Here is a 72089-nt window from a genome sequence, read left to right on the forward strand (position 1 = left end):
TTTGCAAAATTAGCACAATAAAATACTATGGCAAACGAGGACTAGTAGAAGTTCACTTTCGGACTCATGATTACACAATAGCCACGTCGAGCAACTCAACAATCGACCTATTGTAGCCACGTGATCCTTTTTGAAGTGTGTAATTGTTGGTGGTGACATGCGCTCCATGGCATTAAGTGACACTAGCCCGCACATGGGGTGGATCAAAGACGGAGTGGGGCCAACCCGAATCTCGAGGTAAACATGGCCCCCCAAAAATGAAGGGCGCCCTTGCGGAACCCATGACCTCATGCCCCAAGGATGGCATGTGTGCTAACCACCAAGCCCACACGCACGCGTTTGGAAAAGTGGTGCTCACACGTTATCTTATAGGTAGTAAACTTGGACTGGCCTCTTGTCCATATTTTTGATGGTCATGGGATAAGGGCATGGTCACGCGAGGCTTAGTTTTCCGTAAGCCTCGACCAGTGCTGACCATGGCAGGTACGGATCCGCAGACGTTGACGGGCAGCAGTGGGTAGAGAGAGAGGTTGACGGGCAGTAGCAGGAGAGAGAACTGCAGCAGTGACCGGCAGCTAACCGGCATAGTTTTGAAACTATGCCTAAAAAGGCATAGTTACAAAATTGAGCCGGTGAAAACCTGCAAAAGGCTGCTTTGTCAGACGCCTGGTCGAGCTGTGTTCCTCGAAATTAAGCCTCGCGTGACCATAGCCTAAGTAGTATTAAGTAAACTTCCGAATATGCGGTGCTTTCTTTTGCTCGAGTAGACGATACGGCGGCAGTCCAAGTTGGCATGTGGCAGTCCAAAAAAAATTTGTATTTGAACTTGCGTTTCGTTTAGCGATTAGAGAAGAGCGCGAGGAATTTGTGCGTTGGTTGTGTATGTGAGGAGGGAGAGCGAACGCGCGTTCTCTCGTCTCTGGAAATGGCGATGAGGGCTTTCCACCTGCTTTGCTTTGGCTATCTTCTGGGCTCTCTTCACTGGCAGTTTGCTGTCGCCAGCGCTTCCGATCATAAGTATGTGAAGGGAGATCCGGTTCCTCTTTACGCTAACAAAGTTGGGCCCTTTCAAAATCCCAGGTTAGCTCTCCTACCTTCTGCAGAACTTTGCTTTCAACCCCTGATCTGCTTGAGCTGCTAATTTAGAAGATCATTGGGCTTAAGTGCTGGATTATGTACTCCCTTTTTTGACGGTTTTGCTTTCCTTGCAATTCTTTCATAGCTTTTTGGTCATTGTCTGCACAATTTCATCCCGCTAAGTTTTACTTCTTGATAACCATATTTCGGTTAATGGTCTTCTTTAACATGGAGTACCGTCACTTTCAAAACGCAACGGACCTCCTCTTGCACTTTCTTAGTCACTTTGTGGAGCGTTTCGAAATGGTAAGCTATAGGTGCCTTGCCTAGCGGCGTTTGCTGCAGTCTAGGAAAGCTAGGCGGCCCGTGGACATAGGTGCTGAGTTTGGCGGCAGCGTGTTAAAATGCTGTGGCTGCGGGACTAAGCTGGTGAAGCTTGACTATGGGACCATGTCCTAGTTTTTGCTCTTGCGTTCTGAAACGCCGTCCCAGCAAGGGATCTACAGTAAAGCGACTTGAGATGTACGTGGCAGGAGCTTCCTTGGCAGCATTATGAAATGCTCGCTTTCGGCTTGAATTGCATTGAAGGAGTTTTGAAACGCAAGCTTTAAGGGTCTCCATAATCCACGGTTTCGGCCAGCTTTTTTGATTGAAAGGCTGGGGTTTCAGCCTATTGCGGAGGACACACGCTGCTCTTATACAAGGTGTAGAGGGCCGTTTTGGAGCTACTATGCAGTGCCTATTAAAACGAAGTAAAGGCATAAGCAAGAGCTCATTTCCCTGCGGCTTCAGCATCAACAACGACCAACACCAACTAAAGGCTATGGAAAGTGGATCGGCTAATACTCAGTTAACCGTCCCGGCTCAGTTGGAGTCCTCAAGGGAGATAAAGATGCTTTGTGGGGTTTGGGAATGCGAAGCCAAAGGAAAATGCAAGAGCTCACAAGAGGACAAAGGAAAAGGCAAGCTTGACAAAGATAGCGAGGATAAAGATTGGACTCGGGAGGTCGGAATGGCACATGTAGCGGCAGCCACAATGGCCACGACGTTGGATTTCTAGCTAGATGACCAGATGTCGCAACATGCTTTAGCTAGAGAGAGGCTTGAGGGGCAGAGGGGGACAAAAAGAGCTCCCTACAAATGATTTGGACCCATGTGTTGGAGTTCAAGTTAGCGGTATTTGAACTTGTGGGTCGGAGTTCAAGGCACATACATCTTGCAAGGAACCAACGTGAGGTATACAAAATACTAGTTTGAACTTTGCACCAATTCATTGTTGTTGGCCGGATTATGGACAAGATGTGTTCCAAAAGTTCATTGTCTAGGAATGTTTGGATATGATGTGTTTACAGTTCACAAATGGGGATTTTTGCACGTAGTGTGGTCTACAATTCAATTTTTTGTGAGGCAATCGAATCTCAAGATGACATTCTTCTCAGGTAAAAAGTTGGTGGAGGCATAACCGAGGTGTATCCAATGGAGTGTACAGCTGTTGGGCTGTCAATGGTAGCTTCTACATCGACTTGGTCTTCTTACATATGTCCACTATGAGCTGCATAGAGGGTATTAAAGTTATAGTGAATAGCCCAATGTGATCTCAATATTTATTTTGGCTTTAGGTATTTATTTTACTTATTTGTGAAAGTCTTGGGTAGGGGAATTTACTCAGGGGTACTTAAGGGCCCCCAGGCTAGTATATAAGCAACATCTAGCCCCCCCCCCCCCCCCCCCCCCCCCCCCCCCCCCCCACCAAATTGTTTACAGTTCACAAATGGGGATTTTTGCACGTAGTGTGGTCTGCAGTTCAATTTTTTGTGAGGCAATCGAATCTCAAGATGACATTCTTCTCAGGTAAAAAGTTGGTGGAGGCATAACCGAGGTGTATCCAATGGAGTGTATAGCTGCTGGGTTGTCAATGGTAGCTTCTACATCGACTTGGTCTTCTTACATATGTCCACTATGAGCTGCATAGAGGGTATTAAAGTTATAGTGAATAACCCAATGTGATCTCAATATTTATTTTGGCTTTAGGTATTTATTTTACTTATTTGTCAAAGTCTTGGGTAGGGGAATTTACTCAGGGGGTACTTAAGGGCCCCCAGGCTAGTATATAAGCAACATCTAGCCCCCCCCCCCCCAATTGTATAATAACTAATTCATTGCCTAGACATGGGGCCAGTACAGTGGACTATGTCATGACTTCACCGAGCTTCATCTCTCATATTCAAGATCTCAGTGTGGGCCCTAGGCCTGTTGGAGTAGCAGTGGACCATGCTCTCCTGACTTTTTCAGTCTCTTTCCAGTATAGTGTCTCTCAGACACCACGGAGGATCGCACACACACGGTATACTTTTACACCAAAGACGGATTCAGTCTGTGGAAGAGATTTACAGACGGATGGGGGCAGCCGAGCCTGTATATACAGTGGAGGAGATCACCACTTTATTGACAGAGATCTTGCATGGGGCAGCAGCAGAGGCATACCCACACACTCAACCAGATCAGAGAAGACGTTCTGGGAACATGCCTCAGAATAGTTGGTATGATGAGGAGTGCAGAGAGATGAGAGTTCAGATTCAGAGCGAGCTTATACTTGGAGTCATTACATATAGACAGTCTCGGATTGCCCTTCAGCGTTTAGTGCGACGGAAGAAGCGGGCCTTTTTGGCCCAGATGGAACGTGATTTGTATCAGCTCTTTTTGAGCTGAGATTCAGGTGAGGCATGGCATCTCTTCCATGAGCACTCACCTCCTCCAGTGATTACCTCTCCCGAGATTTGGGGTCAATATGCAGCATCATTATATACAGTACCTGGGCAACCACCATTACCAGACCCTCTAGAGCCATGTCCAGCCACTAGTACCTTCTTTACCACTGAGATGGTGAAGAACGCCATTGACAGGATGAGGACTAGGAGAGCATATGATCATGATGGTTTGGTGGCAGAGCACTTGATACATGCTAGAGATTTACTGTCAGAGGTTCTTGCGCGGTTGTTTAACCGTGTCATGTGTGAGGGACTACCCGAGTCCTGGAGATTATCTACTATTGTACCTCTTTTCAAGGCAGGGGTCCCCACGGTACCAGGGAACTACCGTACTATTATGATAGGGCACACATTGGCACGGTTGTATGCATCCATTCTTAAACAGCAACTGAGTAAATGGGCAGAAAATGAGGGCATACGAGCAGCAGGACAGGCTGGATTCAGGATAGGTTTCTCCACTTTGGACCATATTCTTACACAAAGCCATTATTGAGGAGGGTCGAGCACATGGGGGACGGATGTATTGTTGCTTTGTGGACTTCCGCAAGGCATTTGACACAGTGCCGAGGGCCAGATTGATGCACAGGCTACTGAAGTTGGGAGTACCCACAGAGATCATATGGGGGATCATGGCTTTATACGGCTCAGTGACTGGCCAGGTACGCACTCTTGAGGGGATTTCTGACATTGTTCATTCCACTATTGGAGTGAAACAGGGGTGTCCTTTGTCCCCTACACTTTTTGGTATGTATGTAGATGAGGTCTCTGACTACATTGACAGAGAGGGTGACAGAGGCGCTCAGCTGGCAGGGACATGGATCCCTTTATTATTATATGCTGATGATATTGTGTTAATGTCAGAGTCGCCAGAGGGCATGCAAAGACATTTGGATGCATTGCACAACTTTGCAGAGGATAGTGGACTGTCTGTGAACCTTGGTAAAACCAAGGTTATGGTGTTTAACACCACACCACAGTGGGTCAAGAGATCGGCACCTACACTCGTATATGGCCAGGACACTGTGGAGTACACAGATGAATATACATATCTGGGGGTGGTATTCACGGGACCGAGGTTTACCCTGAGGAGAGCAGCAGAGACTAGACTATCCAGAGCCTATGCGGCATTAGGAGGGCTAGAGAGGATGTGTTCGTAGGTTCAGTTTCAAGAACCACGAACAAAACTATGGCTCTTTGATACTTTGGTTGCTTCAGCTATGCTTTATGGGGTCCAAGTTTGGGGACCATCTGTGAATCATGGCAGTTGGAGGAACATGGAGAGACCCTTGGTATTTTTGATATCCCGGATGATTAGAGCCAAGGCCTCGGTACCACATGCGATTATTCGAGCGGAGGTAGCCGCCCCCCCTATAGAGATTGAGGCTCTTACCAGATCAGTGTCCTTTATGCACAGTCTATGGATACACATAGAGGCAGATATACTAGACTGGCTCGAGTCCTCTAGACAGTTAGCGATGCAGGGAGATGCATCATGTTGGTATGCACAGATGACCTCATGGTTTCAGAGGCATGGTCTCAGCATGGATAGATTGCCTCCCTTTCAGTATTCCCTGGATGCACCCTCCCTGCCAGTCACACGGACGGAGATCACTAGACTCATTCGTCAGGATCTTATACAGTTGGACACCAGGAGGACATGGGTAGAGCCGATACAGGAGTTGGGCATGAAGATGGCTTTCTACAAAGAACACCTTCTCCAACTTTCAGGGGATGGGTTTGTGACTCGTCCGAACTACATGGACACTCATTTATCTCATGGTCTGCGATGTGCTATTGGTCAGATTCGCACATCCTCACACCAGCTGGAGATTGAGACGGGTAGATTCAGAGGGATACCACCAGAGGCTAGGATATGTCAACTATGCAGTAGAGAGCCAGAGACAGAGCTACACTACATATGCCACTGCACTGTGTATTATGAGATACGAGGGCACTTCCATTGCTTATTCAGGGAGGGTTTTGGACCCCTAGATAGAGTCATGAGGTATCAGGACCAGAGATGCCTTGGCTTATATCTACTTGAGCTACACCGACATAGAGACAGTTTGTTGGGGAGACATGGAGTACGACAGTCGCAGAGACAGATCACAGATTTCTTTGGATCGAGGGAGCCAAGAGACCAACCACCAGCACAGGGTTGTACCCGCATTCGTACCAGAGGCACCCTCATTGACAGGGCGATTGAGCTCGGGAGATCGATCGACCACGACCGAGACACAGGAGCACACTACGTCGACGGAGACTCCAGCAAAGGATCAGAGGCATTCTAGCACGACACCCAGATTGTCATTGAGGGCCTATTCTACATTTTCACATCTCACATTTCACACTTCATTTCAGTTTTCATTTTTACTTTCGGTACTTTTTGTACTTGTACTTCAGACATTGTATTAGATTCACCACTTTGTATCTGATGGTCTCATAGGTCATTTTGGCCTTTTGAAGACGTTAATATATCATTTCATTTCATTTCATTTCTCTCTCTCTCTCTCTCTCTCTCTCTCTCTCTCTCTCTCTCTCTCTCTCTCTCTCGTATTTTTCCCATTGCTCTATGCTTCTGCATTGTCGACTTTGACACACCCATCGTACCAGCTCGTGCAACACCTAGGTCCTGCAAGTGAACCTGCAGAGAAAGGGCTGTGTGCAGGAGAACATAAGTGCTGGAGAGATTGTGAGATTACAATGAAAACACTAGTCTAGAGAGAGATATTGTAGATGCATGTTTTCTAGAGAGAGGTAAGATGTTAGAGAGTGTCACCCAAAATGTTGGAAACAACCTTCTAAAGAGAATATGATCAATACAAGGGGGTTGGGGGTGCATATGTAGGGACTCCTAAAAAATGCCCTTCTTACAGCATAATAATCGATGTCGAAGATACCGTTTATTGCAGCAGTCACTGAGAGACCGCACGAACTACCACCGGATGGTGTCTTGGCAGGACATAACTTCATCCTTTGTGAAAAACACAAGCCATGTGGCTGCTGCTCACCCAAAAACGCAATTGCGAGGTGATGAAAGTGCTGCTGTCCAGCGATTTCCAGCGTGCTCATACGCTCGGAGCGGTGCAGATGGTGTAGGGAGGGCGGGGAATCAATGTAGCAACCCAAAGTGGGATGAAAACAGAGAAAACAGCAGTGGAGAATGGCTGAAATCTGTAGGAGATGAAGAGGATTCTTGCTGGCAATGCACCAACGGTAATGCATTAGATGCAAGGCCGGGTTGGAAGGCAAGATCTGTAGGGTCCAGAAGCTGAGCGCTGCCCCTCTATGCTGAAAACGCTGATGCTCCCAAAAAAACGATGATGGGCTGCAAAAACGCAAGTAGAGGGAGGGGTGTTCTGGCGACGAAACAGCCTGAGAAGGCTAGCGCTTGCAGCCAGAAGCAAAAAGTGCAAGCAGTTGATGCAAAAAACGCCGCTTGGCTCATGCAAAAACGCTGGCAGATCAGCAAAAAAAGCTGGCTGATTCTTCTTGGGAGGAGTACCTGATGCGGATGGTGCACCCAAACCATGAAGAGCCTGAAGCTGTTGATACCATGTGAGTGCGCGTGTGCGGAAGAGAGAGAGAGAGAGAGAGAGAGAGAGAGAGAGAGAGAGAGAGAGAGAGAGAGAGAGAGAGAGAGAGAGAGAGAGAGAGAGAGAGAGAGAGGAACACAAACACAAGGTATGGTGAAGAGGGGGCGATCAATCCCCCATGACTACCATGAGCAGAAGACCCAATACAACAACGAGATGATAATGAAATGTGTACCCCCTTGGCCCCAAGCTGTTGATACCATGTGAGTGCGCGTGTGCGGAAGAGAGAGAGAGAGAGAGAGAGAGAGAGAGAGAGAGAGAGAGAGAGAGAGAGAGAGAGAGAGAGAGAGAGAGAGAGAGAGAGAGAGAGAGAGAGAGAGAGAGGAACACAAACACAAGGTATGGTGAAGAGGGGGCGATCAGTCCCCCATGACTACCATGAGCAGAAGACCCAATACAACAACGAGATGATAATGAAATGTGTACCCCCTTGGCCCCATATATATGATTGCCCAAGGTGGGCGCCCAACTCAAGTGGGCAGCCGGCCCTAAACTCGGGCAGCTTGACAAGGTACAACCTATGCTATGGGTGGCTAGCCCGGAGACACTAGCCATATAAGGAAGTGTCCTAGACCTGTGTGAAGCAGCAGAGGTGTAAGTCTAACATCCCTCGTGTCTGAGGAGTAGTATGGGATGGGTCGGGAGATGAGCCTGAGGGCCCCACCACGGAGTGAGGAGGGGGTTGAAGGTGGGGGGCGGAGCGGAGGCGTATGAGGGTGGAGGCAATGGAGGTGGCGGAGCTGAGGTGGAGGGAGCCTCCTCAGGGGAGTCCTGCTGAAGGGGGTCAAAACGGTTCCCTGTCGGAATCCAATGTTGTTGAGCTGCAGGAGGTCTGCCACCAGGGGGAGCAGTGTGGCGAGCCCGTCCTTGTCGGCAATGGCCAGGCACCTCTTAAAAATCGTTAGCTGTCAAATCACTGGCCTCTGTTGAGGTACCAGCATGTGTCTTGGGTATTTGTCTGTTGGGCATGCTCAACCTTGCGAGGCTGTGTCTGCGCTGTGGGTCGAGATCTCCTGAGGACATGCCTTTGCTAAGTGGAGAGTCGAATACTTCACACTCTGTCTGATCCAACCTCCGCTCATATGAGGCAACAATATCACCTTCGGGAGAGAGTGTGTCTTGAATAAGAACCCGCACAATAGGTAAATTTGCGGCCCTGGCCACAACTGAAGCTGTAGTGCGCGTGACTTTAAAATTGTCTCGAACATGGAACCAATCCTGGGAAGAAGAGGAAGATACTCTCTCCTCAGGCTTGGGAAGTAGACTGAGATAGGCAAGTTAGCTTGCTCCTCAAGTACATCTGTAGTAGGGTCGAAACCATGATGCCATCGTCTAAAGTAAGCTCGAGCTTCTCTGTAAGGTGCAGTGGAATGAATGTTGTATTTTCTCAAGATTAGCGATCTTTATTGCTCAAGGTTCCTTTTAGTTCTTAGGGAAAGAGAGAGCTTTTTCCGTCTTATGGAGAGTGCTATGATCACGAACAAAGTGAGTGGATATTGTGCGTGCAAGTGAATGAGACTGAGAGAAGGAGAGAGAAGAGATACGACACCCGAGAGGTTGTAAAACCCTCCTCCGAAGGCCCCACTCTCGTCGGCGAGAGTGGTCTACTTTGATTGCACAAAGGTGTACAATGCGTATGCAATGGACTGATGCAATGTGACTATGACGACGACGACGACGGTGATGACGACGGCGACTTGATGGCTGAAATCTGTGAACTTTTATCTGTTGATTTTCATGGTCTTCTTGGTGGCTGGAAATGACTGCTTCTGGCTGTTTTCATGGCTGAAAATGACTGGTTTATTCGGGGCTGATGTACTGAGGAAAAACGCTGGTGTCACTGCTCTTAGGCTGCGTTTTTGGGTGGGTTATCTTGGCTGAAAAAACGCTGGACAGCACCTGCTAAAAATGCTGAATCTGGCGGTCTATTCCATGCTGAAAACGCTGCAATGGGCAGCAGTTGTTAGCGTTAGTAGTTTGCTGAATTGCTGAAGAAAACGCTGATCATGCAAATGCTTAAAGATCCCAAAACGCTAAGGTTGAGTGTGGTTATCGCGGGAAAACGCGAGGCCAATGGACTTGATGGCGATGCTGTTGCTGTGGGAGAAAAACGCCAAGGGATGGGGGAGTATGGCGATGGTCTCCTGCTGAGGGGGGGTACTGCTGAGAAGTTGCCTGCTGAGCGGGAAGCTCTTGTTGCCTCTTTTGCCAGAAAGTGCTAACTTGGGTTTGCTTATATATTAACTTAGCAAAATTGCCCTACCTACTTTTGTTGGAAAGTCACTTAAAATAATAAGTGAAAATAACCAAAAATAGGAAAATAGGCTAAATGCACTGGAAAATTTCCCTAACTGATGCTAATGGATTCTGATGGGAATTCCAATGATCATGCTGTGTGCAACCAGAGGATATGCATCTATGCTAAGTGATTGGGCATGCACGGTCTACGAATAGACTCACAAAAGTGCCAGATCACTGCTAATCTAAATTGACTGAACTGACTAAACCCTGCTGTGGTGTAGCTTGTCCATGGACACAGAGGGTTGGGATGTGTCACGTGACATCCCCTCCTTTTCAAAGTGAGGTATTGGTACCGAATTGTATGGCGTCGAGGGAGATCGCCAACAGCATCCGGAATCGTGGAAGGGACTTTTCGCCGGCCCACTCTGATGTGTGGGTCGTGCGGTACTTGAACTTCATAAAGGTCTGCAACGCTTGCTTCTTTGGCCCACTCTGATGTGTGGGTCGTGCGGTACTTGAACTTCATAAAGGTCTGCAACGCTTGCTTCTTTGGGCCGCGCCGAAAGCGACTTAAAGTCTTCTGTGGCTCCTTTGATGCTTCAACTGTCACAAAGTGATGACATGGATTTCTGCTAGAAACCCTAATTTCTGCTAGAAACCCTAATTTCCGAAAATCGCGAAGGCTCCTTTTTTTTTTTAATGATGAGCGACGCGAATTTTTCTTTAAAAAAAAAAAAAGAGAAAAGACTCTCTAAGAGAGAGAGAACTGATGCTTTTTATTTTAAAAGCTTTTGGGGCTCTGCTTTTGGGCATCCTTGTATCTTTAAATAAGTGGTGAGGGCTTCACTGCTCAGAGCATCTGGACGCAGAGTCTGAGAGTGAAACCCTAGCCACTCTCTTGTACTTTGATCTGATTAATATAAAAAGAAATACCGAAAGGGGCGCCAGTCTTTTGGGCCAACATCTTTAGGCACGGAACTCTGCCGGGCCAGTGTAAATCTATTGTGATCTGTGAATTGTTTTGAAGTGGTTACTTGGTGCTGTCGCGGTTGATTCTTGACTTGGAGTGTCCAAGTCTGTTACAGAGGTGTCAGAGCATGGCCGATTTCTCTTCTACGGGAAATCCGATCCCTGAATTTTTTTTTCCGCGGCACCTATGGCTTCAGGCAATGATCAATCGACTCCCTCTGCATCTGGAGATGTAGGCAGGGATCACAACGAAGATTCCGGCACGGAGTATGGCCCGCCTAGGCCTACTCATGCGGAGCAGCAAGAGATGGAGCATCGTCAATTGATTGGCGATGCAACAAAGATGATGCTCAATTTTGCCAAGGACCCGAAGATGGCAAAATATATGAACCAGACCTCTTTGGAAGAGGTACAAACGGAGTGGCAGAGAACCACAACACCACTCCCGAAACCCGCTCTCAAGAAACCTTCCGTCTCCAAGAAATATATGGAGAAGGAACTGGAGAACGTGGTTGATGCACGGATTGCTCAACTTTTCGACGTGCAAAAGAAAGACAAAAAGCACGGCAAAAAAAGCAGAAGAAAGACACTGACTTCCCGGGATATTTGGGTCATCGGTCGACATTCGACAAGGCAAAGAAACAGAAGAAGCGTGTCAAGTTTGAAGGAGTACCCAGTTCTTCTTCTTCTTCTTCTTCTGACAGTTCTTCTAGCTCTTCAGACTCGAGCGAAGAAGACAGAGAAAGCAAAAAGCGAAGCAAGAAACAAAGCTTCGGAAAGGGCAAGAAAAAGGCAAAGAAGGCTACATCTCGCCCAGAGACTGACAGTTCTACTGAGGACTCGTCTACAGACAGCTCAGATTCCGATGACGGAAACTTTTATGCGAACAAGAAGAATTTTTTTTACAAAGCTAACCAGTATGACTTTCTCGAAGATAAAAGCAAGAAAGTCAGAGAGTTTAAAGGAAGGTGGCCACTCGATCAAGTTTAATACTTTTTCAGGATACTCAGATGCTTCGAAGGCTTTGTCTTTTATACAGCAATTTGACATCGCTTTCACGGGAGGACGCTATTCAGAGCACTCCAAGATTCGGAGAGCTACCTCTTACTTTAAGGGGAATGCTTGTACTTGGTGGTCCACGCTTCTTTTAAACAAGATTGCGCCAGTTAAATGGCTGAAATTTAAGAAGCTTTTTATTTCTTCTTGGTTGACGCAAGAATATGAACGAGATATACGAGCTGCTTGGAACCATCTTCGGATGACCAAGAAAGATACAATCAATGCTTATTGTGAAAGATTCTGGAGCTCTTTTCTACGCGCCTCTTCATTCCAAAAGATCTCAATCAGAGAACAGATTGAGCGGTTTACCTTGGGTCTACCTACAGAGATCCGAGATCACTGCTTGGAACAGAAGTCGGCTTCTATTCAGGAGTTGATGAGTCATGCGAAGCGGGGCTTTTCCATTCACTCTTGCAGTCTGACCTACCCCACAGATGAGGCCATGACACAACGAGCCGAACAGACTTCTGGGAATGAAAGTAGAAAGAAAAAGAGCAACCCAGAGAAAAAGGATGCACGACCCAAGCTTACTCCTGAGGAGAGAGCTCGCTTCATCAGAGAGGGGAAGTGCTTTGGATGCGGGGAACATGGACATATCTCCGCGAAGTGCCCTTAAAAGGCACAGAAAGAACAGAATGATAAAGACGACGACAGGTCGAGAGTAGCTGAGGAACGTGGCAGAAAAGGCAGATAGAAAATAGAACTGGTACCACATGGCGTGGAACCTGCACCGAATCTAATGAATGAAAGTACAAACTTTGCCGCTTTTGGGACAAAGTGAAGGATCAGGAAGCTCTTTTGAAGGAGCCAAGGCCAACTTCTTTTCACTTGGAATTGACGGCTCGATTTGGAATTACGCCCGACAGACTGACGCCACAGGCAAAGGTAGTTCGACTGGCACCCGAATGGGATGTTGCCATTACACCGAGCATTAGCAAACTTCGTTTGCAATGACAGGGGTGTTTAGGGCACGCGAGTGACGTTCTACTCAGAATCCCTTGGTACCACAAGAACTACGCTAGGGTTTAAAAAGAAAAAAAAGAGAGAAGACTCTCTAAGAGAGAGAGAACTGATGCTTTTTATTTTAAAAGCTTTTGGGGCTCTGCTTTTGGGCATCCTTGTATCTTTACATAAGTGGTGAGGGCTTCACTTCTCAGAGCATCTGGACGCAGAGTCTGAGAGTGAAACCCTAGCCACTCTCTTGATACCAATGTAAGGTGCAGTGGAATGAATGTTGTATTTTCTCAAGATTAGTGATCTTTATTGCTCAAGGTTCCTTTTAGTTCTTAGGGAAAGAGAGAGCTTTTTCTGTCTTATGGAGAGTGCTATGATCACGAACAAAGTGAGTGGATAATGTGCGTGCAAGTGAATGAGACTGAGAGAAGGAGAGAGAAGAGATACGACACCCGAGAGGTTGTAAAACCCTCCTCCGAAGGCCCCACTCTCGTCGGCGAGAGTGGTCTACTTTGATTGCACAAAGGTGTACAATGCGTATGCAATGGACTGATGCAATGTGACTATGACGATGACGACGACGGTGATGACGACGGCGACTTGATGGCTGAAATCTGTGAACTTTTATCTGCTGATTTTCATGGTCTTCTTGGTGGCTGGAAATGACTGCTTCTGGCTGTTTTCATGGCTGAAAATGACTGGTTTATTCGGGGCTGATGTACTGAGGAAAAACGCTGGTGTCACTGCTCTTAGGCTGCGTTTTTGGGTGGGTTATCTTGGCTGAAAAAACGCTGGACAGCACCTGCTAAAAACGCTGAATCTGGGGTTCTATTCCATGCTGAAAACGCTGCAATGGGCAGCAGTTGTTAGCGTTAGTAGTTTGCTGAATTGCTGAAGAAAACGCTGATCATGCAAATGCTTAAAGATCCCAAAACGCTAAGGTTGAGTGTGGTTATCGCGGGAAAACGCGAGGCCAATGGACTTGATGGCGATGCTGTTGCTGTGGGAGAAAAACGCCAAGGGATGGGGGAGTATGGCGATGGTCTCCTGCTGAGGGGGGGTACTGCTGAGAAGTTGCCTGCTGAGCGGGAAGCTCCTGTTGCCTCTTTTGCCAGAAAGTGCTAACTTGGGTTTGCTTATATATTAACTTAGCAAAATTGCCCTACCTACTTTTGTTGGAAAGTCACTTAAAAATAATAAGTGAAAATAACCAAAAATAGGAAAATAGGCTAAATGCACTGGAAAATTTCCCTAACTGATGCTAATGGATTCTGATGGGAATTCCAATGATCATGCTGTGTGCAACCGGAGGATATGCATCTATGCTAAGTGATTGGGCATGCACAGTCTACGAATAGACTCACAAAAGTGCCAGATCACTGCTAATCTAAATTGACTGAACTGACTGAACCCTGCTGTGGTGTAGCTTGTCCACGGACACATAGGGTTGGGATGTGTCACGTGACATTCTCGGATATCGAGCGGGCTCATCGATATCACCTTGGCCGTCATCTCTGGAGACTCGAACTCTTTTTGATAATACCCTCTCACGAGGATCTGGACATCGGTCGACAGTGATCTTGCCCACATCGGAGAGGAGTCGGGCCTGAAATAAATCCCGAACCTCGCGATGGCTTGGTCGAGTGCCAATAATCTTGCAGATAACTGAGGAGGCTCGCAAGCGTTCCACCTCGGCCATCAAGCTCGCTTGCTCTTCTGGCGAAAGAGCAAGTCGAAGGGTTGGCTCCGCGGGGTCGGGCGAGGGGGCTTTTGAGGAGTCCCTCTCTATTGGAGTAAGGGCCGCCATTCTGTCTGCTGCTGTGGAGGAAAGGGGGACCGAATGAAGACAACCCTCTACGAAAGCTCCGGCGAGCAATGTCAGAAATCCATCACTGTCGAGGCAGAGGCAAATTGAAGACTTCTGCCCCGGGGGGGGTGGGGGGGGGGGGGGGGGGGGGTGGGGATGGGTAGGGCAGCGCGAGGGGGGGCTATGTGGTGAGGGGGATATATGGCAGCATACAAGGGTGGGGCGAGGAGAGGGCAGCGCGCGCAGGCTGGGGGTGAGGGAGAGGAAGAGGAAGCTAGGTGATAGCGAAGGCAGGCAAGGGGGGTGCACAGCAACAGCGAGCTCTCGTTCCTCTTTGATTTAGGCAAGAAGATAGGTTCAGTGCTATGGTGGGAGGACTATGACTATGATTGCCCTGAGCTTCAGAGACGCGCGATCTGTATTCTCAGCCAGTCAGTTAGTACCTTATCCTTGGAGCAATTGTGGAGTACCTAGCCACATTGCTTCCGAGAAAAGGAATCGGCTTGGAGTAGAGAAGGCAAATGATCTTGTCTTTGTTAGCGCAAATTTGAAAATGCTTTGCAAGAGTACAACTAAAGAGATCCTTTTACACAGTGGGAGATGGAGCAAGAGGCTCCTTAGGCAGGTGGAGATACAGAGGCTTTGGCACCAAGCACTTCCTCCATGGCCGAGGTCGAGAGCCGGGCCTAGAGCTCGATGATGAGGCATGGGAAGATGTGCATGACATACAACTAGCTACTACTAATTGGGAGGCTTCTCAAGCTAGTGGTTCTTGAGTCTTGAGTCTTGACTCTTGAGATTTTAGGACTTCCATTATCCATACCTTTTTGTATTGAGGCTTGCCTCTTGGTAGCCTCTTTATGGTATATGTCACCTTTGGTTTTTTGGTATTGCGGCTTGCCCACTTTGTAGTCTCTTTATGGTATATGTCACCTTTGGTTTTTTTTGTAGCGCTTTGATGGGCCTTGTTAGCCTAAATTAAGCGGAAACTAAATTTTGCGCAATGTTATGGCTTATCTCTTAACTTCTACTCTTGCAATTATTTGAGAGCTTTAATTACTAATTGCATGTGTTATTGTGTATGAGCATTGTGTCTGTTGTGTATGTACTATGACGGTTGACCGCAGCGCCGCGCATCACCACACGATGCAATCAAGTCATAATAAGGTTGAATGGTCTTCAAATCGTGTTTTTGGTGAGTATTAGAATGAAAGGACTCTAATACTACTTGTATTCAAACACACAATGCTAAAATTTGCATTATTTGGGTGTTTTTTATGCCTCCCGTTGTGCGCCGCTCCCGTTCCGGACCCCTTGCCGTTCCCCCGTTCCGAGGGAGGCCCGTGGCCATTCTAGTTCCGTGTTCCGGGTCACTTTGACATCTACCTCAAGTACTGCAAGGGCCCAACCAAAAAACAACACTTGCTTCCTAATCTGCTTGTGGGAGATACTAGAGCCACCACTGGACAAGAAGTTGAACTCTTAACACCCTCTCTCAGCTCTTGGACGGGGAACCAATCGAAGGGAGCTGGCATGAAGGGATAATGTTGCTTATGGTAGAGGTTTGATGACGATATCAATAGGGTTATCAGACGTAGGACAACACTCTAGTCGAATAGATTCATTTTTGGTCTTCTCACGAAAATAATGTTAATGTATTAAATATGCTTGGTCTGAGCATGAAAAAGTGGGTTCCTCGCAATGATTATACAACTTTGATTGTCAGAGAAGATTGTGGCCGTCTGCTGCGGCATGTATGGGAAGTAAGAGTCCCTAGGGCTATCACTTCATATCCATCTTGTTAGAGTCAACTGTACCAATCTCAAGCTTGGCTTGCCTCCCTCTCTCTCTCTCTTCGCGTGCGTGCACGTTTGCTTCTATGAGTGTGTTTTCCATTCTACTTCTGCATTGTGTTATTCTGGCACTACATTCTTTTTTCCGCCTGGAACACTGATGGTTGTTGTTTGGATCTGCCTCAATGGCATCGTATGCTGAGTAATGTGCGTACCATAATGGCACCATATACCCTTCTTCAAAGTTGTGAGCAACATCGATACAAAAATCATTGAAATGTTCCCTTTTGGGCCTTCCCTTGCATTGATCAGAGAAATGCATTTACCAGGTTTGTATACATGAGAACACCTTTTGAGACATGGTTAAAATAAACTTTATTGTCAGGGGTAACTAGTCCAAGTTGCACCATGCAGCAAAAATTGTCCTCATTATACGTAAATTTGCTATCTAGCGTACCTTATGGCCTGCACATGCATGCTCACAAAACACACATAAAAAGGGCTGCTGCGCATACATTGCATCATTCGAGTACAACAATTCAACTGTTAGTTATGAGAATGTGTATATATGTTCTAAAGGTTTGTATTAATTTTTTGTTGTATTGTAACAGTGAAACCTACCGTTACTTTGATCTACCATTCTGTCCTCCAGGTATGTGTGTTCAATCACCACCTGTTTTTCATTCTTTTAAACGTTTGAATTACTAAGAGATGTTGTGGGTGATTCCAGCTCATGTGACAGAAAAGACAGAGGGTTTGGGGGAAATTCTGAATGGGGATCGTTTGGTAGATGCAAAGTATGAGCTTCATTTTGAAGTAGACAAAGAGTTGCAATCACTTTGCCAAAAGACCCTTTCTATCGAAGATGTTCGTACTTTCCGCGAAGCAGTGAAACAGGACTATTACTTTCAGATGTATTATGATGACCTGCCAATCTGGGGATTTGTAGGGACTAAGGATAACAGGATAGAGGGTCATGGGATAAAGTATTTTCTGTACACACATCTGTATTTTGAAGTGCTTTATAATGAGGACCGGGTGATTGAAATCAGTGTAGCTACGGATAGTGACACAGCTGATATAACAGAAGACAAAGAGGTGGAGGTTGAGTTCAAGTATTCAGTCAAGTGGAAGATGACAGAAAAGCCGTTTGAGAGTCGGATGGAAAAATATTCAAAGTACTCGTTTCTTCCGCAACATTTAGAAATCCATTGGTTTTCGATCATCAACTCATGTGTTACTGTGCTTCTTTTAACTGGATTCCTGGCAACCATCTTAATGAGGGTGCTCAAAAATGACTTCCTCAAGTAAGGGGTCTTTTATTTTCCAATGAATTTTCTGGTGCTTACTAGAGAGTACTGCTTTGGGTGTGCGTTTTCAAGATGTTTATGATCTTCCACTCTTACTCCACTTTGTTTTAGGTATTCGCGTGATGAAGAGACAGCTGATGATCAAGAGGAAACAGGCTGGAAGTACATCCATGGTGATGTGTTTAGGTTTCCTAGTCACAAGTCACTCTTCTGTGCGGTACTTGGAAGCGGCACTCAGTTGCTCACCCTGTATGTAATCCTATTCATCACTGTGCTAGCCAAATCATTTTCAGAGTAAGAAAATCTTGTTGGATTTTATTTTGATGCAAAAATTACATGATTACCTCTGGATGTTTGCAGAGCCATCTTCATCTTCGTGCTGGCTCTAGTCGGTGTGTTTTACCCTTACAACAGGGGGGCATTGTTTAGCGCTCTGGTTATTATATATGCGCTCACCTCGGGCATAGCTGGATACAATGCAGGCTCTTACTACCGGCAGATGGAAGGGATACATTGGGTACGCACATTATTTATAATGTATACACGTGCACACACATGCATGCACATGTCTGTATAAATGTATCATTGTTCCAATTATTCAGTTGTTTTCTGTGGATTGCCATTGCTCCTCGTCCCCTTCCCTTTTAAAGTCAGATATGCTATATACCTTCAATGAAGCATTAAAGGTTTTTGTGCATGCTTACTGAATCGAGTCTAATGGAATTTGTGCAGGTGAGGAATTTGATCTTGACTGGATTCTTGTTTTGCGGTCCTTTTTTCTTGACCTTTTGTTTCTTAAACACAGTGGCAATTGCTTATAATTCCACTGCAGCTCTCCCCTTCGGCACCATCATGGTTATCCTCCTCATATGGGCGCTCGTCACTTCCCCTTTACTGGTTTTGGGAGGAATAGTGGGTAAAAATAGCAGGGAAGAATTCCAAGCTCCATGCCAAACAACGAAGTTTCCGAGAGAGATACCTCAGTTGCCTTGGTATAGAGGGACAGTTCCACAGATGGCCATGGCAGGCTTCTTACCATTCAGTGCAATATACATTGAATTATATTACATCTTTGCCAGCGTATGGGGCCACAAAGTTTACACTATCTACAGTATTCTGTTTGTTGTCTTCATAATCTTGATTATTGTGACAGCATTTATTACCATTGCATTGACGTATTTCCAACTTACTGTGGAGGACCATCAATGGTGGTGGAGGTAAGGAATTCTTACATCAATATCTACTAAACGAATGTTTTCGCTCATTGTATCTCACTGAAATCATTATGATTGAACTTCTATGAAGGAATTCTCGCTTGTAAATTGGCTTTTTTGTTTAGTTGCGCCATCGTTTTTGATGGCCTTTTATCAGCGGCTGCTTTGTTAGTGGCATCCTCTGATCACCTTCTGAAACGGCTTCAGGCCAACTAACTAAACATTGTTGTAAAACGTCTTCCCTTATATCTCAACGGCTTTGTCTTTCTAGGGTATACATATACACGTGGATATAAAACCTTCCTGGGTGCACACATCATAGCTGATTCTTTTGTTATGACCTTCTGTTGTTATGACTGAAATAGTCTCATGGCCCACTAGAATGAGAAGGTTACTAGAGCTGTTGATATCTTTTGTTGCCTCTTTGTTTCTATCAAACAGCAAGATGGAAGAAACAAAAAGGCAACAAAAGAGAACCAGATGTTGAGCCAGACTGCCAGGATATCTGTACTCGTCGTAACACTTTCAATGGTTTGTAGATGGACCTGGTGTTTTTGGAACTGATAAGCTTGTTTGACTGATGTGCTTCTGCTCATGTGTATAACCATAGTCTATCCTTTCCTAGTTTGTTTCTTGGATGTTTGTTTCAAGCGTCTTTTTGTTCAAGTCCACTGCTTTACTGTCATCCTCGGATTAATCTGGCAGCTTTCGCTCTCTTTTGTGACCCCTTGAAGTCAATGCAGATACCCATTATTGATTGTTTGTTTGTTTTCCTGCAGATCTGTGCTGTGTGGAGGCTCAACCGGAGTGTTTGTCCTCGGCTACTGCTTTTACTATTATTTCGCACGGTCAGATATGACAGGATTTATGCAGACATCCTTTTTTTTTGGGTACATGACTTGCATATGTTATGGGTTCTTCCTAATGCTAGGGACAGCTGGGTTTCGAGCCTCTCTGTTGTTTGTTCGCCACATATATCGATCTATAAAATGTGAGTGAGAAACTCTCTCCCTCTTGAGTAATCTGTTCAACTATAACATTTTTGTGGAGGCAGATTGGTATGGTAGAAAATCCAATTGAGTGGGCACTGGTGGATGTAAACAAAAAGCAGAGTGTAGATGGTATAGGACTACTATTGCTCATGGTACTCTTAGTGTTCTCTAGTTATATCCACCAGCCAATTGCTTGAGTCAAACCCTAGATCCAAAGTATGTCTCAGCAAGCTGTTGAGGCTGTTTTGTTCATTTGACAACCTGTGGGTTGTCAATCATTCAGAGAAAAAGCTACAAAAGAGAATCATCTCTGAAACTTTCTCAGACGTTTACACGGGAAGCTTACGAAAAATTCTGCTTTGTCTTGCCTCTTCAGCTATCCACGTGTCACTGTCTTTTTTCTATTGTTTTTAAAAAATCTCACATTCTTGAAAGTAATTAATACTGGGCTGCTCTCTCTCTCTCTCTCTCTCTCTCATTGTGACTCACCACTTTGTATCTGATGGTCTCATAGGTCATTTTGGCCTTTTGAAGACGTTAATATATCATTTCATTTCATTTTTCTCTCTCTCTCTCAAAGAAAGCATCACATTAGACTTTGGATGACTTGACTCCCTCATTGCACCTATCTTTTGTTGAATATTTGGAACCAGCCGTATTCAGTCAAGACCAATTGCATTAGTAACTTCCAACCATAGAGCAATGTGCCATTGTCAATTTGGATGAGGTAATAGACTGCATGCATGCATGCAATTAGAAGTAGGGTTCTATATTAGAATAATGGGGAATCAACTCAAGCCTGAGAAAATTGAATGCAGTAATGGTCTCCTTTAATTGGTACATTGCCCAATGGGAATAGTAGTACAAAGCCATTCAATTACAACATTTTGCACACTGACAATAACATTCACCACTTTCCAACTAAAAATGTTATTAATTGCTTTAGAATGCTTTGCACAAGAATCAACACCTCTTTTATTTGCTAAACTATACACCTTTACAAACACTAGATAAAGTTTTTTCGCACTAGAAAGAATAATCAAGTGATGAATTCGATAACGAAATAGAGTAGTTCATGATTGACAATTGATCAAAGATTTTGGGGAAAGTGCTTGAAATCTCATAAATTTATCTTATTAGTATCAAAATATGCCCTCTCTACATCATAGGTGATTGTAGCTATGCTCTCGTCAACAAGCACCACACCCACCGCAGTTGATTGTAGCTACGCTCTCACCCATAAGCATTGCGCCCATGTACACTTGCAAGAGACCACACCCTAGCAGTATAACATGAGTGCATCACTTGCAACTCTTCACCTAATTGCAATATACAGTCGTGCAACCCAACATTGGGCATGGCTAGCTTTATCAACATCTTGACTAGAGGAGGTTTTATACAAAGAAAATCAATTCCTAGTCATTTTTGTCTACTTCATGCAGGCCTTTCTACAAGTTTGTCGACCTTGCACTAGAGTGCCTCGTTCGCCTTCTCCTCTATCAATCCTCTTTTCCTTGCCATCTCGTGTCCCAAGGCCTCTTCTTAGGCGTCTGCCTTTTCATAGCGTAGGAATAGGCCATCTCCCTTGTAGTTGTGCCCATTGTGTTGTAGCATCTTTGTATAGTCTACAAACCTCATCTCGACCCTTACGGTGCTAGAATGCTTCATTATCAGGCTTGTTACTGATCTTCATGATGAGTAACTAAGGGAGGCAAGCTATTTCATCCTCTCCATTACACGGGAATTTACGCATTGCATACTCGAGAGATTTGAGTTGGTTATGTAGGCTTTTGACATAAATCGCTTCATTATTTTTAGACATAATCAACTTTTTTGCCAGGTAACTTGTGACAATTCACATGCTAAGCACTCTAAAATGGAACTCAATTGTTATAAAGGAATAAAGACAAGAAAACCTTGAACAATCCGACCAAAATAGATAAAGGGCATTTTGGGAATTTTTGAAATTTGAGGGGTATTTTTTGGGAATTTTCACAAATTAGAGGGATATTTTGGTACTTATCTCTTAAAATGCATACAAAAAACTTCATTTGTATAGTGTGTTAAAGAGCTTGAATGATAAATAATATTGTTTAAAAATCTTGTTGGAACCGGTCAGCACTGACGAAGACTGGTTTTGACAGCTTACACAAGGATTGGTCCAGTTGAGGCAGAGGCGAAACTTGGCGGTTAGAGCACTGCAAATGATTTGATTAAAATAAAACAAAAACCTCATTTGTATAGTGTTAAAGAGCTTGAACATCATTCAACATTGTTTACAGACGTTGCTCAAACCTGTCCGCGCCAGCACGGACTGGTTTCAACAACTTACACAAAGGCAGGTGGAGGCGAAAGCACACGCACATCAATTTTGAATAGGGATTTCATTCACGTTTTCGAAGTGTGAAGTGGCAATAACTCATTAACACTCCATGGGAGTGTTAATAACTTCAAATGCATAATGACTGGCTAGAATTGGGCGTTCCTGTATGCCCCTCACTATCCTTTTTAGCCCACTAGGCTAGGAGGGATGCCCGATGGGCTCAACTATTTTCTCAGCATGGCCCCATATTTGGAAGTGGCTATATAATCCACTCCTCCAACTCCTCCATTTTGGCACACTCTCTAAAGCTTTCATTAACAATTTTAGTTGAGGTTTATTCATTTGGCTTTAGTTCAGGTAACTTTGATCCCTTTATTTTCTAAAATCCATGAATAGTTACCTCCCCTAGGTGTCTATCCGTCACGCCTGGAAACAGGTTTGGGTAGGGAGCATCCTCGTGGAGGATGTTAAATTAGTGGACTTGAACAAAAAGTGCTTGAAACAAACATCCAAGAAACAAATTAGGAACAAATAGACCAGGGTTACACACACATAAGCACACACGCATCAATTTTGAATAGGGATTTCATTCACGTTTTCACGCGAAGTGTGAAGTGGCAATAACTCATTAACACTCCATGGGAGTCTTAATAACTTCAAATTCACAATGACTTGCTGGAATTGGGCGTTCTTGTATGATTATCAGCATCCCTTTTGGCCCACCAGGCTAGGATATATGCACAGAGTTACGTCTACGAACAACACTGACAGGATTTCCAACAAACGGACCAAATTATAAGTTTTCTCACAACCACATTTTACTCTTCATTCGTGTATTGTGTGTTTAACTTGCCAGTTTTTGCAGATATTTATCCTTCCGACAAAGAAGACTGGTAGCCAGTGGATTGTATTATTGGTATTTTGATGTATTCCATGCAACTATGGGAGAGCTATTCTATAACACTAGCGCTAGAAGAGCATTGGTTGAAAGGGGGGTTTTCTTCTTCGATCACTTTTATAATGCTCCACGTTCTGCGCTTGGCTTCGGCACTCTAGAATATCTCCCGGTTCCTTCGAAGGATAGTCCAGAGTGGCCAGCCCCTTTATCTGAAACCTCTGAATGTTTTAGACTAAAGCTCCATCAGAAAATACAAAAGTGCTTAAGACCAAATATTTCTAGTCGGCTGGTAGTGTTTCAATCTTCATGCCCATGCATGTGCTCATCAACTTTTTCCATGATGAAGAGATTAGGAAGACTGGAACTATGCTACTCTGCAAGACAGAGAAATGCCTCGATTTTTTGGATGAATCTTGGGATGTCCATGATTCTGATGGCATCTTATGCAAGGTAAATAAGAAGTCTATTGTGTGTAAGTGCATGATAGCTTCTCAAAATTTCATAGCTTCCTTCCACTACATAAGGTGGCATCGTGTGAATGGTCATCTGGTAGCTTTGGACCAACATTTAACTGATGACCTGAAAAATCCTTTGAGAATGCTTGAGGTATCGTGTGGACTGATCTGCTAACTGTTCTTAACATTTGAGGCAATGTGACATTACGACAAGTGCGCGAGGATTTGGAGATGAGGTTGACCTCAGCCTGCCTCCAAAATTTCTTTTCTAGTGCAACATGTGAAAGGTAGTATGTTTTGTATGTAAGCATTAATGCTACGTTAGCTATTTTCCTGCTGTTATCATCACAATATATTAATCTAATCTAACTGTTCGATTAATTGTTGTATATGTGTCTCAAATAAAGGAAAAGAAGACATTGTGTGGTGCAGAGATAAAGGATGACCGACTATTTCTAGTACAATGCAACTCTTGATTGAAGAAGGTGGCTCACACAGTATATCACATTGCTCTAAACTGTGAATATCAAAGAAAGATGTTGACAACAGTAGCTTGCAATCTATATTCATGCAAAAATGCATTGTTAAGGAATTTCTCGCAAATAAAGTCTGAGAACAATTATCTTTTCAAAATTGACTCAAGTTGTCTTTACATTGGGTTTAATAATGTACACTGTAATGTCCAATTAAATCCATTGATTAGTAGCTCTCATTTACAATTGAGGGGAGCTCTCCCGAGCTTGATTATCATGACTGGAATGTAATGGCTCAAGAGACAATTTGGTGGTTGGGTGAGGGGTTTGGGGTTGAGGAAAAGATTGTGCAGTGGCCTCGTCTTCCTCGGTAAAATCGGGTATCACAAAAAGACTAGAGGTTGAGTGGCCAGCAACACGAGGGGAGGTAGGTCCAGACGCTTGGTCTATCGTTGGTTGAGGTGCTGCTTCGTATCTCCGAGGTGGAGGCCGAGGTTGTGGCAATGACATGACAAATGCATCGGCGGCTCCTAGAGGACGTGTCTCCACAAGATTGATCATATTTTGGATCATCGTCATCCTGAATGTCTCCACATGGACGTTCAAATAATCTGCAAGGTTCCTTGCCTGCAAATGAATTCCCTAGCTTTCATATGTAATTCAAAGAAATCATGTGTGCAAGGATTATAAAAGTGAAACATTGCACTTACACTTCTATGCTCCTCAACATGAATGCATTCCAGAAGAAGCTCCACATTTGCAAGAACTCTCCATCCACAAGAATGCCCGTCGTCTTGTTTTGAGACCTTGCAACTCAAAGTCTGTATATCTTCCCAAACTCTGACTTCGGTCAATGCTTCCCATGTAGTAACAAGTTTCTGAACAGACCTGCAATACATAGCATATGGTGACCACACGTTGCATCGAAATTGTAGAATCAAGAAACAAGTAGCTACGTACCTTCAGACATTCCCATGAAAACCATGCATAGAATTTGCAAGGTAGCAACGCTTGCGCTCAATGTTTAGTCCAACAAAGCTCCAATGTGAACTGATTCCATAAAACAAGGAATTAGTTTGCTATTCATAGTATACAAAATATTGAAGAATAGCGAGATAAAAAACACTTACTTTTCGTTTTAAGCTAAAAGTAAAACTTTGCCGTGTCCATGTTGACTCGTTCAAAACAATCAATGACTTCTATAAGGAAAGTGGACTATGAGGTAAGCACGACTGACAGCTCCAAAACGACTACCTCGGATTGTTGATTCCACGCAAGGTTGGAAATCAACATGCTGCGAATTGAGAAAATTAATTGATGAGGATCTCCCATAAGCCAAAATCAAATAAATACCTCTGCAAAAATAATATAACATACTAGAGACCGAAATTTATAATTTGGTATGTAAGCTCCCTCTCACTATTTCAAAAAACAGCTATCTCATGAGGGCTCAAACGAAAATACAAATTTGGTCCCAGATCAAAAGTGCTACGTCAAAAGTTGGGCAGAGGAAACCTATGGTCTCAGTGTTAGCTTGGTCAATTGCTACTAACATCTCCCATTCATTTGACTTGACTGAGAGCTCTTCCACAAGTAGCTCTTGGGTCCGCTCTACAATCAAACGTGAAACATACGTGTGCTGTGTGGTGCTCACATCGTACACCTTCACTTTGGTGACTGGAGGGATTGTCAAAATGTTGTCCATTCTCTTTTCAGATAGATGGACTGGTGCAAGTGTCTTGTTGTACCTAAAGCATAACATCCTAAGAGAATTGATATCCCAGGACATCACTGTCACTCATGCTCACTCTGTGAGCATGAGCTGTGAGGACGTAGCTGTCTTGGAACAGCTCGATCAGAAAGTCCTCGGCTGCCTCGTGGAGGAAACCTATCGCACTTCTGACCCATCGAGAATCCAAATTTGCACTCTCACAAGTCTGGCAAACTACTCTTTGAAAGGGTAACTTAGGAATAGCCAAAGAGATATACCTCTAGAGTTTGTGCAGCTCAAGCAGAACGCTTCGGTTCTGCTCATACCTTCGACTACGCATTGTTGCCCGAAGATTGGGCAGGGTTTTGCCTGCAACTCTTGAGGATAAAGGTTGGCTGTCTTGAGGGTAAACCTTCCTTGAGGTCTGCTTCATGCAAGCCATGGAAACAAGTGATTACCCTGGAAAACATTGTGGGGAAGAATAAGAAGAAGATTGAGCAATGAGAAGGTTAGGTCGCAAAAGCTGACTCTAAGAGGTGAGGACAGAGGTCAAACATCAGTGGGATATACGGAAATAGAAACGTCATATAAGCTCCAAGGACATCATCATCATTACTAAACGTGGAATATGCATGTGACAGCGGCCACAATTAATTGAGTCGCTCATCATCATTGAGAAGAGTGCATCACCGCATGAAGGACACATGGAATACTGCATGTTGACTATGTGGTTGTCGCGGCACAATGCAATATGGAATGGACCTTGATCAACCAAACCTCCTCCTAGCGTTGTGTTGCGACAAGAAAAAATGTCGCGACACACACGAGAAGGGGGAGTGTACCGTGGCCCAGACCTCATTATTGCGTTGTGGCGTGACACTGTTGATGGCGCGCCACAACGCGATAAAAAGTGTCGTACCACAACGTGATAGGGACCAACCACGTTGTGGTGATTCCTGTTGGGATTAAAGCCCAAGTGGCCTCTTATGCGGATATGGCTGGCCGCCCGCCTAACTCACTTCCCTCTAACTCTTTGTATATACTAACTTATACTTTGTGAATATTAAGGAATTGGGAGATAACCCTTCTAACAGTTCTCTGCGTACTGTACTGTGTAAGCTCACTGTGTGGGTGTGTGAGAGAGTCGACCCACGCTCCGCTCCGCGACTTCAATTGGTATCAGAGCCTTGGTTCAGTGCGGATTTGCGCAATCGTGCGCGCGCGCACTTTTCCAGCAGATTCTGGATCCGGAGTTCGAAAATTCACACTCGGCGTTCCGGGAGCGTTTTCAAAAGGTGACCTGGGGTTTTACCCCCCTTTCGAAGCCGTTTATGCCCTCAGAATTTCGTTCTGAGCACTACATCAGAAGATAGATTTCAGCCGCAAAGAAATCCGTCTTGTGTAGATTGGCAAGCAGGAGGTGGCCGACATCAATATCGACATCGACATACATCACTCATTAGTCTTCAGAGCATCATCTATAGACCAGGTAGACATATATATCATCAGATATATATATTGCAGTCTGCATTGTTACTTCTTGTGCTTGCCAGGTTCCAGAGGAGGTGTGGCCATACGACGGCTTGACACCACTGGCATGTATTGCAGATTGATGTACTGTGATTGTGGGTCTGCTAGTTGTGAGTCACGCTAGCAGACAGACCGCCGCAGCGGTCATAGGACAGTCATTGGTCTATTATAGGATGTATGCTAGTTCTGGGCAGTTTGCTGAGCCATCTGAGAGGGTCGTGTGTGAGGTTTTTTGAAGCCAAGCACTGGGGGCTGGGTTACCCAGTGTGAGGTGGATTAGGTTGCTGGAGTTCCCCTCTACACGCATCCTCTTCGGCGACTTTTATCCCTTAGGATGTATGACTTTGTGTAGACACTGGATTGCATCTTATGCGTCAGGCCGTTGAGGCATTGTTCAGGGTTCAGTCTTGAGACAGATACAGGTTCTGTCATCGCCCAGAGAGGAGACAGTGTATGCTTACAGGACAGCATATTACAGAGATTTTTTAGATTTGTCACTGGTCAGCTATTTATGATTGTTTTTTGAGCTATCTTTTGGTTCCCAGAGCTCAGGTTACAGGGGAGACTTTGTCAAAAATTTTCAAAATACTGACAGTTCCTGAGGAGAGGTGTTCAGCTTGTTGATTACAGCTTGTTTACTGTGTATAGAGGCCAGTTTACAGGGGAAACTCTACCGGATTTTTCTCAGAAGTAAGCAGTTTGGCAGATATGGAATCTTCTCAAAGTGAGACTCTTTACAACATAAAGAAGCTGGATGGCACAAACTTTCCATTCTGGAAGAAGAAGATTTGGCAGGTTTTGGTGCAGAAAAAACAAGTGAAGCCACTGAAGCTCAAAGGGGAGAGACCAGAAGGTATGGCTGAAGATGAGTGGGAAGAGCTTGACGAGTTAGCTTGTTCCACAATCATGCTGACACTGGCAGAAAATGTTTACTTCAACGTAGCAGAAGAGACTACAGCGTATGGCGTATGGAAAAAGCTATGTGGTATGTACGAGAAACAAAGTGCTGCTTCTCAGATTTACTGGCTCAAGAAATTGGTGGATTTGAAGATGAAGGAAGGGACAGCCATGTCAAATCATCTGAATGAATTTCACACAATTTTCAGCCAGTTAACAGCACAGGAGATAGTCTTTCCAGATTCAGTGAAGGCTATGTTTCTCTTAATCACTTTGCCAGACAGTTGGGATACTTTTCGTACAACGTTAAGTAATTCTGTCGCGCCAGAAGGTCTTACAAGTGCCAATGTAGAAGGCAGCTTGCTCACAGAGGAAGTGAACAGGAAGAACATTGACAAAGGCAAAGGCAATAGTGCTTTGGTCGTTCGAGGGAGACAACAGTTTAAAGAGAAGAAGGGTAAGAAGGCACAAAACCGAAGTAAGTCTCGTGATTCGAAGTCAAAGGATGACATAGAATGCTACCATTGTGGCAAGAAGGGTCACATGAAGCGAGACTGTACGAAGTGGAAACAAGAAAAAGGAAAAACAAAGAGTTCTGAGCAAGATGAAAAGAAGAGTTCAGTGAAGATTGAAGAGGTGAATGTCACAGGATCTGGTTCAGACAGTGATTCTGGTATAGCAGCTGGTGACATCTTCCTTACAAGCAATCTTGATTCTGTTTTCTTGACTGCAGAGGATGGACATGCTATGAGTGATTGGATTATCGACTCAGGGGCATCTTTACATGTTTCTCCGCACAAAGAGTGGTTTACATCATATGTGGCTACTAAAGATTATGTCAGACTTGGCAATGAGCAGGTTTGTGACATACTTGGAGTGGGAGATGTGCAGTTGAAGTTTCAGAATGGCTCTTCTTTATGGCTCAAGAATGTCAGACATGTTCCAGCAATCCGAAAGAGCTTGATTAGTATAGGGAAGTTGGATGATGCGGGTTATGTGACAGTTTTTGGGAACAGCGCTTGGAAGATCTCCAAAGGTTCGATGACTGTAGCACATGGCAGCAAGTCAGGAACTCTGTACACTTTACATGTTTCAGAGGTTAAAAACCATGTAATTAATGTGATTGAGCAGCCAAGTGTGTCACTGTGGCATCGTAGGTTGGGACATATGTCAAAAAGAGGAATGGAAATACTTTCTCATTATGGTTATTTGCCTGGCTTTTCATTTCAAGATTTCGAGTTTTGTGAGCATTGTGTTTATGGTAAGCAAACACAGGAACCGCACAGATCAAAGAGGAATTGTAGGGACGAACGGTTAGCTCTTGTACACAGTGATCTATGCGGACCAATGCCTAGTTTGTCACTAGGGGGAGCATCGTACTTTTGTACATTCATAGATGACTATTCTCGCAAAGTATGTGTTTACTTCTTGAAGCACAAGGATGAGGTGCTCAAGGTCTTTAAGACATTCTTGCAGCTGGTGGAGAATCAGAGTGGTCAGAAGCTGAAGTGCTTGAGAACTGACGATGGTGGAGAGTACGTTTCCAAAGCTTTTCAAGACTTTTGTGAAACAAAAGGGATTAAGCGGGAACTTACTGCACCATATAATCCTTCAGAGGATGGGGTTGCAGAACGTATGAATAGGACCATACAAGAGAAGGTCAGAAGCATGTTGTCAAATGCTGAGTTGCCTGATGGATTTTGGGCGGAAGCAGTGGCTACAGCAGTCCATTTGATCAACAGGTCTCCTAGTAGGGTTCTGGATAAGAGTGCAGTGGGCGAGATGCTATGGACAAGCAAGGCACCTTCGTATAAGCATCTCAGAGTCTTTGGTTGTGAAGCTTATAGCCATATTCCTAAGGAGTTCAGAAATAAGTTAGAACCAAAGAGCAAGAAGTGTATATTTCTTGGCTACGGAGAATCGGGCGAGATGGGTTACCGGCTTTGGGATCCTGAGTCCAGAAAGCTTATTCGTAGCAATGATGTGCATTTCAATGAAGCCAAGTTTCACGCTAAGCCAGAGAAGACAGAGGAGATCATAAGAGTTGTCTTCAGGGAAGATGGACCTAGTGCTAGCACATCAAGACAGCATGGTCAGGCTCAGGAACAGCCTATAGTGGCTAGAGAGGCAGAATCAGTTGTGGTGAGACGTTCTGAGCGTGTCTCCAAACCACCCGATCGTTATGTGCCATCTCTAAATTATGTCATGCTCACAGATTGCGGAGAACCATCTTGTTACAAGGAAGCATTACAAGTGGTTGACTCGACTAAATGGCAGTTGGCCATGCAGTCAGAGATGACAGCTCTGCATAAAAACCAGACATGGAAGTTGGTTAAATTACCACAGGGCAAAAAGGCTCTACCTTGTAAATGGGTTTACAGGTATAAGATCACCGCTCATGATAGTCAGCCAAAGTACAAAGCAAGGGTTGTTGCCAAGGGCTTTAAGCAAGAACAAGGCATTGACTTTGATGAAGTCTTCTCTCCACTGGTCAAGATGACTACATTGAGATGCTTTCTTGCATTGGTTGCTATATTGGATTTGGTGTTGCACCAAATGGATGTCAAGACAGCGTTCTTGCATGGTGATTTAGATGTGGAAATTTACATGCAGCAACCAGAAGGGTTTGTTGAGAAAGAAGTTCCACCAGTTTATGCTTTCTTAAGGCTACAAACGTAGTGAGTTCGATCACTGTCTATATACAAAGAAGGCTAAGGATGGCAGTTGGCTGATCCTTATTTTGTATGTGGATGACATGTTGATTACTGGCAAACACTTGGAAGAAATTTCAGCTTTGAAGTCAAAGATGGCAAAATCGTTTGACATGAAAGACATGGGTGAGGCAAGTCATATACTTGGTATGCGCATTGAGAGAGACAGATCAAAGAAGTTGATTTGGTTATCTCAAACAGAGTATATTGACAAGGTTTTGCAACGTTTCAATATGGAGAAGGGAAAGGCATTGAGTGTTCCATTGCCACCATATGTGAAACTTAGCAAACAAGATTGTCCTGTGTCTGAGGAAGAAAAGGCTGAAATGGATAAGATTCCATATGCGTCTGCAATGGGTAGTTTGATGTATGCAATGATTGCTACACGTCCGGATATTGCATTTGCAGTGGGAGTGGTTAGCAGATATATGTCAAATCCCGGCAAGAAACATTGGGAGGCAGTGAAAGGTATCATGAGATACTTAAAACATACAAAGAGTATGCGCATATGCTATGGTAGTCAGGATTTGAGTGTCAGAGGATACACTGACTCAGATTATGCAGGAGACTTGGATAAGAGGAGATCTACATCAGGCTATGTCTTTACATTGGTTGGAGGTGCCATATCATGGCGATCTCGATTACAAGATTTTGTTACGCAGTCTACTACAGAAGCTGAGTATGTTGCAGCAAATGAGGCATGCAAAGAAGCTATTTGGCTTGGTAGATTGGTTGCAGACTTGGGAATCAAAGTAGATATGCTAGAGTTATATTGTGATAGTCAAAGTGCTATACAATTGCCAAAGAATCCAGTGTTCCATTCGAAGACTAAGCATATTGATGTCAAATATCACTTCATTAGGGAAGTACTTGAAGACAAGCAGATACAACTGCTGAAGATCCACACCAAGGACAATCCTGCTGATCTACTCACAAAGGGACTTCCAGGAGAGGGATTTGTGCATTGTCGTGAGTTATTGGGCATTGGATAGATGGCAGCCATGTAAATCTTTGTACATTTATGTTCATAGATTTACAGTTACTTAAAGTGCCACATTGGACTTTAAGTGGGAGGTTGTTGGGATTAAAGCCCAAGTGGCCTCTTATGCGGATATGGCTGGCCGCCCGCCTAACTCACTTCCCTTTAACTCTTTGTATATACTAACTTATACTTTGTGAATATTAAGGAATTGGGAGATAACCCTTCTAACAGTTCTCTGCGTACTGTACTGTGTAAGCTCACTGTGTGGGTGTGTGAGAGAGTCAACCCACGCTCCGCTCCGCGACTTCAATTCCTTTGTATCGTGTTGTGGCGTGACATTTGGATGTCGCATAACAACGTGATGTGGACCACCCATATCTTGGAGATACTCCCTATCATGTTGTGACGTGATATTTCGATGTCGCTCCACAACGTGATAGGGACCACCCATATCGTGAACATGCCTCCCTATTGTGTTGTGGCGCGACATTTGGATGTCGCGTCACAACGCGATAGGGACCACCCATATCGTGGACGCGCCTCCCTATCGTGTTGTGGCACGATATTTGGATGTTGCTTACAACGCGATAGGGACCACTCATATCGTGGACGCGCCTCCCTATCACGTTGTGGCGCGATATTTGGATGTCGCTTACAATGCAATAGGGACAACCCATATCATGAAGAGAGCTCCTTATCGCATTGTGACGCGAACTTTTTCTATCACTGCAGAGTGCGAGCATATCAACGCCTGTGTGACATAAACCTCCCTTGATAAAAGCTCTTCCTTCATAATCAGTATAACCAAAAAAAGAAACAAAGAGGCAGAGATAAAGGAACAAGATATGAAGGACTAAGAGGACTCCATTTCACAAGACTAAGAGGTGATTGATGCACTATCTTGTTTGTCCATTACAATTATTCTTCTTCCTTCTTTATCGTTGGTGGTTTCTTGTCCTTGGTCTTTGCAGTGCTGTTTTTCTCCGCCTTTGCCTTTTGGTTTCCTTTGTTTTTCTTCTTCAGCTCCTTTTGAAGAGATTTTGCATGAGCTAGCATTTTCTTGACCTTCTTCATGTCCGCCATCATCTTTTGGGAAAGCTTTGCCTTTCCTCTCTTCTAGTCCTCCATACCTGCATTGTGTATACGTGAGCAAGTTCTGGAGTGTACAGTCAAGGTGCTTTATATAGCTACAGTACTCACCCAACCAGAACACGTGTCATAGGGATGGTTGAGCTTGCCTCGGTGTTTATGATGCATTCATTGCACCATTACTAATGTAATCATAAGGGTGGCTGTAATGATCTGGTCGAGTTCTCAAGGAGTCTATATATAGAAGGCCCATCAGTCCCCCCTTCGTACTCCCTAGTGTTAGCCAGTGCCTTCCTACCTTTACCCTAACCAACAACCCAAGTTTTCTTACCTCTCTCCACAAATGGATCCCTTTAAGATTGAGATAGAGGAGGAGCTGCCTTGCTCTCTAACGAGGCACCCAAAGAAAAGTTGTACCATTTTTTCTATAGAATTGGGCTTCAACAATGGGAGCATGAATTCAAGCCTGTTTTCAACATTGCCTTCTCATTGCAAGAGTTTTTGGCTTCTGCGTCATATTTCCTTGTAGAATTTCATCAGACATACGAGCAACATACGATCAGTGGCACATTTGAGTTTGAGGGTTGTTGATTTGTTCATATGAAGGATATCAGTTCTTTTGATCATTTAAAGAGCGGTCTCAAGTTGCCACTGCAGTCTCGCAGAAATGACATCAGATATCCGATACATAATCGAAAGTGTCAAGCTGCAGAATACTATATTGATTCGTACTCTTTTTGAATGGTAATCTAGATGATCATCGGGACATAGCAGAGGAGGCTGAGATCAGTCACTGTTCATTGGTGACGAGTTGATGCAGCCACCAAGTGGTGCTTTGTGTGTTTTAGAAGGTGTTCAGTTACCAGAGGGAGCTTTGCCAACAAATGTGCTCCCTACCGTCCCCATCGGTGATCATCATTATGTAATGCTTCATGACATCATGGAACTATTTGACTTGAGAGAGGACTATTGCCTTGCTATAGTTGCTAAAAATCTACAAGAGGATGACAATATAATCGACCTTGCCAATGAAAAGTATTCTTTCATGGATGCTGATGTAATAGCGGGTGAGTTTATCAAATCAACAGAGGCACTAGCAATGATATACAAGGATGCAGCCGCATGTGCCACGACACTTCCAATGGAGTTGGAGTTCAGGGCGGTATATGAAAGGCTTGGAATCACAGAGATGGGGAGATTCGCTCCATCAATGATATTGGCATCTTTCTCATCCTCTGCAAACGAGATTACACTTGACTTATGGAATGCTGCATTACCCGAAGAAGAGGAAAATCAGAAGGTATACTACTATGTAAATATTTTTTTGCTTCCATGTATGAGAGTTTCATGTGTATATACCAACACTTGGCTTTTATTTCTTGTAGCTCGTAGTCTATGATGATAAGGTCAATCCTCATCCCTGTGGACGAGGTAAAGGAGACTTGGGAAAGAATTCCTCCCTTGGTCAGTACTTGGAGAATTTGAACGCTCCAAACTTCCTTTGCTTCCATTCCAGCCTCTCCGAGGATAAGGTTGAATTCCCTCTTTTGTTATTGAAGACACTCTCAAGATATCTAGGAGGCACGACCATTAGATGGAACGCTGACAAGGTGATGTTGCTAGACAAGCAAGAAGCGGTCTCAATTTTTGGTGTAGGTCCTGGCATGTATGGCCTGCGCAGTCACTACTTTTTGTCACATGGTGCGTATGGTCTAGCTTATGGAATCACAGACCCATGCCAGTTGCCAGAATATGGAAAACCTGATTTGCTGTAACAAAAGCAGCCAATCATTCAACTTATAGAAGAGGCCCCGCAAGTTGAAGCATCTAAGGAGAACCAATTGCTTGACCTCAACATGCTTGCAACGGATCTTGATGACAAAACGCGTCATTCAAAGAGATCAAGGCATGAGGAAGAGGGTCCTTTAGATAAGGACAAGAGGCAAGAATATTTTGTATCATTTCCAGATGACTAGAAATAAATAGAATGTATTTGTTTTATGCATCGTAGTTAGACTGATTATGTAACAGTGTCTTGCAATGTAATTTTTTTTTTGCAACCATCATTCACGTTATGAAAATTTGAAACGATAGAGTATCAATATCTTGCCGCAATTTTAATTTTGTTGCAACCATCATTCACAATATGAAAAGCTGAAATTATATCGATTCTTCTAGATACATTAAGTTTGGTGTTTGGATCTTGCTATGGCTGAGAGTTATGTCATAACTTGCAACGGTGTTGTCCAAACCCTTCCCACACGCTGTTTTTGTACCCGCAAATCCGTATGTTGTCTAGCCGCAAACGGTAACTTCTATATCTCCTTTTTGTGCCGTTTTTTGGCTAATCTCATCGCATGGCCAATTTGACTTTGTTTGACTTGTTCCTTGCGATGTGACTTGTGCATTAATTTTTGATACATCCATTGGTGTAGCTCCTCTAAGCTATTTGCTTTGTTCGCACCACCTCCATGTTAAGTGTGACTGAAATAACTAGTACGAGCTTGGTAGTGGGTTTTTTCCATGCCCTGTATAGACCAAACACCCAAGATGCCATATTGCCTTGCAAACCAAGGTATGTGATTACAGATAATGTGCTACACACAAAGCATGGAGAATTATAAGGATAATTATTTGCAATTCAAAAGCTTATCATGCCATCAAACCAATTACAATACCATGTAGTGAGTAATATGTTGATTTGTCCACGCACTTATGAATGTCTTGTGGAAGGTCTCCACAATACAGCTTCTTGGAATTTTGTATAGTCGCCATCAGTCCATGAGTTCAATTCGCAGAACTTGAATATTGCATCCAAGGTTTTCCATACCTTCGCTTTGCGAGTCCTTGCTGCACCAGCGTCTGCATGGTCAACTACATCATTGTGTAGATTTTTCCACTTGTTGTATCGTAATGCTTGTCTTTCTTGTGCACTTTGGATTTTGCGTTGTTGTCTAGTTGTGGGCACTGAAAGGAAGAGTCGGGCTTTCACACCACCAATGGAAAGCTTCTTTGGAGCATCTCGTTTATTTTTTGATATCTTCTCATCCTGCTCTATTTTAACATGTCCTCCGTGAAAACCCATTATTGAGAAGGCCGTCTCTAAGGCTGAGATTGACTTTTGCTTTGCAGAGAGAGGTCGAGTGGTATAGGCAAAACATATGTAGAGAAACATTAGTTTTTCTATTATTCTACAAAGTGCATGCATTGTGCATGTGTGTATTCTAGATAGTGGGATATCCAAAATGGTTGAAAGTTAGGGTCGCGCAGATGCCTATCCGAAGCTCTTCTCCAAAATGTTTTGTCAAGGATGTGTACCTGTTAACCATCGGCCTCCACTTCTAGTAGTCATGGGCCGGGCTTGTCCGTCCAATAGGAAAAGGGTAAGAACGATCTCCGATGAGAGGTGCACTCTAACTGGAACATTCAAGGGTTAGTTAGCTAAGCATGGGCGCCCAAGTGTGAATGGGCGAGCTCATATAAAAGTCACCTAAACCTAAAAATCACTCATTCTCTCATTTGTGCAATTAAAGAGTGCTCCTTCTCCATCTCCATCTTCTTCTTCATCTCCTTGTGTGTGTGTATGCGTGAGAGAGAGAGAGAGAGAGAGAGAGAGAGAGAGAATGATTGAGCATTACGATGGCATAAGGGCGGCAAGGAGTTTGAGCGCGGCACAGTGGTAGCTCCCTCTTCTTTGCGGCGAGGAATCCTCCACGAAGGCAAGCGTAGGGCGGTGAGTGACACATTGTTGCTCTCTTAAGCTTGCTAGATTAATCTGGTTGTGTGCTTGTAGCCATTTGTGGCTCGCACACAGTGTACGACAAGTCCCTTTCTTTGACACATGTGATAGATGCAAACATTTTTGGCGGCGTTGCTACCGGGGAGATGCCCTGCACTAAGCTCAAATAGCACTCTATGCTGCTTTGTGGTGCAATATGAGATGTAGGAAAGGTAGAGAAAGAAGGTGTGTGGCTGTTGAGAAGGATTTGTGAACTTTGTTTTTGCTGCAGTGTACTGTTTTCTATTAATAAGGTGTTAGAACTTTTTTGATGCAATGTACTGTTTTCTGTTGATAAGGTATTAGATTTAAGGTATTAGATCTAAAATGTTAGATCTGTAAGGTGCATTAAGTAGATATGTTAGTTAATTAGTTACTGTAGTACTGTGTTAAATAGTGTGTAATAGTAGCTCTGTTAGTTGTAAGTAGGTAGGTTAGGTGTGTGTGTGTGCGCGCGCGGTGCGATCGCGGCAACCTTATCCCAAAAAAATAATAATTGAAAGGAAGCAGTAGGATTGGGAACATTCCCCAAGCCCAAGCCCGCTTATTTTAGCTTCATGCCTAAGTAAAAATCGACCCTTTTGAGGACCATCGAAGCTTCGGGTAGCCAAACGCTGTGATGTAAAGCACACCATGACCCCCTAAGCGGTACGCTTGTTTTGAGCTATCACACGCTCTAATCCAAAAGCCGATCATAAAAAGACAGTAAAAAACATCAAAAAACGAGTGAAAACGGGGTACAAAACACCCAAAAAATCAAGCGGTTAACCTTTGAGGGTATTTGCCGATGCATATAGGGTGCCAAAGGCACATGCATCTGTGCTCTGGTTGTGTGCTAGAGGCCGGGCAACTAGCGATCACTTTGACTTATGCGGGTTGTCAATACCCACCTACCTTAGGTTCCGGGCATTCGGCGGGGACCCAAGGTAGTACAACCCAAGACCCAAACATAGTGGCTAGTGACTCTTCATTTGACTACAATATTATGGAAGGACAAACTACACCAAACCCCGAGAAAGTAAACAAAAACGTACCTGTTTGGGTCCCACATGCTTGATCTAGTGTGTTTAGTCGCTTTATAGAAACCTTTAGTAGAGCTACTCGCTCTGAACCTGCGGCTAGTGAAGTTAATGAAGGTGAGGGAGAGGTAGATTCACCTTCGGTATCTCAGGGGAGCCTATACTCCCCAAGAGTATCCACGTCAATATCCTGCCCCCTGCTTTCATGGAAGACCTTGCAAAGCAATCACTCCCCGAAGTTCTACTACCCGATGGTAGGAGTCTTACGGAGGTGCAAGAAGTTGAGCGCTATATGCAAGCAGCTAGGGAGAGGGAAATGGAGAGTTTCCTAAAACAACACCAAGACATGGTGGGAAAGACCCCTGGGACAATAGGCATAGCAATCAAGCAATTTAGTGCTTCTGAGCTAGTAGGCAATGTGGGTCAAACTATGGGGAACAACAATGCTTCCACCTCAGGGGAAACCTGTAATACGTCGGGCCTAGAAGAATTATTTTCTCAATGAAAATTGGGAATATGACCTACAAACTAAAACCTTGACTGACCTGTACACGGGTTACACATACCATATAGGTTGGTTAGAAGTTGTACAATCTACTTGTAGCACCACAAGTCTAGAGGAGCGGCAATAGATCGTCTGCAATGTCATCCATAGCATCATCCAATCGGAGAGGTAAAACTGAGGGATTAACATTCCTTCAACGGACCTTATGAGATTCTTGGATACGGGCAAGGCAAGACAACCGACACTATCACAGATGGAAACTGTTTCAGTGAGTCCAATGGACCCTTCATATATTGTGTCGCCTGGAGTTTCAGTACAATAGTCTGAATCCACAAGTAGCAGTTTTACTTTTCCAAACCTAGCTCATCTGTCTCTCGGAGACACTACGACTAAGATACCTACTCCGATGTGATGAGTACAAAAAGTACACCTTGGACCTTTTTTGTTAGCACTACACCGCTACCTAGTAGCACAATGCCCCCAACAATACCTATAGGTGTGCATCAAGCCTATGTACCCGTCACACCTATGTCCACGTAGCTCCCACACCCCCAATTATGCCATGGTCTCACACTCCACAATGGCATTATCCAAGCTCTTATTCAAGTGGGGTCATACCATTTAGCAATAACATGTCGTATTCGGCACCGGCTATGCCTAGCGCCACACATATGAACTTTGGACCACCACGTGGTACACCACCATACGAGGTATGGGACCCGAGGGCCGTACGTATGCCAAGGCCAAGGCCAACTCCCATCCCACATGTAGTTTCAGGAGCACCTGCACCTGCGACCACTATACCTGTTTATTTAGTAGGTTTGGCAGCATTTTCTCAAACCATCAGTCGATCTATTACTGAGAATATGCGTAACACGCCTGATAGAGAGCCTAGAGGTAAGGTAGTACAAAAAGCCAAGCTCACACAAAAATTTAGTGGAGACGGGGATATGAGAAAGCATATCAAAGTGTTTGAACAAATATGAGATTCTCTAGGAGAACACAATGACCTACATAAGAGTAATGCTTTAAGCCTAACCTTAAGTGAGAAGGCTGGGGATTGGTATAGAACCTTAAGGGTGGAAGAAAAAACGACTTACCCTACTCTTAGGAGACTGTTCTTGAAAGAATACATACGAGAGGGAGTGCTTTGGGGTGTAGCCTCTCAGCTCCAGAAAGCCCAACGTGAGGAAGAAGAGTCGGTGAGAGACTTTATTAGTCGCTTGAAGCATTTGAATTCTTGTTGTAATCCAAATGAGCACTTCAATAATAATTAATTGCTTGATAGATTCATTAGGGGATTACGACATGAGGATATCTACAATGGCCTAGTCATTAGAGGTATCACCACTTGGGAAGCAGTCACCACCAATGCGATCCAATTGGAGGATAATTTAATGATTCAAGGAGAAAGAGTGTCTGTTGAGCCTAAATCTACTAGCTCGCAAGCATCGAGACATCAGTCAATGACCCTAAAGCCTATTGCTAAGGAGCCAAAGATATATGAGATGACTTTAGCAAATCTCACCAAGGCCATTCAAGAGAGTCTTAGAGACAATCGTGCTCCACAAAACAATCATATGTATCCAAGAAGGGAGCAACAATGGTGCTCAGTATGTGAATTCCCTACTTTTAGAGTAAAATTCAATGGGAACTGCAATGCTTGTGGGAGGTATGGTCATCAAGATAAGGATTGTATAGTATTTAAGCATGCAATGGCCAATAGACCAACCTTAGCATGGACAGACACACCTCGAGTGCATTGATGCCGGCCCCATCTCTTGAGAAAATGTCACAACACATGGTCCCTAGGGCCCAATATATTGTTTAAACAACACCCTTATCACCTCCAGTGCTAGGACCTCAACCACCACATCGGAGAATCATTTCTGTGAATCAAGTGAGTTGTGAGTTATCTATTACTTGTGATGGGGCTTTCAAAAGCCAAGCTCCCATACCCCTCTTCTCTCGTCCCCACCCCATGAAAACCCCCTCTTAGGGAGGGAGTGATAAAAGGCATTGGAAAAAGTAAGAAAAAAAATAAAGTATGATTATGTAAATATATAAGAAAGGTAAAATAGGCCACCTCATGCCTGCGGGGTAGCCCATCCCCACCTTGCCTCCTTTTTTCTTCACTGTTGCCCTGCCGTGTGTCCCTTTTCCTCTCCTCCACTCAAAAGGTCAACCCCCTCTCTCTTCCCCTTGTCCTTTCTCCTTTCTCTCTCCCCTCAAGCTACCCCACCTCTCACCAATAATGCATTATAACTCACCAATAATGCACCCTAACTCACATGCAACTTACCCTATCTTCCAAAATAGTATACCCCACCCCCTCTTTCTCTCTCCTATCATATCGCATGACCCAAATACCCCACTCTCTCTCTAAAGGGCGCCATATCTCTTGTCTTGTAGCTAAATAACCTTCCCCACACTCACACACACACTCAGTTTCACTGAAAAAGGTGGCCACAGACCCATCCCCACCCAGTGGTTACCTGATTTTTCTTGTGTTCACACACATCTGCACACAGATTCACCTCTGAACACACTCCCCTCTCTCCCCTCTTGTAATTACTTTATTCTCCATGTCACCTCTCACTTTTTTTCATCAACCCATCTCTCTCTCTTAGTCTCTCTCTCATGAGACTGCTGTTCTGGCACATATACACACAGCCAGACAAGTGGGGCCCACAGTCACATGGCCTATGTAGATAATGATTTCTTCATTTCTAAATTCTAGAATTCCTTCCCCCTCCTCTCCTATATAAAGAGGGGTCACCATCACACTAAATACACACATACCATCACCAAAGAGTACACTATGCACTGTGTGTGCCTAGTGCACACACACACACACCCACACCCACACCATCACCATCACCATCACCGCAATCACCATGCTCGGTCTTGAGCATGACCTCTACACCCTTGGGCTATGGAAGATGAAGGGAAACTAAATGAAGGATGATGGCCATAACCCTCGTGCGAGTCTTCGCCATCAACTCCCACCTATCCGCCATGTGCTCTACCACGCTCTCCCTTCTCATTCCCCTACCCTATGCTCCCCATTTCATCGCCTTATTCTCTAAATAAAGCTTGAGGTCTTGTGAGTATGTTTTCTTGCAATGTTTTGCCGATGTGAGGTGTGTGGAATCGCCACCTAGTCTTGTGTTTGGAGTGAGCTTGTGTATGTGTGAAGGGTGTGCGGATTCGCCATCCTTTTGTGGTGCCTAAGTACTAAGCCGCTATACCCCCTCCCTCACTCTCTCTCTCTGTCTCTCTCTCTCTCTCTCTCACTTGATCTCATTCCCTTTCCTCTTCATCATTACTCCCAAGCATCCATCTCTCTTGGATGAAAACTTTGTTATGGTGGTGTGTTGTTTGCGTCCTAGCCGCTGAAGCTAGGTGGTGCCCCCTGTTTGCTTTACCATGACAGGCTCGAGGCGCGCCATTCGGTCCCCGATGTTTTAGAGGCCGTCGGGGTTCGGGGTTCGCTTTTCTCCCGTCATTTGGTGCCCCCATTGAGGATCTTTTCATGAAACCCTTCAGTTTACAAGACTGAAACCCCTAAACTATTGTGAGTGGATGAATGGCTAGCAGGATTTGCTAATTGGACGACAGAAGAAGAAGAGCTCCAAGCACAACTAGACGAACTCCGCATCTCCATCGAAGCTCGAGTGCCAGGCGTAACAGTGCTCGATTTGCAGTGGGAGAGTCAACCAACACGTTAAACCCAGTGGATATACATAGGCCAAGTGCCAAGAAGAAGAAGGAGAAGGTCGAAACCATGTCCGCAACCTACAACCAACCCACAACAACAAAATGGAAGGAGCTCTACACAATAGAGAATCAACACTATTCTACTTTGAGAATCGGGTAACTCAAGTCACCGAGGTCACACTCAGTTTTCAAGTCGCACCCGATGCTGCAGCACAGATAACGGAATCATTGGCTCACACTCTCACTAGAGAAACTAGGGATCTACTGAGTTTGTTTCAGGAAAGAACACCACCCTCTCCCACAAGCTTGGACAGTGACTAAGCACCTCTAAGCTTCACATGAATCAGTACAGCCTACCTCAAGACAGATCACACATACCAACACGTGTACGCTCAATCAAGCTGATACTGGATTTGAAGGCTCACTACCAGTACGTCATTGACACCATGCTGGGTGGGGAGCGATTTTTTGAGGTTCTGGCATCAGATCAACCATTTGTCCTACCTTTGGTACAAGGCAATGTACCGTTTGAAGTTTTAATCTATGTCCTAGTATAAGAGGGTATACACGCCTCCTTGTAAAGAAGAAAAAAACTTTGGCAAGTTAAGCAGTGTGTCTTTCTAGCTCTCTCTCAGTAATCATCACAAGTGTAGCATTTCCAACATTTAAAGGAAAGAAGGGGGAGGATTTGGTAACAGACTTCCTAGATGACTTTGAAGTAGCATGTGTAGTGAGAAACAAAGATACGGATGAATCCCGGGTTAGAATCTTTAAGCATCTCATGAAGTTAGAAGCTAGATCATGGTACAATGCACTTCCACAAGCAACCAAGGATGACTGGGAACCCTTAAAAACCGCTTTTAAGAGGCACTTTGGGGGAGGTACCACTTCAAAAACGTTGTGGGACAAGTTGAGAGACTTGAAGCAGGAGGGTCTTTTAGAATATGCCACCTATGAGTCCAAATTTGTGGATTTGTGGGAACGGTGGGTTGAGTCACTAGCAAGGGGGGAAGCTGCACCCGATTTCCTACAAAAAGATCGGTTCACGCATGGCTTATGGCCGCTTCTCAAGGAGAAGGTGAAAGGTAGATTCCCGGCTACGTACGAGTTAGCCGTTGAGATTGCTCGCCTTAAGGACAAGAAGCTGCGAATGAAAGCCAAAGAAACCGAGTCAACAGAAACAACAACATCACGTCGACCAACAACTACGAAAACCACCATTCCACCACCACCACCGGCTCTTGGGGTAAGAGATGACCAACAAGATATGTTGGCCCATATTACTGACCAACTGCAGAATTTGTCTGTCCACTTAATACAACAAGGGAGGAGTCAAGAAAGAGATCAAGACCCTGGAAGAGCACGACGACAAAACAGGGAGTATCATTGCTACAACTGCGGAGAAGACGGTCACGGTATGTACTACTGTCCGAAACCACGACAAAACTATAATAGAGGAGGTAGGAGGAACCAATTGTCACCCCCTAGAGAAAGAACACCCCCACCCCGAGCACCAACCCCACCAACACAAATTCTACGTCCACCCCAGACACCACTACAAGCATCCATTCCACCTCTTCCACCAGCCCCACCACCTGATCGCCCTGTAAACATCATAAGGCTAGAAGAGAAAGGAAAAGCCGTAGTAGTGGATCCACCCAGAGCAAAGGAGAGGGACAAGGGTAAGGAGAAGGTAACCTTTTTAGAACCACTTGAGGCCATGACTGTGAAAAGAGCTAGGAGGGAGAAGGCTACACAATCAGATGATGAGAGAAGCATGAGAGGAGAAACTAGCAAGAGGCCATCCAGGCCACGACGGAAATTGGGCATCACCGACTTCCAGCTAGGGGAAAGTTCTAAGCCCTATGATCTAACATTGGATGTGGTAGAGAAAGGACCGAAGATTACATGGCCATAGCTGCTACATCTTGTACCTAAAGTAAGGCGACAATGGTCTAAAATGGTAAGTACAAGACGGTCCAAAACAAAGGTAGCCGGAGCAATTTCGGGATGCAACATGGATGACATCCTTCCAATTGTCGACGTAAACATAAAAGGAAAGAGGGTTGGAAACACCTACATTGATGGAGGTGCAAAAATCTGTGTAATGAGCGAAGCTATGATGCTTCGATTAGGGCTCGAGGTTGACAGGCCTTCTCCATGCAAGGCAAAGATGGCAAACAACGCAAAAGTAAAGTGTGTGGGTGTGGTAAGTGCCGTGAAAATCAAAGCTTTCAACACTGAGGTAGAGGTAGATGTTTTTGTAATGCCTACTAAGGGGGAGGGCTATCCACTAATTTTGGGGAGGCCATGGTTGATGGCCATGAAGGCAAAACAAGACTGGATACTGGCCTTCTACGCATGACCGGTAAGAAAGGGGAGACAATCTACTACGACATGAGGATTGGCAAGCAGAAGCAAATGAATCTGGAAACATCGGCAGATGAAACCACTAGCGAATCTTCTAGTTCTGAGGAGGAGACCACATCCATCGACGAAAGTGACAGTTCCATTGATGTGATGGGTATCATTATGAAGGATCCACAAAGGGTAAGCACAACTGGTGATCCATCACCAAAAGGGCAACCCAATGAAGAGGAGAGCAAATCACCTGGCCTAGGAGGAAGTAGGTTGAAGGGTATGTTGTCTACGGAATTAACACTTGAGGAAAAAGATAGTTTTTTGCAAATGTTGATGGGATTTCCTAACCTATTCATTGACAACTATGAAAGAATCACAGGCATTACAGTGGTGGAACATCATATTAAGCTGAAGGAAGGGGTAAAACCAGTTGTGCAAAAGCTACGACGACTGGGGGTCATACAAGAAAAGGCACTCTTGGCCGAGGTAAGGAAACTGCTGGAGGCGGGATTCATCTATCCTGTAGAAAACTCAGAATGGGTGTCACCCGTAGTGGTGATGCCTAAAAAGAATGGTAAGTGGAGGGTGTGTGTTGACTACAAACCACTAAATGCAGCTACAAAGAGAGACCACTTTCCTCTCCCTTTCTTGGATGAAATTCTGAATGAAGTAGCGGGTTTTGAATGCTATACCGTCTGTGATGGTTATTCTGGATACTTTCAAATATGCATAGCCTTGGAAGATCAGCTAAAAACCACTTTTATCACGCCATGGGGTTGTTTTGCATACAGGGTTATGCGATTTGGTCTCACAAATGCACCTGCCACATTCCAAAGATATGTCACATATGTTTTTCAACCGTTCTTTGGAACATCCACAAGAGTGTTCATTGATGATTTTTGTATATATAGCTCCCGTATTTCACATTTAGAAAAGGTAACTGAAGGTTTGGCCAGGTTGCAGAGCCTAGGTGGGCAATTAAATGTGGATAAATGCCACATTGGGGAGAGTAAAGTCATTCTACTAGGCCATGAAATTTCAGCAAAAGGTATCAACGCCGACCCAAGTAAGGTGTCCGCACTCATAGCCCTACCTTCACCAACGACCGCACGTCAACTTGTCTCTTTTCTATAGAAGGTGAGGTACTTAAGTAGATTCATACATCTACTATCACAACTTGTTCTACCACTGCAACAACTCACTCAAAGATCAACTTTCACTTGGGACGAGGAAAGCGAACATCACTACAACAAGGTAAAGGAGGTCTTAGCCACTCTACCAACTATCTCACCACCTAAGTGGGATGAAAAATTCTATGTCACCTCAAGTGTTGGTGATGACTCATTGGGGGCTGTGCTACTCCAAAAGGATACGTCGACATCTTTCATGAGGCCAATCTACTTCTCTAGTCGAATGATGACAGCAGGAGAGAAAGGTTTCACCCATGTGGAACACTTAGTCCTAGCTCTTAGATTTGCAACTACAAAGTTTAGGTCATATTTGCTGCCTAAGCAATTTGTGATTCTAACCACGGATGAAATATTTCCCTATGTTGTACAACACATGGATATGTCTGCTAGAATTACTAAATGGCTAGTTCGTCTGCAAGAGTTTGACTACACGGTACAGGTAGAAAGCACGACAAGGGCAAGTTTGGGGGGACTCATGACCTACCAAGTCTTTGAAAGGAAGGAGAAGCAATCTAAGGAAGAAGAAGTCCGATTACCTCCAGTACCACCGATGGTAGAAGGAGCATACTCTCTCTACTTTGATGGAGTCTACAAGCGAGCGTCCGACAAAGCAGCTATAGGCATAGTGGTCTTTGATGACAAAGGGACAAAGGTATTTTCGTTGGGCCAATTGTTAGATTCACATTCTAACAATGAAGCTGAGTATGCAGCACTAACCAAGGGTCTACAATGGTGCGTCTCGCAAGGTGTACAATGCCTTAATGTATTTGGGGATGCTCTACTTCTGGTAAGGCAAGTAAATGGAGCATGGACATGCAAGAATCCTAGTTTAAGGACTCACTTAAGTGGTGTAAAAACCTTGTTGGGTAAGTTTGAAGAAGTTCAAATACACCATATCCCAAGGGCTCAAAACCAAGAAGCAGATGCCCTGGCAAGTGAAAGACTACAGGAAGTGGTGGTTGGAGCAATAAAACTAAAGCTCCCTCTATTTCAAGGCAGTGATGCCTTGCCTGACATCTGCATTTTTTGGAAACAGGGGAATGCCCATCAGATTTAACAAAGGGACAGAAGCAATGGCTGACGCGGAAGGCCACAAGGTATCGACTCATCAATGATGGTTTGTACTGTAAGGGTAAGGACCAAATACTCAGGAAGGTCCCTCTCTCTCACGAAATCACGGGAGCAATTGCTAGCTATCACGACGGGGTTTGTGGTGGTCACTTTGTCCTAGACATAACAAGTAGGAAAATCTTGCAGGCAGGCTTCATATGGCCTAGCCTCAACCGTGATGTACACCATTGGTGCAAAACGTGTAAGTTGTGTCAAAAGGCCGGCACTAGGTCACTTATGGCTGAACCACAGACACCTATTCTCTCATATGGCCCATTTGAAAAATGGGGTATCGATGCCATTGGGAAAATTCTACATTATCATGGGGGTCGACTACATGACTAGATGGGCAGAGGCTACAGCCACCACTAGAATCACAGCGGTAGAGGTAGCTAAATTTATCTACGAGCACATATGCTGTAGGTTTGGCAGACCTTTAGAGATCATCTCTGATAGAGGGCCAGGTTTCAGAGCAGACTTGGTAGGAGAATTAATGCAAAAATTGGGCATTACAAGGAGGCACTCTTCACCATATTACCCTCAATGTAATGGCCTAGTTGAAAAGGTAAATGGAATGGTTTCTAAAATTATTACCAAGCAGGTAAACAATTATCCCGGAGACTGGGATAAATATCTACTACCAGCTTTATGGGCCTACAGAACTTCATTTTGTACATCTTTGGGATTCACACCGTATAATCTAGTATTTGGTAAGGAAGCAATCTTGCCCATTGAAGTGCAACTACAAAGTCTCAGAGTAATGGCAAGCCAACTTCAACAACCCAACATGCATTTGAGAGATCACATCATCAACTTGGAAAGACTGCAGCTGGACAGAGAAGAAGCAATAAATTATTATGCAGCACAAGCAGAGCATAGACGGCTTAGCTTTAACGAGCATCTCCGGAAAAAAGAATTGAAGAAAGGAATGTTGGTGCTCCTCTACGACAATCGCTTCGACAAGCACAAGGATAAGAAACTCCTGCTCCGATGGAAAGGCCCTTTCATTATCAGGAAAAAGTATGCCAATGGAAGCTACCAGCTTATGGAGGCTGATGGAAAACTTCATAAAACCAGGGTAAATGGTTGGTGTCTTAAACCTTATTTTCTTCGATTTGACCAGGCTCCACCAATTGACATTCCAGATGAGGACACACGTTCAGCCGCCACCTCCGACGATAATGATCAAACAGATGAGCTAGAGACATAAATGCCTCTAGCCAAAAGGGGAGGGCTAATGATGGGGGCTTTTCACAAGCCAAGCTCCCATACCCCTCTTCTCTCGTCCCCACCCCATGAAAACCCCCTCTTAGGGAGGGAGTGATAAAAGGCATTGAAAAAAGTAAGAAAAAAAATAAAGTATGATTATGTAAATATATAAGAAAGGTAAAATAGGCCACCTCATGCCTGCGGGGTAGCCCATCCCCACCTTGCCTCCTTTTTTCTTTACTGTTGCCCCGCCGTGTGTCCCTTTTCCTCTCCTCCACTCAAAAGGTAAACCCCCTCTCTCTTCCATTGTCCTTTCTCTCTCCCCTCAAGCTACCCCACCTCTCACCAATAATGCATTATAACTCACCAATAATGCACCCTAACTCACATGCAACTTACCCTATCTTCCAAAATAGTATACCCCACCCCCTCTTTCTCTCTCCTATCATATCGCATGACCCAAATACCCCACTCTCTCTCTAAAGGGTGCCATATCTCTTGTCTTGTAGCTAAATAACCTTCCCCACACTCACACACACACTCAGTTTCACTGAAAAAGGTGGCCACAGACCCATCCCCACCCAGTGGTTACCTGATTTTTCTTGTGTTCACACACATCTGCACACAGATTCACCTCTGAACACACTCCCCTCTCTCCCCTCTTGTAATTAATTTATTCTCCATGTCACCTCTCACTTTTTTTCATCAACCCATCTCTCTCTCATGAGACTGCTGTTCTGGCACATATACACACAGCCAGACAAGTGGGGCCCACAATCACATGGTCTATGTAGATAATGATTTCTTCACTTCTAAATTCTAGAATTCCTCCCCCCTCCTCCCCTATATAAAGAGGGGTCACCATCACACTAAATACACGCACACCATCACCAAAGAGTACACTATGCACTGTGTGTGCCTAGTGCACACACACACACCCACACCATCACCATCACCATCACCGCAATCACCATGCTCGTCTTGAGCATGAACTCTACACCCTTGGGCTATGGAAGATGAAGGGCAACTAAATGAAGGATGATGGCTATAACCCTCATGCGAGTCTTCGCCATCAACTCCCACCTATCCGCCATGTGCTCTACCACGCTCTCCCTTCTCATTCCCCTACCCTATGCTCCCCATTTCATCGCCTTATTCTTTAAATAAAGCTTGAGGTCTTGTGAGTATGTTTTCTTGCAATGTTTTGCCCATGTGAGGTGTGCGGAATCGCCACCTAGTCTTGTGTTTGGAGTGAGCTTGTGTATGTGTGAAGGGTGTGCGGATTCGCCATCCTTTTGTGGTGCCTAAGTACTAAGCCGCTATACCCCCTCCCTCACTCTCTCTCTCTCTGTCTCTCTCTCTCTCTCACTTGATCTCATTTCCTTTCCTCTTCATCATTACTCCCAAGCATCCATCTCTCTTGGATGAAAACTTTGTTATGGTGGTGTGTTGTTTGCGTCCTAGCCGCTGAAGCTAGGTGTTGCCCCCTGTTTGCTTTACCATGACAGGCTCGAGGCGCGCCATTCGGTCCCCGGTGTTTTAGAGGCCGTCGGGGTTTGGGGTTTGCTTTGCTCCCGTCACTTGTTTGGAAGGCTATGAGGAAGATATAGACCCTAATATTGCCTATGGGATTGATGCACTTGATGAAAGTCCACAATACTACATGGAGGACTATTGTGGACAAGTCAAACCTGTCTATCAAGTAGCTGCTCTTGCTGCAAGAGGCCAAAATATCAATTACACTGCCAAGAGACCACCTCTTCAATGCTATGAGTGTGGAGGTCCACATCGTGTGGTTGAGTGTCCTATTAGGCTACAAAAGAACGCCACACTAATGCAAACCAATCAAGCGAGCACGTCTACAATGCCGATACTCATGTGCAATCAATGTGGCATAGATCATTTGATTGACCAATGTCTGAATAATTCAAATGCATCAAAGATCATGCCATTAAACTTGATTGAGGTTACTGAGGAGCCATCACAAAGTACACCTGTGGTACCAGTAAATGTACTCACTCGAACGATGCTCCAAAAACAAAATTATATTCTTGAAGAAAGAGACACGACACAGTCAGACCCTAGTTCAAGACCAACATATGGACTGGTGACGATCCCATATATATGAACGACACTGAAGAGGATTTTGATTCAGGTGAAACCATGGAGACCAAAATGACCACTAAGAAAGAAACCAACAAGGAAGATCTCATGAGCCACAATGGCCAGGACCCAAAAAGAAGATAGGAACTTACCCAAACCCTACACAGGAGATCAAGCGAGTCAAGCAATTAAGGAGTTTGGTGTAAGATACCCAAAGGGATGTAGAACCAACACCTAGGCAGATCTATATTACAGACACATTGTTCCCTATGCAACAACAACCTCACAAAGTCCATAGACCCCTAGCCATACCTAGTGTCATCCAAGAAGAAAGTAACTTAAAGTCATGGAAAAGTGGGCGGACTCACTTCTTGTTGGAAAGAATGTTTACAGAGGGACTATGTGACCCTATCAAAGAAATGGAGATCCCATCTTCCCCACGTCAAGGGACTGAAGCCCAAAAGGTGCCGTCAAATATTGCCAAATTGATGGATTTCATGGCTTTAGAAGTTAGAACCACCATCATGTCCAAACTATATGGAGACCTTGAGCTATTCTTAGCTCTTTGAGCTTTCCTCAATGAAGAACTGAAAGTCGGGCTACCACAATTTGCACAGATGGATGGAGCTAGGGAGATGCCAATAGAGGAGGAAAACTTAGATCCACAACCCAACCTAGATGAGAAACCTGTTGTAGAAATACCTGTTAACAAGTTGGGATAATACTTTGAGGGCGATGAATCCAATGCAACCATACCAATCACTACCAAGGGATTAACTATGAAGGGAATCCTTGATGGTGGCACTGGGGTTATAGCATTGTGACTAAAAATTGCTGGGAAACTATGGGAAGGCCTCACCTGGGACCACAACCATAGTAGTAAAGATGGCCAATGGGTCTATTGTTAAACCTATTGGGATGCTAGAAGATCTCAAGATCAAGGTCTTTGGGCATAAAATAAGAAATACATTCATTGTTATGAATTTCTCCAAGCACACTATGGCATCGGAGATGATCTTAGGACATCCTTTCACGAGGGAAGCGAAAATGATGCATGATTGGTCTAAAAACCATGTCTACTTGCAGTTCCAAGATTTTGTCATTCGAGTGGATCTTGTAACTGGTCGAGCACATCCTCTAGGAAACATGTTTATAATTGATCATAGATTTGACACCACAGTTCACTCGGCCCCATTGCAGTATTATTACACATGTAAAGTGGACACGGATGTAGGGGAAGATTCTCCTTATATGGATGTACTACCTGGAATGACTGAGTTGGATAATGTGGATTGGGTCCACTTAGCAGCAACCATAGAAACTTGGGAAAACAGGGGGACGACCTGGGTAACACCTGAGGGGGATGAAATGACACCACTCATACCCTTAAATATGCTAGAAGCAATGCATATAGCTTCTGATGACCTACAAGATGAAGGTTTGTCTGGCATTGGAACCAGTAGCGTTTCACAAGACTATAGCCTAAACGATTTTGGGTCAGAATCATCAATTGAAATTGACTCTGAGGACGAAGAATTTGAGTTAAATCTTAGTGAAAATGTGGGTACAAACCATTCAGGTCTCAATAGTACCCTAGATGACAATCTATCCAAGGGAGCGAAAGACACAAGTAGCGATTCACCTAGTGACTCTTCACTAGAGGTGAGCCGTAATAAAAAATTAGACAAGAAGAGTAAGAGATATAAGAGGCGACGATATCTAGCAAATGTGCGTGCTAGAATAATAAAAAGAAAGCAACCAAAGAGCAGTTAGAGCTTAAAAAGATCCAAGCAAGAGTTGAGGCTCGAGAAAGACAACAACGTCTTACACGCCAACGAGAGGCTAATCTGGGAATCACGGAAGCATTTTTGAAGACAATGATGATGATTCATTGGAATCTGAGCCACCTCTATGATATTCAATTGAACTAAGTAGCCTCTATGGGAGAGTACTATATAACACATTATTGGATACAGGAGCTCAACATAATTTGTTATCCTATGGACTTTTGTGTCCGCTAGGAAAACCACCCCTATCCATAAGCACCATCCAAGTCAAGGGTGTCAATAAGAAGAAGACCACTGTTTTTGAAATCCTACACACTCTTGTTATTTATGACAATGGAACCGTGGTTTAAAGCTTTTTGGTCATGCCTGTTGGTACTATGGAGGGTAATATAAACTAGGGGTGCAAATGGATGTCTACAGTCAAATAAAATATCGGTTGGGAGACCGGACTATCACGATGCAGAAACCGACTCATGGCCCTACGATCAAGGAATAACACCTGTAATCTCACCTCTTCATAACACAAAAAAAAATAAAATATTTCCAATCTAAAAAGTCACAACGTCCTTGCCAGTAGCACAAACCTCTAAAGCTTCAACTCCCATGGCTACAACAGACAATGCTACATCAAAGGCTCCATGTGATCTGACCAAGGGTACATATCAATGGGTCCCCAAGGTACTGTTATCAGACCCCCCGATGGTTTAAGTTAATTCACAAAGGAAACCTCAAAGGAAGGTGTCCACTCAGGTTAAGAAGATGAAAACCAAATCATGTTGGATTCCCAAACAACTATTAGAAGCCCAAGCTACTATGATGGAAATGATCGAATTTGGGTACCTAAACGTAAATTGTGTCCTTTCCTATCCATTGCAAAACCATGTGAGTCAAACCTTGTGATTCCAAAGCCGATGGAAGACCGTGGGAAGGGAAAGATCACAGAATGCTACACACCTATTCCATAGCTAGTTTGGGTTCCAAGGCAAAACCAATCTATTTGGCTTAGCTCAAGAAAGGGGGAGTTCCATGAAGCTTCTAGCTCCTCATGTAATGCATCCATAGAGGTAAAAGCTTCTACACAACCTCCACCTACCATAGGCAGCCTCCATGAAGCTACAAAAGATTTGACACCTCCCATTGCTCAATTATTACCTGATGCACTACTTCAAGTTTGTTCATGGGAGAGTACCTTACCACCATTGCAACTCAATGAGGCACCCAAGGTAATAGAGAACTATTGGCTAAAATCCTCATCTATTACCAATTAGAATAACTGGTTCCAAAAGGTGATGACATCCTTTTAAAGTATGATCTACCCAAGGAAGGGGGGAGTCTTCATTCATGTTAGCCTATTGAATTATTTCCCTCTTACCCTTCTTTACTTGACCCTTGAGATTTTCAATTTTAGGGATTGTATATATATAGATATATAGTAACTAACCACCCTAGTAAAAAAAAAAGAGTAAAGAGCAAGAGAAATTAGCAAACGAGTGTGCACAGTGCTAGTCAAAATCATTGACTCAGACCTACACATGTCACATCAGGTACACTGAAACAAAAACCTATGTCATCAAACACCTCACCATCCTCTATTTGTGTTCACAGATATGACCGATTCTTACAAATATTGTTTTTACCTGTCCCAAGTAATGCATTTATCTTATCCTCATATTTCCTCTAAATGGGATTCGGTTGAAACAGTTGCTTGCAAGAGAAATATTGAGGAGTTAGAGTGGCTGGTCTACCTCTTGACTACAATGGATCCCTATTCTATGAGAAAGTTTGCCCAATTACCCAAGTTTACCCTTTTGCCCAGGCTGAGTATGCACGCCTCTCGTGACATTCCTAATATTTATTTTCTCGGAAGAGGACGATAATGGTGATTGGACAGACGAAACACATGGACTTACTGAAGAGGATTACACCTATTTTGATGATGAGGATGTCGGTTTAGCCTTAGAGCTACCGACCAAACTCTCCAACCTCCACTTACTTTGATCCTCATGGAGGGTAGGTAGGATTAGTACGATAGGAGTGTTTTTGTTTTAGAGTTTCGTGATTAGCAAAGTTCTTTTTTCCCACTGATGTGTCTCTGGAAGGTGGATGTTTGGTGGTGACTATTGTGCAGTTTGTGACTACATAAGGATGCCTTCGAAGGACAACGATAATGGATGTTTACATGTTGCAATGGATGTTATCCATTATATCAAGTGTACTACTTCCTTTTATCTATGCTTTCCACAGTTACATGTTTGCATCTTGTCATTTGAGTTTCTAACAATGCGTAAAATTTAAGAAGTTGTGACATTGCTAATTTAGATGCTATAATTTTTTCAAACTTCTAGTACCTTGTTCTTCTCTTTGAGTTTGGTCTATTAGTTGGCTTTAAGTAGGTATCAGGACCTTAGGCTAAACTAGGCCACTTAATTGCTGACTTTAATTCCTAAATAGTCGATTAATTGTTCTAACTTTAGCAATGTTTTAGGCTATAAGGATATAGTTCTCTCTAGCTTATTCCACCTAAGTGTGACTTGTGTTGTGGAGGTCCATGTGTTAAGCTGGTATTTGAGACCTCGAGTCTCCCAGCTAGTTTATGCTCAAGCTGGTATTTGAGACCTTGAGTCTCCTAGCTGCTAGTATTTGAAACTTTGAGTCCCCAGCTACTTGTAACAACTATGAAAAAAAAAAGAGAAAAGAGAAAGCAAATAGCATAAAATTCCTTGTATTTTATGTTGATCACACTTAAGTGGTATAAGTGAAAAGATCACTAGTCTTTAGACCCCGATGAGCATTCCTAGGATAACTACTCTTTAGTCAATATTTTTTAATTAACGTTGGTCAATCTAGTACTTACTTTAGCCCTAGCTCTTGTGTACTTCTCTTAGAGTCAACTTAATAGACCTTAACTCAATTGCATATCATTCAGGTACTAGCTTGTTCTAGTTGGCAATGTTACAATTCATGAGTTTTTTTGCATTTCCTAGAATATCATGTATGCATCTCACTTATTGCATGCCTGCACATGCTGCCTTTGAGCTTTCATAATGTTGTTTTTCTTTTGGTACAGGTACTCTTATCGTTGATCCTGATGTTGCAATGTTATATTCCGAGGGCTGAATCTACATCAGGAAGGGGAGAATGTTAACCACCGGTGTCCACTTCTAGTAGTCATGTACCGGGCTTGTCGGTCCAATAGGAAAAGGGTAAGAGTGATCGCCGATGAGAGGCGCACTTTAATTGGAACATTCAAGGGCTAGTTGGCTAAGCATGGGTGCCCAAGTGTAAATGGAAAAACTCATATAAAAGTCACTTAAACCTAAAAATCACTCATTCTCTCATTTGTGCAATTGAAGAGTGCTCTTGCTCCATCTCCATCTTCTTCTTCATCTCCTTGTGTGTGTGTGTATGAGAGAGAGAGAGAGAGAGAGAGAGAGAGAGAGAGAGAGAGAGAGAGAGAGAGAGAGAGAGAGAGAGAGAGAGTGCTATCAAGCATTGTGACGACATGGTGGCAGTGAGGCGGTTGAGTACGGCATGTTGATAGCTCCCTCTTCTTCGCGGCAAGGAGTCCTCCACGAAGGCGAGCATAGTGCGGTGAGTGACAGAACATTTCTCTCTTGAGCTTGTTAGATTAATTTGGTTGTGTGCTTGTAGCCATTTGTGGCTCATACAGTGTACAACAAGTCCCTTGCTTTGACACATGTGATAGATGCACGCAGAACCCCTCCCATACAATACAAGCAAGGGCTTTTGCTTATTTTTCCTTTGGAAATGTTGTACATGCATTTCAAGTCTTTTAGGTCTCGAGCCATGTGCCACTCTACATTGTAGGATCCCATGCCCTCCACATCCGATTTCTTTCCATTTCTCTATTCGCTTATTGTTTCTGGTATGTTTGTTTGATGAAAAACCCAATTCAATATATCGAAGTTCTCAATGGACACCTGAAAGGATAATTTTGGACTTTTTATAATGCACATTCAAAAGCATTCAACTGAAACATAACGATAAATTATCTTAAATATAGCTTCTCACCTTGAACATTGCAAGAAGGAAAATGTTGTGCTCAGATTGCACACTAAAGTTTCGAGGATCATCTGGACCAATGCTTGCATTAAGATCTCTATTCATAAGTGTGATTGTGACTCGCTCAACCTTTGTCTCCTTTACAATCTCACACTCATCTAGCTTGATGACAAACTTCAGGACGCCGTTGCACTCTTCAGGAGTAACATCCAACAACTGTACAATGTATGACTGCAGCGTGATCATATAATAAAAAATATTGTCATAATTGTTATAGACCATTTCTTCATCTTCTCGAGATCTGTATGTCGATTCAATGTGGAAATGACTTCCTAACTTTTGAAGCACCTCCTCGTTGACTTCCCATCTTGTTTTTTGAATAGAAAAAGGGTTTGGAAGTAGCGTGTGATTGATGTGAAACTTTTTGACTTTGTCTTTGCACAAACATGAGTAAGAGAAGTTAGGAATGAAAACCCTTTTCTAGTGGAATAGCACTGCAAATAATGCTACATACTTGAAAATGGTAGCATACCCCTTATTGGATATACCAGCTTCATCCAAAATTGATTGAACATCTTGTGAAGAGAGTTGATTCTCCTATAAAAGGTTGTCAAGCTGTTTAGCAACGATCTTACAATAGCGCTCGCTTATCATCCAAGAGGCCAGCTACATTTTTGCGATTCAATATGAGCCCGTAATAGGCCGAGGAGGTGGTTGTGCTGCGCTCCACTTCCTTGTCAGGGTGAAGCAAATATCTGTGCAAGCATGTTAGCATTAAGAGATGTGAGAGTTTATGAATATTAACCTAAGAAGGATAGATGCACTCAATTGATGGCTTGCACTCTTTTCTTGATTCCTCCCGAGCCAACTTTCAAGTCCTCAATGTCTCTTAGTTTTCTTTCTCTTTGGCAAAGACCTAGCGCTTTTTTTTTTTCTTTGAGTTGTTGTGAAAGCTCCTTGATGGTCTCCTTGGTGCCTTCAACCTGTTGAGCATATTGCACGACTTTCTGGTGTAAGCGGACATTCTCGATGTTGTATACAATTGTAGAACGTCATTTTCTTGCAGTCAACTGCTTAGTGTAGCCATACTGTTAGGAAATATGACGTAGCTAAATAGATAATTGAGTAGATTACTTAATGGAGAGAGACAGATTTATATACACGAGATTATAGAGTAGAGAGAGAGAGAGAGAGAGAGAGAGAGAGAGAGAGAGAGAGAGAGAGAGAGAGAGAGAGAGAGTACACACGATATACGTGGTTCACCCAATGTGGGCTACGTCCACGGGAAAGCAGCCACTCAATGGCTTTAGCACTTCAAAAGAAGAAGTAGTTTACAAAGGGATTAAACCCTTGATAGAGCTCCCGCCTTGCTTCACTCTCACCACCTCACACTCACCTTGTTGCATCAACTTCACACTATGAAATGTGTGTAGAAATGGCCTCCTTTTATAGGCCAAAAGGGCTGCCCTCTCTAATGAGAGACAGCCATGTGTAGTCGCCCTTGTGCGAATAAGTCCAAATCGGACCCTCCAATCCGCCCATGTGTGGCCGCCCTTGAGAAGACAAGTCCGCTTTTGAATTCGGCCACCGGCCACCGGCCATTGACTTCCGACCACTGGCCACCGGCCATTGACTTCCGACCACCGGCCATCGGCCATTGACTACCGGCCACCGGCCAACCGACCGGTTGTTTTCCGACCACTTTCCGGCCGCCGTCCGGCCATAATATTCCGGTGAAAAGGAATATTCCGGCGAAAAAAAAGTCTCGGGGTCCCCCGCCCTCGAGGCCTCTAACGTTGCCCTTGATTCTTGTCAGCGAAATTTTTGGTTTCCGGTGAGTGATTTTCCTTCATGCACGATGGCTTCTCCTCATAATGGGGGCCTTACAAACATGCGCTTTTACCACATAAAATTACAAGGATAAATCAGGCTCCATACTTAACAATCTCCCACTTGGAGACTGATCTTCAAACCAAACCTGTGACTGCTTTCGATTCTGGCTTCTTATCCTTGAATGCCGATTGAAGATGAGAAAAAGCTCAACTTCTCCTTGTTGACCACCTTTGTAAACCACCTTTTCTAGCTTGAGCTGTCCCTCTTCCAAAAGAGTGCGTATGAAGTGATATCTCACCTCAATGTGCTTTGTCCTTGAATGAAAGGCTGAGTTCTTCGCAAGATGGATAGCGCTTTGGCTATCACTGTACAAGACACAATTGTCTTGTTTGAATCCAAACTCTTCTAAGAATCTGTGAAGCCACATAATTTCTTTGCTTGCCTCCGTCATTGCTACATACTCTGCTTCCGTGGTAGAAAGTGAAACCACTTTCTGCAGCTTTGAAGCCCAGCTTATTGCTGTGCCTCCAACCGTGAACACATAGCCAGTAGTGCTCCTTCGAGTATCTTTGTCACCTGCCATATCTGCATCAGCATACCCTTCTAGAAAAATATCAGCTCCTCCAAAATACAAAGCATTTGTTGTTGTCCCTTTTAGATACCTAAGTATCCACTTCACAGCTTGCCAATGCTCTTTACCTGGGCTGTCCATGAACCTACTCACAACTCCCACTGCATGTGCAATGTCTGGCCTTGTCCAGACCATAGCATACATTAGAGAACCTACCGCTGCAGCATATGGAACTTTAGACATATAGGCTATCTCCTCTTGTGTCTTTGGACACATATCCTTCGTTAGTTTAAAATGACCAGCCAAAGGTGTAGAAAATGGTTTTGCATTTTGCATTGCAAACCTTTCTAGTACCTTCTTGATGTAATCTTCTTGAGATAGCTTTATTGTCTTCTTCGTCCTGTCCCTTGATATTTTCATACCAAGTATCCTCTTTGAAGCACCTAAATCTTTCATTGAAAAAGATTTGGACAGCTCCTCTTTTAGGTATTTGATGTCCTGCATGTTAGCACTTGCAATCAACATGTCATCAACATACAAGATTAGGATGACGAATTTCCCATCTCTCAAATTCTTTGTGTAGACGCAATGATCCGAGTTGCATCTTGTGAATCCATGATCCAACATCCATCGATCAAACTTCAAGTACCATTGTCTTGATGCTTGCTTTAAACCATACAAGCTCTTCTTTAATCTGCAAACCATTTTCTCCTTACCTTTTACTTCATACCCCTTTGGTTGAAGCATGTAGATTTCCTCCTCTAAGTCACCGTGAGGAAATGCCGTATTTACATCCATTTACTCGAGATTTAGATCATGAGCAGCCACAAGGATTAAGACAAGCCCAATTGAGTTCATTTTTACAACAGGAGAAAATATTTCATTGAAGTCAATACCTTTCTTCTGAGAAAAACCTTTTACCACAAGCCTAGACTTGTACCTTTTCTTCCCACCTTCTTCTTCCTTTAGCTTGTACACCCATTTGTTTTGAAGTGCCCGCTTACCTTTAGGCAACTCAACCAACTCCCATGTTTGGTTGCGATGTAGTGAGTCCATCTCCACTTGCATGCTCTTCGTCCATTGTTCTTTGGATTCATGTTGCATAGCTTCTTCGTATGATTCCGGCTCTCCAGAATCTGAGATCAAGAGATGGTTGAAGGAAGGAACAAACCTTTCTGGAGGTCTACTTGCTCTTGTAGATCTTCGGGGAATAGGTTGAGGCTCCTCATTTGGTTGACGTTGTTGCACATTGTCACCGTTTGCAGTCCTTGAGTCTTCACCGTCCTCAAGCTCCATGTACTCATCACCTGTTTCTTTTGTTTGTTTTCTTTCCAAGTAATCTTTGTACATACTTTGTTCGTTAAAAATTACATCCCTACTCCTTAAGATTTTACCATCTTCAGGATTCCATAGGCGATACCCAAAGTCTCCTTCTCCATAGCCAATGAAGAAACACTTTTTGGACTTTGCATCTAACTTTGATCTTAGGCTTCTATCTATGTGCATGAAAGCCTCACACCCAAACACTTTGAGAAATGCATAATTCACTGGTTTACCTGTCCATGCCTCTTCTGGAACTCCCCCATCCAATGCCGTTGAGGGTGACCGATTGATTAAGTACACAGACGTACTTACAGCTTCCGCCCAAAGCTCAAGCGGTAGGCCTGCATGTAGCCGCATGCTTCGTGCTCGTTCCATGATTGTCCTGTTCATCCTTCCGAAATCCCATTTTGTTGAGGTGTCCTTGGGGTTGTCCTTTGCCTCCGAATGCCATTGCCAGCACAAAAGCTTTCAAAAGCTTGGCTGCAATATTCGCCTCCATTGTCGGATCTAAGGCATTTAACCTTGGTACCTGTTTCATTCTCCACAAAGGCTTTCCACCTTTGAAATATGGAAAATACATTGGATTTATTCTTCATGACATAAACCCATGTTTTTCTAGTCGCATCGTCTATGAATGTTACATAGTATAATGAGCCACCAAGTGATGGTGTACTTGCAGGACCCCAAACATCAGAATGAACCAACTCAAGTTTTTTATTTTTTCTTTCATTTCCTGATTTTTGAAATTTTACCCTTTTTTGTTTACCATAAACACAATCTTCATAGAACTCTAAGTCCACTTCTTTCAAACCTGGTAGAAGCTTCTTTGTTTGAAGGATTTGCATTCCTTTGGCACTCATATGCCCAAGTCGGTAGTGCCACACCGCACTGTCAACTTTTGTAGTTGCTGCACAAGCTGAAGGTTGCGTGCTAACAGTACACAAGTAAAGTGTACCGACTTTTTCACCCTTGGCAACCACCAAAGATCCCTTTGAGATCTTCCACCGTTTGTTTCCGAATGCAATGTTGTGACCTTCATCGTCCAATTGTCCTGTAGAGATCAAATTTTTGCGAAGAGAAGGAACATGCCTAATATCTTTAAGCTTCCATTCATTTCCGTTAGCAGTTTTGACAGAAACTGTACCTTTGCCGACAATCTCACAAGCTTCATCATCTCCCAAGTATACATACCCAAAATTACCTTTGGTGTAGTCTTGGAAATGTTGCTTGTGTGGTGTCGCATGGAATGAAGCCCCGGAATCTACTATCCAGGAATTAGACACATTGTCTAATGAGAGAATTAGAGCATCTTGCTCTACTTTACCTGCCACATTGGCCTCCGATGTTGGCTTGTTGTCTTGAGACTCTGTCTCCTTCTTCTTCTTGGACCAGCAATCCTTCTTGACGTGGCCCTTCTTGCCGCAGTTCCAACATTCAAGAACTGACTTTGTGTGTGACTTGCTCCGCCTTGAGTGATCACGACCCTTTTGATTTTTGAACCTCTCCTTAAGCCTTCCTCTTGTTTCCACTGATAGTGTAGCACTTGATGATTCTCCTGTGCTTCTCCTTCGCATTTCCTCGCTTACGAGAACACCCACAACATCATCAAACTTAAGAGTATTTGTGCCAGAGATAGAATTCCTTACAGCCATCACAAGGCTGTCCCAACTATCTGGTAGAGATGATAGTATAAGGAGAGCTCGCACTTCGTCATCGAAATTGATTTTCACTGATCGAAGTTGACTTATGTTTGTGTTAAAGTCATTTAGGTGTTCTGAAACTAAACCATTCTCTGCCATCTTTAGATTGAACAAGCGCTTCATAAGAAATACCTTATTGGATGCCAATGGTTTCTCGTAGAAGTCGTCAAGTGACTTCATCAAGTCCTCCGTGGTCTTCATCTCCGAAACATTGAAGGCCATCGTTGACGCCAAGCTTAACCGGATTGTTCCCAGTGCCTTTCAATCAAGGACAATCCATGCTTCATCTGCCATTGTTACGGGCTTCTTCGCAACACCGCCTAGTGGCAAATAGAGGTCCTTCTGGTAGAGATAGTTTTCAATCTGCATCTTCCAATGTTGGTAGTTTTTGCCGTTGAACTTCTCAATCTTGAGCTTCCCTTCCTCCGCCATAACTCCCACTCAATTCAAGGAATCCTTTCCTTGAGATAATTTAGCTACGAGCAAACCTTGCTCTGATACCAGTTGTTAGGAAATAAGACGTAGCTAAATAGATAATTGAGTAGATTACTTAATGGAGAGAGACAGATTTATATACACGAGATTATAGAGTAGAGAGAGAGAGAGAGAGAGAGAGAGAGAGAGAGAGAGAGAGAGAGAGAGAGAGAGAGTACACACGATATACGTGGTTCACCCAATGTGGGCTACGTCCACGGGAAAGCAGCCACTCAATGGCTTTAGCACTTCAAAAGAAGAAGTAGTTTACAAAGGGATTAAACCCTTGATAGAGCTCCCGCCTTGCTTCACTCTCACCACCTCACACTCACCTTGTTGCATCAACTTCACACTATGAAATGTGTGTAGAAATGGCCTCCTTTTATAGGCCAAAAGGGCTGCCCTCTCTAATGAGAGACAGCCATGTGTAGCCGCCCTTGTGCGAATAAGTCCAAATCGGACCCTCCAATCCGCCCATGTGTTGAGAAGACAAGTCCGCTTTTGAATTCGGCCACCAGCCACCGGCCATTGACTTCCGACCACCGGCCATTGACTACCGGCCACCGGCCAACTGACCAGTTGTTTTCCGACCACTTTGCGACCGCCGTCCGGCCATAATATTCCGGCGAAAAAAAAGTCTCGGGGGCCTCCGCCCCCGAGGCCTCTAAAGTTGCCCCTGATTCTTGTTCGTGAAAATTTTGGTTTTCGGTGAGTGATTTTCCTTCACGCACGATGGCTTCTCCTCATAATGGGGGCCTTACAAACGTGCGCTTTTACCACAGAAAATTACAAGGGTAAATCAGGCTCCATACTTAACACATACAAGCTATGGTGGCCATCTCTGACATAGTTCAACCAAAGGTCCATATTTTTCATGTCCTATGATCTTAAGTTCTCCTTCAAAGCTTCTGAAAGCGTCTGCTTTTTGTTTTTCTTGTAGAGGGGTTCATACTCTCGTGAGAGCTCTATGTGCATGTGATACACATCTCTTCTATTCCTCGTAGAAGTTTTTCATGGAGAAGCTACAACTGTCGCCTGAGACATGACTGATCAAAACTGTGTGCAAAAGGAGGTGGGGGCGATAGAAGAATGGAAATTTGAATATCGCGTGCGCATGATAGAACGCATGAAGGAATGGGGGGGAAGAAGGAGGCGAGGAAATAAAGCTTAGTTTTCAAAAATGCAAAAGATTGAGATATCCGGCTTTGAATCCACTAGCCGCCGTGCACAATGAAGTGTTACCATGACTGTAATACTTTTTGGGTTTTTTAATAAACGTACCGTGCATGAATAAGATATCCAAATTTTAGAAAACATGTATGAAAAAGGGTTAAAATGAATTTTCTATTATCTGTCTCTACGCTGACATGGCATTTCTTACAAGGCCCAAATTTGAGTCCAAAATTTTCCTAATGCTTTATTATCCAAATGTTCAATCAAATTCATTTTTTAAAACTAAAATTTTGAATGCATTTTTGCCTCAAAACAAGGCATACAAAATTGTGGTGCTCTCTCCATGCCGGACACTACACGCACAGAGAGAGCTAGTACTCAAGATGGGTCGCCCGAGCATGAGTTTTGGAATGCATAAAATGAGGCAAGTAAGTCTCGAGTAGAGCTTTCAACCAACTGTCCTTGAAGAGACACAGATTGCTCTTACACAATGTATCTCTTTTATAGGTGGTTCTATGTTGATGGTCACATGAGAGCCATAGAAGCATGCATGAAAGAAGATCGATGAGTATGATACTAGTTTTTTCCTCCCATCATATCATCAAATGCGCACAACATTATTGGATAAATGCTTTGTGGACTCCCAAAAAGAAATTGATACAGTGATTTTGAAATCAATTAATCAAACAAGATGCACTATAGTTAGTGATGGATGGTCAAATGTCCAGCATAGGTTGCTAGTTAATGTGATGTTGTTCAGTCCTCAAGGGGAGTGCTTCATTAAAGTAATGGATAACTCGGGTGAAATTAAGTCAGGGAGCTATATAGTTGATATCATAACACATACAATTCATCCCCAATGTAGTATAGGTGATCACGGACAATGCAAAAAATTGCAGAGCAACTGGTCGTCTCTTGGAGGAGCGCTTTCCTAGCTAGCACACATTTGGTTGCAATGCGCATAGCTTGAATCTTGTGTTGCAGGAGTGGTATAAAAAAGATGACACTGATTGGTTCAAAAGCATTATAGACAAAGCAAGAAAGGTGGTGAAGTTCATTATGAAGAGACAACACGTTCTTGATATGTATCGATAATGTATGTCCACAATGTTGAAGCTACTATGTGAAAAAAGATTTTGCACTAACTTCTACACCATGGAAAGTCTGTTGTAAAACAAAAATTTTGATTTAGAGACATTTTTATGTGCTTGATTCTATGAGTGGGAAGCTAAGCAACCAGAAAGAGTAAAAGCAAAGGTGAGTTCCTTGAAATTTCTTATTGATGATAGACACTTTTGGTTTGACATTGGTGACACATACTTGGTGGTGAGGCTTGTGATGATATCCTTGCGAAATTTTGATCTTAAGTTACCCAATATAGGGAAGGTCTACATGGGCTGGTATAATGTTCAAGAGAGTTTGAACTCTCCTTTTCAGAGCTTGTAAATTGTTTGATTAAACCTTGTAAATCACCCCCTTTAATAAAACTAAAAGGGATATCTTAAATAAGTATGTACATGCTTGGGGGGTCAGTGCGCATGGTCCATTGCATAGTGTTGCTTTTTTACTTGATCTAGAGGATTGGAACATGGACTATGATGAATTGGATGAAGAGGTGATTGAAGACTTCTATGATGTAGTCAATATTTTCTACAATAATCCAGATGATCAAGCCCAAGCCATCTCTGACTTGACAAAGGATAGGTTAAAGGATGGTCTTTTTGGTTCTGAGTTTTTTCAAAATCTTGCATCAGAAAGACCAACATGGAGATGGTGGATCATGAACGGTGCAGATTGGTTGTTAGGGTGCTTGCATAGTTTGCTGCCAACTCAAGTTTTGAGCAAAATTGGAGCACCTACAACTATGTGCACTTGACTATCCGTAATTGGCTTCTAATCCATCATGTCAAAAAATTGGTATACTTACATTGCAATCATAGGCTCCTTAGTAATATTCAATTAGAAAAGTATGAAGACAGACTAGGGTGGAATGTGGATAACAATGAAGGTGACCAAGAGCAAGGAAAAAAGGTGATGGTCAAAGAAATAGAATTTTGTGAGCTTGGTGGATGCACTTTGTTTGAATTGGATGCAAATCTTGAGGTGGATGATTGTCCTTCTACTCAATAAAGAAGGCTATTGTAAAGAAATGATGTAAACATAGATATCATTGAAGGTTGAAAATTTGGTGGGGTGCAAAACAAGTTTAAGTCCTTTCACAACAAGGACAATTGGTAGGCCATGTAAGCTCTTTATTTGTGAACTGTGGGCCATGGGAAGTACTTCAACTACTGCTTTATCATTTATCAACACTTGAGTTTAAGTAGAACCATTTATGAATTTAAAAAATCACTTGCTTGAATCAGTTAATGACTTTATCCACTTTGCATTTGTAAGGTTAACTTTATCCACTTTGCATTTGTTTACAAATCCGATTGGATAATTTCCATGAGCAAAACATACAAGACCGTTGTCTACAAAAGTGAACATAATAAACTAGAGTCTATGCATCATCTCACTAAGTGGCTGTAAACACACTTTTAAGTTGAGCTCTAACATATCCAAATGGTCACTCATATTTTGCAAAGTATTTCTTTGCCTGGGTGGTTGCTTCAAATAGTTTTTATATGGACAATCCTGCCACAATCAATCTGCTTTTACTTTTACCAAGGCACGTAGTAACACTCTAGAAAATCTTTACACCAATCATATAGTTGTTTGATGCAAAAAGCAATTGCATAGGTGTTAAGGGCTTTAGAATATGGGTAGATAGATTTTGGGTTACAAAGCTTGGGGGACTCTCCATGGACGTAGGGCATGCTCCGTGGAGTCTGCAATGTTGGTTGCTCTCTTTTCAATGACCACTTGCAGTGCTAATCCCCAATCAATCACACAGACACGGGGCACGCCCTCCTTGTGAAATAACTTATGATGTTTCATGGGTGCAGGTCACAATGTATAATTTATTTTCTATGTGCATGTGCTATGGTATTCACTAGGGCAAGAAGGTGCCCAATCAAGCATATGCTTGCACATCTCTATCTCTTGCTTTGTGGGAGGGCATCTATGATCTTCCTTTTGAGCCGCCAATATGTTGAAAAATCTACCCTTAGGTGGTGGAACACACTCTAACATGTAGCCCATATCCATTCCATTAAAGCAAGGAAAGATAAGGGACCATGGCTCTTCGTGTGTTTGTGCTATGCATTTTATGATGCCCTTGTGAAACAACTGCACACTCGATTCTACAGAAAAAGATTGGTGCCTCTCTACTTCATCACAACATATTGCACTTTGAGTGGCAACCAAGTGACTCCTTTGATTACGCACTCTAGCACATTCTCGTAGCTTCCTTTGTCAAGATTTCTACCACGCTTGGTGGCCTTGGGTATGAGGTAAACACTAATGGAACACTGGTACATAAAGCAGGTGTGCATTAAATGCTCACGGTCTGCTCCACCTTGTGCATCAGACATTCCCACTACTGCATCTTGAGAGGAGGTTGTAGAAAAAAAGATAATTCTAGCTTTGTGAGCGTGATTTTATTTTAAAAATCCACAAATAAGGAGTGGAAAAAAATAGTCCTTGAATGCACGTGATATACAAAATTTATAGGTAGTGACCCCTCCCAGGTCGCAATAGCCGTGGCCTATCCCATTGTGAGAATGCCACTTTACCCTTGTCAAGATCCAAAATTAGCAGTCATACAAACTTTTTAAGCTCCTTGGACACTTTTTAACCTCTCTCCACTACAACAACATGTTGATGTCTACATTCCCACAACACTTTGCTCCCACATTAGGGAAAATTTGGACTCTCAAAGGGTCCCTATAAGGAGGTTTGACTTTGCCTCTCTTGTCCAAAGTGGGCAAACTGGTGAAGTACATAAACGCTTTTTCAAAACCCTATCAACCAACATATCACTGGAAAGATCTTAGAAAGTAGGTTCTAAATCCCAAACTCTGACAAATTTGGAGTTGATTTGTATAAGTTATGGCCTCCCCACTGAAGCTGAAATGTGGGGAGAGATTCCATTTATAAGACGGAGTTGTTACATAAAAAAACTGGAATCTTCTAGAATATAAAAAACCTGATGGCATGCTATATATCAATGGATAGATCTCTATGAGTACATTCTAAATCCAAAATGTTTGACAAGTTTTGATATCATTTGTAAAAATTTTACCATGCGTCCGTTTTGGACAAGAGAGAGAAAGTCAAAGTCCTTAGAGGGCCCCTTTGAGAGTCCAACTTTTTCCTAATGATAGATGTGAAGGGGATCGAGGAGCACACCACAGACGGAGAGTGAGAGAGAGAAGGAGACACACGACACACAGATATGGGTGGGGAGACTCAAAAGAGTGAGCAGCCCCCTATACACTTATGCTATGTATAAGGTATACAAGTCAGTGGGCGCCTAGACTCTGGGCGGCCGGGCAAGGCACAGACGCCTATACCCCAACAACCTCCCACTTAAAGGCGACTATGCCTTTAAGTAAGAGAACCTAGTCTAAAGACTACAAAAGGCGAGAGAAAACCGCTCTCAACCGATACCCACTGGCTGGCTGTGATTGTTTGTATCCGGCTGTCTTGCTCCCGTGTAAGTCCATACACCACCAGACGTACCGCACACGTACTGCAAGTATGTACGCAATACCTGCATATATCCCTCGTGCACTATGCCATAATTAGTCAAAAAACGACTGACAACCCCAACTGCAATGCTCCCACTGCAGCTGCGATATCCGGTCTCAAGATCAGCATCTCATACATGAGACCACCGAATGCAGATGCAGTGCTAGCGGGCCCTGCTAGCTCTACGGAGCATGCATCAACATATATATCCCTGGCAATAGGCATCTCTGACTGACAAGGAGTGTCAGCCACATGCATCTTCTGACTGTCCGCAAAAGATGCATCAACCTGTCATGCAACCTCAGAGCAAACCAGCTGCTCTAGGTGTCTGCTGGAAGACATATCCTGCACAACTATATCCCCATGGTCACTGTCGAGCATAGAAAGGAATGATTGCATAATCGCGGACATCTCAGTCTCCTCTGCAATCATCCACTGCAAACATGACCACTCAATCTGCTGTGACTCACTAGAGCTCTCATGCTCTAACTCTGTATGCATAGACTCTTGCACAACGTCCTCCTGTCGTGACTCACTAGAGCAAGACCGCTCTACCTGTCTATCCTGCATAGAAGTATCTCGCACAACTGATTCTCTGCTTTGCTCAGTCACTAGCAAAGCATGCATGTCTGACTCTGTCACCTCTCTGTGTGACTGCTCAACTCGTGCCCCAACTGTGTGCACAATGAGCTCACTACTCTGCACTCCATGCAAAGCATCCTGCAACCCACAAGCAAAAGAGACTCGCCTGCTCTCTCGCTCTCTACCTGGCTGCGTGATCACAGAGACAACACCGTCTCTCTCGTGATCCACATGCAATGGGTAACCTGTACCACTCCTGGCACCTCTCGCAATCACTAGCGAACCCAAATGCAACGCAAAAGATCGCTCAAGCAGCGATACCCGACATCCACTATCCCGTAACTGTCTGACTGAGATCAAATCCCTTCTCAGATCTGGCACATAACGCACATGACGCAGGGTAAATCTCATACCACTGGGCAAGGACAAACATACGTCTCCTGTACCCTCAATGTCATACACAGCACCATCATCCATGTGCACACAACCAAGTCTCCCACTAGAAAACATGCTAAACCACTCACGATGCGACGTGACATGGAAAGTAGCATCTGAATCTAGTAACCAATGTGAAGACAATGTGCAATCCGATATGCAATCCGTAGACATAAGATTGTCTGAAGACAAGCTAGATGTAAATGTGACATCGCTGTCACAATCGTACTCAATAACCACCGTAATGATCTCACTAGCATCTGTCATGCCCAAATTTGCATCACGCATCTGTCGCCTCCGTTGTCTCAAACGCCTGAAACATCGACGCCTAATGTGCCCTCTATGTCCACAATGCCAACATGTCAAGTCTCTATGCCGTCGAGACTTGCGTGTGGGACCAATCTCTCCCATGGACATAGAAGTGGGACTAGACTCCCCTGTAGACATGGATGTCGCGTACATAGCATGTAAACTCTGCCATAAAGCATGAGTTGTAGTCTCCCTCGAGACCTGCCAGTAAACAGACTCAACCAGATGCAAACAAATCGTAGACATGGCTAACTCATCAAGATCCTGCCAATCATCATCTCGCATAGAATTGGGCTTCGCCGATAAACCACGCAAGGTTTTATCCTGCCCCAAATCCGCCAATGCAACAAGCATATGCTCCTTCCAAGCAACAAAATCTGCACCATCAAACTGTGTCAGACCATAATGCTGGAAGTCAAATGAAAAATCAGCCATAATGCTCACAAAAGAGCAACCAACAATGAGTAGCAAATGTCAACCAAATCAGTCCTAAACTGGCTCGAATCGCATCAACAAAAGTCTGCAAATATGGCTGTAAGATATGGCTGCAAATCAGCCCCAAAACAGCCCCAAAATTCAGCTCTTAAACAGCTGCATAAACAAGTCACAAACGTGTCCCAGATCAGCCTACAACTGAGTCATACATGGACACCTGCAAAGAGGAAACAATGGCTGAAAATTCAGCACCCAAATAAGCCCTCAAACCTGCCTGTAAACTTGTAAACCTGTAGTTGAAACCTGTTGAAAAACCTCAAGCCATTAGTGCTCGAATCCGGCTACCTAGCTCGTAGCCACACAAGCATACATCACAACATTCACTCCTGTGAGTGTGCCAAGATAACTATACGCCTGTCAAAACCGTGAGCTAATCACCAAGCCCACACTGTGCAGTATCGATGCATACACACGCACAAATCTCCCACCTGCAGAGAACACCACACGTAAATGCTGAGTGCAACCCGCAATCTCTACCTAGATCGCATAAATGATGCGCATAACACTCCTGGGAAAATTTCGCCAGAGTTTCGTCGGTAAAACGGCCACAAAATCAGTAACCAAACTGACTGCACGCTCAAAACCATGAGCAACCAAAGCGCATCAAACTGCACTCCAAATGCATGCACCAATCTCCACACTTTGCATACATCATTGCAAACACCTGCAAATCTAGTACACAAATATCTGTTCTACCTGTGACTGCCAAAAAACATGCTCGAGACATACATTGCCGAGCTCAAAATGCAATCACATTAGTCTTTTTGAGCATCAAACCACATAAGGCATACATCGTATCCTCCCACCTGTGAGGAAACTTGCAGCAAATATCACTCTCACATCTGAGAGCAAACCATGTGTGGAATCCTCGACACACAATTAAAAACTGCTGCTGTAAAAAATTCAGTGTTCAGAATTTTAAAATTCTGATATGACAAGCGCGTCCTGAGCGTGCCAAAACCCCAAGGTAGACTCCTGGATCACATGTATCCGAGTCCGGGTGTGAAAGCTATGCCAAAAAACCTCCGTTTCGACCCAAAAACTTAGCATAAACTGCCAAAAGAGGGCTGAAAAATGCAGCTCCTCAACCGTAGCTCGAATGAGGTTTCTAATGGCTCGAATGGCTTCGAAAGGGGGGTAAAACGCCAGGACGGCTGATGGAAATGCTCTCGGAAAGTTGAATTTGCCGATGCCGAAGTCGAAACCCTGTTTCCACTCTTGAAAGTGCGCGCGCGCGGACGCGATTTCGGGAATGAAACTGGCTCTCCGCTGTCGTTGTGACTGTGCACACACGCGCTCCCTCCGCACCTACGCTCTGATACCAATTGAAGGGGATCGGGGAGCACACCACAGACGGAGAGTGAGAGAGAGAAGGAGACACACGACACACAGATATGGGTGGGGAGACTCAAAAGAGTGAGCAGCCCCCTATACACTTATGCTATGTATAAGGTATACAAGTCATTGGGCGCCCAGACTCTGGGCGGCCGGGCAAGGCACAGACGCCTATACCCCAACAAGATGGATATTCATTTGTGATGTTTTATTATTTTATACAAAAGCTATGCTCAAATTACCAAAATTAAGGAGAAGCCACTTTTGTGGCCCCATATAAGCCACTTATGCTTGATCACTTAGGGAAGATCATAGGCCAACCCAAGGCCCGCTACTCGAAAGTGGATGAAGCCAGAGATACTCTTTTAAGAAGTGTCAAAAATATGGTCTCCAACTCATACAAAAAACTTTTTGAGATGGCGTTCTTTGAGGAGGAATGCTCTTGCGTGTTGTAAGCTTTAGGCAACAAAAAGTACCCTAGGTGGGATAGTCTTATTATTGAGTTTTTTAAAAGAGTTTTGGGATGATCTTAAGTCCTTGATCTTAGGAATGGCTAACCAAGCCCCAATCAATGGAGCTCTTGACTCAAGCATCAAAGAGGCCTCATCAAACCTATCGCCAAACAAATATTTTGCTCCCATTTGAAGAGTTTGTAGTGTTGGGCGGAATGCATACATAATGTGATATGCGGTGCGGTGTGTGCGAGAAGGGAAAGAAGGAGAAGGAGTGCAAGGTGTGTGGGTAGAGAAACACTTAAGATGAGCTACCCTTTATTCTTTGTATATGTACAAAGCAATAAGGTGGTCAGTGGGCGGGCACCCATAGCCTGGGCGGTTGGGCAAAGCACAAAGGCCTTTACCCCAGCAATCTCCCACTTAAAGACGAATGTGACAATAAGTAATTCCTACCAGATAAACTGCCAGTGCGTACAAGAAAACATGTGAGAGACTCTCTCAACCTATGCCCATTGGCTTGCTCACTTGATCTACATGCAACTATATTGGCTCTACTGATAGGCAGGTGTGTGTATCCATGCCAGAGCCTCTATGTAAATCCCACAGACAACTCTGTATGGTTTGCAAAACTCCACTATGAATCATGCTAGTGTCAATCATTACACAATTGACAATCCCTTCTGCAAATGCTCCCATTGCAGCTGCTAGGTCGAGCCTCTATACTAGTAAGTCATACTTGAGATGCCTGAACACTGATGAAATCTGTGCAAACTTTGCTCTCCTAGCCTCCTTGTGCTATTTGCATGTACTGCATCATCAAGACTACCCATCATGTATGGATGTGCCAATGTCGACACTGGGATGTCTATGTCTCTCTCATCCCTATGCAAAACTGTGCATCCTGGCACCAACTCATTTGCCTCTAGCATGTGCATATCAAAGAACTCCATGTCGACCTGGCATGCCTAGTGGAAGACAAAGGGTACTAGACCATGCAATTCTTCACCTAGCCGTCTAAACATAGCATCCCTTGACCGCATGTCCATCGTGGACATTGGCTTGCCTGGTCTTACCCTAGGTACCTGGCCCTAGGACGGCCCGGTCTTACCCTAGGC

General features: G+C 43.9%; 1 protein-coding gene across 1 annotated transcript; it reads left to right on the plus strand.

The window, feature by feature from the left end:
- The first annotated feature begins 782 nt into the window (after window positions 1-782).
- On the plus strand, window positions 783-20159 carry LOC147440927 (transmembrane 9 superfamily member 2-like). Its single transcript, XM_086482725.1, has 7 exons — window positions 783-1080; window positions 16876-16916; window positions 16995-17571; window positions 17686-17823; window positions 17935-18091; window positions 18307-18791; window positions 19568-20159. Exons 1-7 carry the CDS (start codon window positions 926-928, stop codon window positions 19785-19787), a joined length of 1773 nt encoding a protein of 590 aa, XP_086338851.1. The 5' UTR covers window positions 783-925; the 3' UTR covers window positions 19788-20159.
- Window positions 20160-72089: the final 51930 nt, after the last annotated feature.

Source organism: Adiantum capillus-veneris, chromosome 15 (assembly GCF_014529385.1).
Source record: "Adiantum capillus-veneris isolate H3 chromosome 15, ASM1452938v2, whole genome shotgun sequence".
Lineage (NCBI taxonomy): Eukaryota > Viridiplantae > Streptophyta > Polypodiopsida > Polypodiales > Pteridaceae > Adiantum > Adiantum capillus-veneris.

What these genes read in the sequence shown, in the direction of transcription:
- LOC147440927 (XM_086482725.1), top strand. Translation starts at nt 926, where the DNA reads ATGGCGATGAGGGCTTTCCACCTGCTTTGCTTTGGCTATCTTCTGGGC. An exon ending in CTCAAAAATGACTTCCTCAA is followed by an intron (nt 17,572 to 17,685) that starts GTAAGGGGTCTT and finishes ACTTTGTTTTAG; the next exon opens with GTATTCGCGTGATGAAGAGA. An exon ending in AGATGGAAGGGATACATTGG is followed by an intron (nt 18,092 to 18,306) that starts GTACGCACATTA and finishes GAATTTGTGCAG; the next exon opens with GTGAGGAATTTGATCTTGAC.